Source organism: Prunus avium, chromosome 3 (assembly GCF_965620075.1).
Source record: "Prunus avium chromosome 3, drPruAviu1.hap1.1, whole genome shotgun sequence".
NCBI lineage: Eukaryota > Viridiplantae > Streptophyta > Magnoliopsida > Rosales > Rosaceae > Prunus > Prunus avium.
Window position 1 is genome coordinate 37,586,861 of NC_142286.1, and position 71,867 is coordinate 37,658,727.

At 37.7% G+C, this 71,867-nt stretch overlaps 5 protein-coding genes, 1 long non-coding RNA gene and 1 pseudogene across 7 annotated transcripts; 4 read left to right on the forward strand and 3 right to left on the reverse strand.

The window, feature by feature from the left end:
- Nucleotides 1-2,624: 2,624 nt before the first annotated feature.
- Nucleotides 2,625-7,403, forward strand: LOC110774181 (uncharacterized). Of its 2 annotated transcripts, none has more exons than XM_021978726.2 (4): nt 2,625-3,150; nt 3,333-6,543; nt 6,635-6,772; nt 6,882-7,403. In XM_021978726.2, exons 2-4 carry the CDS (start codon nt 6,040-6,042, stop codon nt 7,233-7,235), a joined length of 996 nt encoding a protein of 331 aa, XP_021834418.1. In that variant the 5' UTR covers nt 2,625-3,150; nt 3,333-6,039; the 3' UTR covers nt 7,236-7,403. The 2 variants fall into 2 exon arrangements, with proteins under 2 accessions (XP_021834418.1, XP_088107237.1); XM_088251111.1 differs by having other exon boundaries at nt 2,625-2,746.
- A 13-nt stretch (nt 7,404-7,416) lies between these two features.
- Nucleotides 7,417-10,171, reverse strand: LOC110774180 (tRNA/rRNA methyltransferase (SpoU) family protein). Its single transcript, XM_021978725.2, has 6 exons — nt 9,974-10,171; nt 9,404-9,884; nt 9,093-9,231; nt 8,819-8,880; nt 8,270-8,408; nt 7,417-7,886 (listed from the first exon to the last, which is right to left on the reverse strand). Exons 1-6 carry the CDS (start codon nt 10,104-10,106, stop codon nt 7,749-7,751), a joined length of 1,092 nt encoding a protein of 363 aa, XP_021834417.1. The 5' UTR covers nt 10,107-10,171; the 3' UTR covers nt 7,417-7,748.
- A 487-nt stretch (nt 10,172-10,658) lies between these two features.
- Nucleotides 10,659-12,707, forward strand: LOC110774187 (UDP-glycosyltransferase 708C1). The gene has a single exon (XM_021978730.2). The coding sequence runs from the start codon at nt 10,742-10,744 to the stop codon at nt 12,125-12,127; it is 1,386 nt and encodes a 461-aa protein (XP_021834422.2). The 5' UTR covers nt 10,659-10,741; the 3' UTR covers nt 12,128-12,707.
- Nucleotides 12,708-13,938: 1,231 nt separating this feature from the next.
- Nucleotides 13,939-15,596, forward strand: LOC110774182 (UDP-glycosyltransferase 708G1 pseudogene; annotated as a pseudogene).
- LOC110774184 (Saccharopine dehydrogenase) lies at nt 15,507-17,816 on the reverse strand. The gene is made up of 2 exons (XM_021978728.2): nt 16,987-17,816; nt 15,507-16,353 (listed from the first exon to the last, which is right to left on the reverse strand). Exons 1-2 carry the CDS (start codon nt 17,659-17,661, stop codon nt 15,661-15,663), a joined length of 1,368 nt encoding a protein of 455 aa, XP_021834420.1. The 5' UTR covers nt 17,662-17,816; the 3' UTR covers nt 15,507-15,660.
- Nucleotides 17,817-18,032: 216 nt separating this feature from the next.
- LOC110774186 (pentatricopeptide repeat-containing protein At3g03580-like) lies at nt 18,033-20,763 on the reverse strand. The gene has a single exon (XM_021978729.2). The coding sequence runs from the start codon at nt 20,440-20,442 to the stop codon at nt 18,076-18,078; it is 2,367 nt and encodes a 788-aa protein (XP_021834421.1). The 5' UTR covers nt 20,443-20,763; the 3' UTR covers nt 18,033-18,075.
- Nucleotides 20,764-29,929: 9,166 nt separating this feature from the next.
- LOC148296090 (uncharacterized) lies at nt 29,930-33,264 on the forward strand. The gene is made up of 3 exons (XR_015834323.1): nt 29,930-30,047; nt 30,347-30,471; nt 32,780-33,264. It is a non-coding gene; the product is annotated as an uncharacterized LOC148296090 (long non-coding RNA).
- Nucleotides 33,265-71,867: the final 38,603 nt, after the last annotated feature.

The window sequence follows — 71,867 nt, forward strand, 5'->3', positions numbered from 1 at the left end:
TCGGAAGAGGAACAACTTGAAGAATTAGCCAATGCATTTGTTTTAACATTGCTATTAACACATAAAAGCTCACAACCACTTTCTGTGACTTCCTCAGCTGTGTTTACTGCATTCTTCCCTTTGTTCTTCTTCTTCTTCCATATGAGGCAATTATTTTTCCAATGCTCTTTTGACCCACACTCGAAACAACCTTATTTTGCCTTGGATTTGGACCTTCCTTTGTTGCCTTTGTTGCCTTCACGTTTCTTTGAATGGCCTCTCTCTCCGGTCTTTGCAACTAGACCTTCACCTTGAGAGTTTTCTCCCGAACACTGAGCCATCCTACGGTGTGTCATAATGTCTTGCACCACAGGCTCAAAATCCAGAGTAACATTCCCTAACATAAGAGTGGTTCGGAAGTGCTTATAGGACGGAGGTAAGGATGTTAACAACATAAGAGCCTTATCCTCCGTACTATAATTAACTTCCATTCTCTGCAAGTCAGCAACACATCTATTGAAACTACTTAGATGTTCCATTAGATTTCCTCTCTTCTCCATCTTAAGATTTAGGAGTTCTTCTTTAAGGAAGAGTTTGTTGGACAGCGACTTCCCTGCAAACATTTCTTCAAGCTTCTCCCATGTTTGCTTCGCTGTATCTCTTTAAGCACCTCATCGGAGAGGTAGTTTTCGATGACTCATCTAGCTAACTCGTCAAGTACACCCCATTCATCATCTGTCATGCTTGTTGGCTTCTTCTCCTTGCCAACTAACACAACATGGAGATTTTGTTGTGTAAGAGTTGACTTCATCCTTCGTTGCCAAAGTGTGAAGTTCTCCTTCTTTGTGAAAGGCTTTAACTCCACCTTCATACTTGTTGCCTGTGGTTGCTTCAGCTGCTGTGAATTGCTACCACTCTCAACTTCCTTGTCACTTGCCATCTTCGACACACTAGTACTCCAAAAAAAGAACTAGCACAACTGCCAACACAGCTCTGATACCACTTGTTGTGAATTAGAACCAATTCACTCCCCTTTAGACCTTGTTGTTGATGGACTTTGGACAAGACTCAATGATGGATGAGTCTTACACACACACACAGAAAATAACCAAGCACAAATGACACAAGTGTTTATAGAGGTTCAGCAAATTTTGCCTACATCCTCTTGGTGATCCCCTTGAGAAATTTCACTAATGAAGATAGGTTACAACTTTGGTTTACAAATGGAAACCCCCTTAGAACACTACCCTCACAATCTGTTTCTCTCACACCCTTGCTCAACACCTTGATACACTTGAGAACTCTCTCTCTTCTACTTGACTCACTAGTTTCCAGCTACTTCACTCTAACTCCTTGCTGTCTTGCTTCCTCTTCCCTCAAATACACAAAGCTTTGGACTTGAGAAAAGACTCCTTCTTTTCCTCCCACGTTCTCCCCTTGGTTTCTTGACTTGGACCACATATTGGGCAGACAAAAGGCTCTCCATTCATGGCTTCATGTTCAGCCACCCCTTTTAGAACCATAGGGTAGGAACACCTTGAAACAAGCCAACATCTTTCCTTAATTTGCTCTCCTTGCTTCCCAGCAATTTGCTACCTTTCATTTAAGTCTGAACTGACTTAAAATGTCCTTGCAAGTGGGTAGAAAACGATAGCACACTAAAGAAACTGTTGAGAAACAATGAAGATTTGAAACAACACGTGTTGGGCGACCGGTCGCCAGTACTGTGCGACCGGTCGCTTTTGCACAGAGTCTCCAGACTTCAATTTGTCTTCCTGCGACCAATGGACGACCGGTCGCTCGCTACTTGCGACCGGTCGTATAGAGCTGGCGACCGGTCGCTTGTCGACTTTGCTCCTAACTTCGATTCTGTGTAAAAACGACCGGTCGCAAATGTCTTGCGACCGGTCGCTGGTCCAAAATTTAGTATCCTTTATGCGAGCCAATTTTCCAACAAAAAAAACTTACTCATGTTGAGATGAGAGACGCGTGTGGTCACTGGTCTAGGACAACAAGTCTGAAAAAACTGTTCTCTTTCTTCAATGATGTGCGTCAGATTCCTACCCACTCATCATCATATTCATATCGCATGTCTCTTGTCTCATCTCAAAGAAATAAGTGAATGTGAGTCACAAATAATGAGAAAAATCCAAAGGCAGGACAACGCCAGTGCTTCAGGAACAGGACATAACGAAAAAGCTGCTAAAGCAAACAAAAGTTATTGTTAAAAACAAATAAAAGGCGGGAAACAAAACACTCATTCCTTCTTCAATTTTGTTTCTTGTTGGTTTCACTCTCGATCGGTAGCATTATGAATTTGGATTTTAATGTGAGAAGATATTCATTATTTAATTTAATGTGGAGAAGCATTTTGTACCGTTGGATGGTTATTAAAGTCTGTAAAAAAAATGTCGCCAACCAAAACATATTAAATTAGTTGTAAAGAAGGACTAGGGTTTCTTCATGATATTTTTAAGACTATTCATAGTTTGTGCAGTCAACTACCATTTCGTGCTGGTGTCGCTATGATTTCTTTCTCTATTATATTATTTACCCAATTTTAGAAAGAAAAAAAAATTATTTACCCAACCACTATTTAACTCAGCTTCTTTTTAATTTTCCTAGGTGTCTATATATACAAGAGTTCGTCTTCTTACAATTTTCATTAAAAGGATCCTTCTCTCCTTCCCTTCCCAGTATATAGGCCGCCACTCGATCCTAGTGTAGAAAATCGGCTCCCCCACTGCTTGCTTTCTCTTTAATTAAGGTTTCAAGCTTTGTTCCTTGTTTATTTTTCTCAGTGTTTTCTGTTTTCTTTTTCTTTTGGGTAAAGTTTAGTTTGCGTTTTCAAACTGCATGCTAAGCCACTTTGTTGTAGTGATAGGCAGGCGGATCTCATGGTTTCTTTCTAGTCTGCTGTGTGGGGAAGTTGATCCAAAATACTTTGTTAAAATCTGGTATTCTTAGAATTTTTTGTTTTTGTTTTTGTTTTCTGGTCAGATGTCTGAGATCCCTCTACATCTTCCTTAGCTTTTAACTTTTGTCCCGTAACTACTTGGGCTTTATTGGTGCCTCCTTGTTCCTTCTTCTTCTTTTTTTGGCCATAAACCGCTTCCCCGTTTCCAATATCATCACTTCACTTGCGTCATATCTTAAAACTTGCAAACTGATGTGAGTATTAATTTAATATTGTGCATGATTTGACTGCTGTTCTTTAAGTACTCTCCCAAAACTAAATTGTGTGGTGGTTTTCTTTTACCATTTTGGTGCTAAATTGTTTTGCTACTTCTTTTTCCACTTTGTTTGCCACTGCTGCCTTGCATAACCAACCAATTGTGCTATGTTTTGAACAGGTTGGTGGATTGCGGCGCAAATGGATGGGCAAAACTCAACTCATTAGTAGTACTCTCCTACCCAAACAACGAAACATGGCAAGGTTGGCGAGGAGAGATGGCAGGCCCATACGATACTTTGTAAACTGCTTGGTTGGTTGTGATGAACACAGCCACGCAGGAACAAGCAATTGTGAGCTGCATAGTCAAAAAAAGGCTGCTGCACGTCACCATTTCTTCATTTTCTTTTTTAAGTGTTTTACAAAAACACAGAAGAGAGGAAAGAATTTCACTCAAATGAATGGGCAAAGCTCATCATCATGGCAGCAAAAAGTCTCATATCTAAACAACATATATGCCCCACACTGCTCAAATACCATAGAAAAATTTGCAATTGCATGGCATTGTTTTGTGTCAATAGATGTGCACTAAAATTTGTTTCGAACTTTTATATAATATAACCTGTTACCGAGAAAATGGGGTGACATTTACCGAGACTTTGGTCATTGTATGGTCAACCATTTTGAACTTGACAGAGGGGCAAGAAAAGCAAACATCTTCCACTGCCATAAAGCCCTAATTTGTCTATATATTTGGCCCTATAAATTGCTAGTTAGTAGCATTGGGCCAGAAACAGATCCAAAATAATTGAACCAAACTTTGCATGGGTTTGATGAGGCTCTGAGCAAACCTAATTCCAAAATTTCGAGTCAAAAATTGAAACAACCAAAAGCATGAACCTGCTCAAATTACCCCTTCAAAGAACTTCACTCAAGTTGACGGTCCAGATTGAACCCCTCAAAGCACCCCCGCACTATAAGCCCCTCATTATAGAAGATCCTTAAACCTAATACAATTCTTTTTTTTTCTATTTTTAAAGTACAAGAGATATCAAAGCATGGTAAAATCGAAACAAAACCTCTGTATTAATGAAATACCACAGCCAGAAAGCATTTTGTACCGTTGGATGGTTATTTATATTGCCAACCAACATAAACAACATAACTAGGGTTTCGTCATGATATTTTGAAGACTGTCCATAGTTTGTGCAGTCAACCACCATTCCATGTATGGATTCACTAGGATTTCTTTCTTTATTATATTATATATATACCCAACTACTACTATTTAACCTAGCTTCTTCCTTTTTTCCCTTGGTGTCTAGATTTTCACTGTGCTTTCTGTTTTCTTTTTCTTTTGGGACCTTTTAATATTCTGCTACTTTTGGGAAACTTTTGTTAATTTCCCTTTTTAATTCCCTTTTGCTTCTTAGGGTTTCTAGGAGTCTTTACACTATTTTTAGTCTGTAGCTAGGGCATTACATTATCTTTATGAATTCATTAATCAAGAAGTTTTCTTATATTTGGTGAATTCCATACTAGGTTCTCTTAGGTTAATCGTTTGATTGTCTTATTACGTTGCCACGATCACATAGTTGGTGTGACAATTTTATTCATGTCCATTGTCAAGCTCATATCATTTATATGAGCAGAAAGAATTAATCTATAACAAAAATAATACTCCAAACAGTGAAAAGAAAAACAGTAGGAAAGGCAGTCAACATTCATCTTCACTGCTGTTCAACTTTACACGCGAAGGCCAATGGATGAAAGTGAAACTTTAGCCACTGTAAGTGTTTCATCAACTCTTATCAATTTTTTCTTAACGTTTAAGAGACGGCACTTGCCCTGCCTACATATAATGGAAACTCTAGAGTTGGTTTTGTTTTTTATTTTTCGGGTTCAATATATATTTCTTCTTCTTCTTCAAGTGCATGATGAACTTATTTAGTGGGTTGTTGTTTTGTTTTCTGGGTGAGGAGGGCGAGAGCAAGGATTTGATTAATGAGTAGCCAGATTGCATCTTGTCATCCATATTTTCATTGTTAACCTTGAAAGATGTAGTGGATGCCACTAGCATGGTATCACCTCGGTGGAGGCGTCTTGTGTTGCATCCAATACTAACAAGGCTCAATCTTGAATTCGACATTCCAAACGTTTTCGGAATCAGCATTGATGACGATGCTTACTGTGATGACGACGACCTGATTGCTGATAAACATCGGAAACAAGACTTTATAAGATGTGTGAACAAAGTTTTGCAGCTCCACCATGGCAATAAGGTAGACTCTTTCAAAGTGAAATTCTACTTCAACAGAAAATCTACCGCCATTCTTGACGAATGGATTCGCTTTGCAATCACAAAGGGAGCTGAAGTGCTTTACCTTCATTTCAGTCGTTACTCGGAAGCAGAAAAAGGAAATTATTATGATTTCCCTTGGCCCCGTTTGGTTCACGGAATGGATTTGAGGGGAAATCAATTCCCATGTCATTTCCCAAGGAATGGGAATGAAAGATTCCTTTCCCACGTTTGGTAATGTTGGGAAAGTAATCGGGAGATTTCACTTTGTTTCCTTTCCCATGTTTGTTTTGAGTAGGAATGGAAAACAAAATTTGTATAATTTTCCAATTATACCCATATTAAATCAAATAAAAAAAAATGCATTTAATGATACGTTGTAATTATAAATTGTTCATAGGGACAAAATAGTCATGAAAATTGTGCATTGAATGTTGGCACATTTTCCCAAACTTTCCCATGAGGAGGGAAAGCAAAACCCAAGTTAAGAGGGGGGCATCACTTTCCCCCCTACTTTCCCATGTGCCAGGAATCCGTTTCCCATTCCCGGACTTACCAAACATGGGAAAGCAATTGAATTCCCATTCCTATGCCTCCTTTCCCACGAACCAAACGGCCCCTGCTAAGGCCATCAACTCTAAAAAATTTGTCACTGACCGGATGTGTTCTAAGACTTCCACCCAGTTTTGACAGATTCAGTCATCTAACAACTCTTTATCTGTACGAAGTTATCGTAGACAACATTTCTCTGGCACGTCTCTTATCTGACTGTTTGCTCCTTGAAAGCTTGACCTTGGATTATTGCTGGGGTGCCTCGGAGTTGATGGTTAAAGGTCCATCACTTCGTCTCAATGATTTGAAAGTGTTCCATTGTTTTGATATGCAAAGAGTTGATATTTCTCTAGTAAAGCTTGCTTCCTTGGAGATCTTGAGTGGAAGTTTACACATGAATCTTTCCATCAAACCTCCATATCCAGCAAAAATTTCTTTTGGTTCGATTCTTTACTTTAACTTATGTGCTCGACTAACCCAATTTGCATCGTTTTCTTGGCTTGAGACTCTTCATCTGCAACTGGAGATGCTGCGTCATGATGTGAGTGAAGATTTATTTCTAGCTTTCAAAAGCATGTCAGTTGATATTATTTTGCGAAACTAACCTTTAGACGGTTGATGTTTATGTGCAGGAATTGCCCCGAAGCTTACCAACGTTCAGAGACCTCAAGAAACTGGAGGTGGATCTGTTGTTTTCGCCGAAAGCTGACCTCGCGGGGGTTCTGAATCTTCTCAAGGCTACACCTTTTCTGGAACAACTTGTAGTATCGGTTAGTAATTCAAAAGTTTTTACTTGCTATGCAAAATCAGTTGTGTGTGTCCTCTGATTCTGTTGCTTCTTGTTATTTGTATATCTCATCCAACCAAATTAAATGGCAGGTATTGCATGTATGGGGTGCTTGTTTCGGTGATAGTTTCTGTGAGGATGAACAGGAGATACGAAAATTTTCGGGGCTGAAACATAATCATCTGAGAAAAGTTAAGTTGCAGGCATTTCGAAGTACGCCGTACGAGATAGAGTTTGCCATTTCTATCTTGAAGAACACAACAAAGCTCGAGATCATGGAAATCGATCCGTTTGGAGAAATATATCTGGGTGCTGGAGTGTGGCGCAAGGTCTTGGGCATACGCGGTCTATATGCATCAAACTCATCTTGGGAAGAAAAAGACAGGGCACTTGTACAAGAGAAACTAAAGGAAGTAAAGACTGATGCCAGAATTATAGTTCTGTAATGGTTTTATTGAAACTTTAATTAGGACAATCTAATTATTGAAAGGTTTGATAAATTTTATTAGGGTCAGGGACATTTTATTATTAGATGGTGCAAATTGCATCATGATCTAACCTTAAATTAATAGGACAAAAATATTAGTTTAATCATGGTCTACTTAATCAAATTTTCGTGTCCTATCATTAAAAAGTAAAAATCATCAAATTAATAGAAAATATATGTTTTTACCAGACAATTACACAGCCAAAAGACAATACTTGATCCAAAAAGACATGGTTCTCCACACTGCTGCTACGCTTGGTCACTAAGGTAAGCTCCCATGTTGCCTCCCTCCACAATCAATGTGATGTCGCACCAAGTGTCACTTTCTAATGTAAAGGGCAGATTTGTCCTGTTGGTTAGCATAAAGAGGATTCTTGATATGCTCTGCTCCTTTATGTGATTGCTTTCTTACGATGAATTTGGAGATCGCATTTGTCTAACATCCAATCAGAAATCGGAAATCGGAAAAGAGTCAAATTCTTGGTGTGAGGAGAGCTGACTTCCGCTTTGCATACTCGTGCGCAATGCTCATTGAACTCTTGCTATGCCGCAGAGAGAATTCAGCAAGCAGAATTTGGCTCTCTTCAAATGTCAGATCACCATGGCAACCCTGTACATTCGTGCACGCTAGTTATTAGCATATGCTGATTGAAATTTAAGTGAACATGCAACAGCTGTAATGCTCCAGCAACTTCCGGTAGAACCAACAGAGGTTTGTTGTAGAAAAAGAAGGAAAAATTTAAGATCCAAAACTGAATTTGGCTTCATATACGCAATACAAAAACTCAGGCATGCTCAATTGCACATTCAGTTGAGAACTGAATTTCAAAACCTATCAAAAGCCAGCATAGAATATTTGATCTACGATTGCCTGGTAATTTAATCTCATTAGATATCACTTGAAAAGTGCCTTTTTCTATTAAAAAACATACAGCAATGAAGACCAGCATAAAATAACAGTAACGATAATTTTCTAAGCAATAGTGTGATTACCAGGCGAGAAGTTCTATCACAAACAGCATGGTGCATGAGAATGCCTGCAGCAACTGAAACATTGAAAGAGTCCACCATGCCTTTCATCGGAATACTGCAATGCAAATCTGACAAATCCAGGGCCTCATCACTTATTCCCCTGTATTCAGAAAATTCAAATTAAAAAGAAAACTACTATAATTAATATCCAAGAACATATAGCAATGCATTAACTAGAGGCAAAGCAAGAGCAGAATATATGATTAGCATTCTCAACATAATAGGCCAGCACAAAAAGAATGTACTAACGGATCTCACATTCCACAAGAGTATATACAAGTGTGTATCACAATGAACAGGACTCCAAACTAAATTTCTTTTTGAAAGAGCATTGTATCGAAGGCATAATTTTCTTAGTGTTATTAACTTTTTCTTGGTTGAATTTCTAAATTCATCCATTGGTGAAAAAGGAACTAATGTATATTTGATATTGATCAGATGGAAACAAGTATATCAGCATCCCTAAACCCTAAAGTTTAGGGATGTGTAAATAGTAGAAGGTATAAATACCTATTTTCATTTCCGACTACTATTGCTGTTGGGCATGACCAATCCATGTCGTAAACAGACACCTTCAAAAATAAAATGCAAGGGTCAATCAGATACAAGCTTGAACTTTCAGGATGCAGAAGAGAACCCAAAAATCAATCTACCACTTGTAATCAGAAAATATAAAAAAATTCAAATCTTTTTAGATTATGGTGCATTCCTGGAAGTAATATTACTCTTTGAACATCCTTTTCATGCAAACATATTCTAAAGAAGAAGAAAGTATGATAATTACCGCATCCATGCCCACATGTGTTGTGGCAATTCGATAACCGCGCGATTTCAGAACTTCAAAGCACTCAGGAGTAGAGTCCCAAAGTTCAATGTCCAACCATTTCTCTGCTCCCATACTGACATGGCGATTGTCTCTATACCTGAAACAAGATCAAGCTTTTTCTATTACAAAAAAAGTACAGTTAAGAAATGAAACTCATTACAGAAGAGCTTCAATTAAACATACTAATCGAAATAAAACAAATCTCCTTTTTAATTTTATAAATTTGTTGAAGTAAAACCAGACCCTTTTCACCTCAAATGCCGTTGCACCTTTTGGAGCTGTCGCACGAGAGCACATGAACCGACTGAAACCCGAGCGCATCGGCGGACCGGAACGCGGCCGAGACGTTGCCGAAATCGCCCAACCCTTCGACCACCAAACACACCGAGTAGCTCCGGTTCTTCACCACCCTCCTGAACCTCTCCTTCCTCACATCCAATATGTACGGATCCAAAGCTTCCAGAACCTCACCGCTGTTGAGATAAGCATCTTCCTCGCAGCTGAACTTATCAAGGTATGGGAACCACCGACCGCCGCGCTGGTGTGCGGACTCAGGGTTGCGCTCCATTTTCATCAGGCGTGCGACGTCATTTTTCTGCTTGAGCAGTTGCTCCACGGTGTCTTGCGTCGGGTTCTCCGGCGGTTCTAGGGTTGAATCTGTGGGTTGGGCTTCGTCTGTGAAATCTGCCGCTTCTGTTGAAATTGAAGCGTACGGCCGTGAAGGAACATTGTGCGAAGCAAGTCTGAGCCCTGTAATCAAATTGAAATCACAAAATTGAATTAGACATTTGTGTATGAGTGTCGTGAGAGAAACACAGAGGGAGAGAGAGAGAGGGTACCTTGATTGGGTGATAGTAGAGGAGAGAAGCGGAGGGAGGGTGAGTGGAGCAGAGGGATGGGTGGTCCACTTGCTCGGAGACTGGAACTGATTGAAGAGAGAGATGTACGGACTAGGGTTTTGCAGGCACTCATTTTGCAGTGATTTTGGCGCTAAGCCGCGGTCCAGCTGCTCACTATAGCTGTGCAGAGGACCAAAGGGGATTTTCATTTGGGATAGCGTTCATATCTTACGACGTCGTTCCGTACTTAGTATCATAAAAAAAAAACAAGAAACGATGATTTGGGCCCATTGGGCTATTTTAAAGAAAGGTACTAAAACCTAATAACATTCAAACATTGAAGAGAAGATAACTATTGGGACAAATGATTTTTCTTATTAATCAACAACTGAGAGCTGATCAAGCACAAACTAATTGTAATCATTACAGATTAACGTTGACCAATCATAGTAAGCTACAATCCAGATGAAGCAAAGGTTTCTAAACCATTAGATTAGATTCTGGTGAGATGCTGTTCTTCAGAGGCTACCAACCCATCATGATGTCTTTCTCCAATTATTTGCTCCTTTCTCCAATTATTTGCTTCAGAAAATTTGGTGAAACTTGTGATCAACTGTTCAACTAACCCATTTGTCAGACTGGTTGCTATAAAAATAAAAATAAAATAGAACCATCAGCATCATTTAAAGAACCCAAAGGCCTCTATTTGGTGAATTTAAGAGGAGCAGCATTAGCTAGTGCATTGACATCTTTACACTTTTCATCTCCATGTCAAAAATCACAGCTTCTCCTCCTCACATAGCTCTGTTGCCAAGTGCTGGGATGGGTCATTTGACCCCCTTCCTCCGCCTTGCTTCCATGCTCTCCTCCAGAAGCTGTACGGTCACCTTGATCACTGCCTCCCCTTCTGTTTCTGCTGCAGAGTCCTCTCACATTTCCTTCTTTTTATCTCAGCATCCACAGGTCAAGCACATTGAGTTCCAAGTCCTTCCCTCCAAGCCCACCACTGATGACCCTTTCTTCCTCCAATTTGAAGCCACCAACCGCTCTGTCCATCTTCTTTACCCTTCACTTGCTTCTGCATCTCCACCTCTCTCAGCCATCTTTTCTGACTTTGCAGTGGCTCCCAGTATTGCTCCTGTTGCTGCTGATCTTGGCATCCCCAATTACATCATCTCCACCACCTCTTGTAAGTTTTTCTGTCTCCTAGCCTACCTTCCAGTCCTTCTATCCGACCCTTTGAGTTTTAGCAGCAGCCTCAGTGAAGTCAGCATCCCAGGCATCACCCCATTGCCCCTACCAAGCATTCCTCCTCCATTTAAGAACCCAAATCATCTTTTCACATCACTAACTGCGGCAAATGCTCAAGCTCTCTCTAAGGCCAAAGGGATTCTAATGAACATTTTCGATGATTTTGAACCGGAAACTCTAGCTGCTATCAACAGCGGCAGAGTTTTAGACAATCTCCCACCAATCCTCCCCATTGGACCATTAGAAACTTTTGAGCCCAAGAAAGAGCAGGACCAGTCCTATCTGCCATGGTTAGACAGCCAACCAGCAGAGTCTGTAGTTTATGTGAGCTTTGGAAGCAGAACAGCCATGTCCAGTGCTCAGACAAGAGAGCTGTCAAAAGGATTGGAGAGAAGTGGATATAGATTTTTGTGGGTACTTAAAACAAGCAAAGTTGATAAAGATGATAAAGAAGAGCTGAAAGATCTTCTGGAGGAGTCATTTTTTGACAGAACTAAGAACAAGGGAAGAATAGTGAAGGGGTGGGTGAGCCAGCAGGACATTCTTGAACACCGTGCCATTGGCGGATTTCTCAATCACTGCGGGTGGAATTCGGTCATGGAAGCAGCCCGGAAGGGCATACCGATGCTGGCATGGCCACAACACGGGGATCAAAGTGTGAATGCAGAGGTTGTGGAGAAGGCAGGGCTGGGAATATGGGAGAGGAAATGGGGTTGGGGTCTTGAAGGGTTGGTGAGTGGTGAGGAGATAGGGAAAAAGATTGTGGAGCTAATGGAAGATGAGAAGCTGAGGGGTTTGGCGAGGAAGGTAGGGGAAAATGCTGGGAAGGCTATTGGTATTGGTGGGAAATCTGAGAAGGTGCTCACTGAAGTCCTGGAATATCTTGAGCAGAAGAAGAACTGATGAGAAGTCCTTGGATTTGTGTATTTAATTTTAAGTATCATGTCATTTTCCAATCTCAAATTGGCAATATCTCAGATTTGGGTGTGTAGTTTTTAGCCTCAGAGCCCTCAAGCCTCTGAAGCAGCATCTCAATTTGTAGCTAAAAGAATTCGCAAAAACTTAAAAGATTTTCAGTATCCTTTGCTTGGTTAATTTCTTCCCGCTCTACTGACCTTGAGTACGGGATAAGCAATTTTCACCTTGGTGCATAAAGTGCCTTCGCCAAGAATTCTTTGCCACTAACCGATTGCTTGGGGAGCTTAATACTACTATTAGTATTATCACCTTGGTGCCTACAGTGCCTTCGCCAAGCTCTATGGGTGATTACCGGCCAATCTCTTGTTGCAACACCATTTATAAAATAATTTCTAAGTTACTAGCAAGCAAGCCGTATTAAATCGGTTCTCCCTGCCATTATTGGCCTATCCCAATCGGCTTTTGTGGCTGGGCGTCACATTGGTGGTAATATTCTTCTTGTGCAGGAATTATTCAAGAACTACCACCGTGCTCATGGGCCCCCTGGGCGTGCTAATAAGGTTGATATCCTCAAGGCGTATGACTCTTTGGATTGGAATTTTCTTTTACATGCTCTTGAGGCTTTTAACCTTCCAGAGCAATTTATTGGGTGGCTTATGAGTTGTGTTACTAGTCCTAACTTCTTTGTGGCTGTCAATGGCGAGCTTGCTAGATTTTTTGCTAGTAAGAGAGGGCTTAGGCAAGGAGACCTCATTTCCCCCTACCTCTTTGTTATTGCAATGGAAATTTTTTTTCCTTAATTTCAAAGAAAACTCTATGTGTTCATCCATGTACTTCTCGTAAGTACTCTATTTGGTGGCTGCCTAACCCCTCGGGACGTTTCTCTTCTGCCTCTGCTTGGGATATTTTTTGGACCCCTAGCCCAAGCCCAAATGTTCCTTGGGCTACGCTGGTTTGGCATATATGGCTGGCTATTCGGAGAAAGTTGTCGACTTTGGATCGGGTCAGCGAGTTTGCTCCTCAAACCAACCCGATGTGTGTTCTTTGTGGGATGTATGTGGAATCTGATGACCACTTGTTTTTTGAGTGCCAATTTTGTGAAGGGATTTGGAGGCTGGTTCTTCGTCACTGTGGGGTTCCGTGGTTAAACCCTCCTTGGCCATCATTTATTGACTGGGCTGCTCTCCTTGGCAGTCACAGTGTATAGTATATGGATAGAGCGTAATAACAGGATTTTCAAGGATACTAGATCTTCCCCTTCTTTGGTCCTCAAAAATATCATTGCTACTACCCAATGCAAGATGTGTTCTCTCTCCTATAAACCAGTGCAAGCTAACTTGACTGTTGCTCACAACTGGAACATACCTATTGCTGTTGATAGGTAGGTGTTGCCCCTTGGTTGGGTTGTTCATTCCTTTGAGTTTTTTGCTCAGTTGGTTGTTTCTTTGTTCCCATGAGTCTCCTCGTGGTTGTTTGTATTAGGCTTTTGCCTCTTTTTGGTCATACATTATTCACTCACCAAAAAATAAAATTGATAAGCAATTTTGATTTGGACATGTCAACGCACTGTTAGTTGGAAAAGTTCAAACTTTCTTGGCCTTGAAGATAAGTTGTATGTCCTTTTTGCTGCTGGATTTGGCCTATTTGACTACTTTTGCTGGTCACAGACGTGAGCCATTTGACCACATAAGCAACACACATTCAGTGCACCTGCTGGTCATGTAAGCATATTTTCGTTGTCGTAATGTCCACACTCATACACATGCCTCCTTAGCTCATCAATATAAGTATGCCCTCCACTGCTTCCATTGTAGCTACTCCAAAACTCATCAAAGTTCTCTCACCAAACCATTCTTTTCCATTAAAATGTCGGATTCCGGTGATCTACAAGTCGCTCATGTAGCTCTCCTTCCAAGCGCCGGCATGGGCCATCTCACGCCCTTCCTTCGACTTGCTGCTTCACTCACGGCACACAATGTCCATGTCACCTTCATCACTCCAAGTCCAACCGTCTCACTTGCAGAATCACAGAGCTTGTCTCACTTATTCACTACCTTTCCACAAATTACTCAAAAGCATCTTCATCTCCTTCCACTTGATCAGCCCTCTGCCAATTCAGAAGACCCTTTTTACTACCATTTCGAATTAATTCGCCGTTCTTCTCACCTACTCCCCCCTCTTCTATCTTCGCTCTGTCCACCTCTGTCTGCTATAATCACAGACATGAGCTTCGCCTCCACAGTTATCCCTTTGACTGATTCTCTTGGACTTCCTAACTACATTTTCTTCACATCATCTGCCAAAATGTTGACATTTTATGCATCCTTCCACACTATGCTTGGTCCAAATCATGAGATAGAAGACCACACAAAAGTTTCAGGTTTAGAACAAATACCAAAAGCATGGATTCCTCCACCACTTCTACAGGGCGGTAATAATCTTCTGAAGACCTTTTTCATAGAGAATGGTAAGAAGATGACAGAATCAAGTGGAATTTTGGTAAACACATATGAAAGTATAGAGCGTCAGACTCTGGCAGCACTAAATGAGGGCAAAGTATTGAAAAAGCTACCATCAGTGATTGCCATTGGGCCACTTGCACCATGTACCTTTGAGGAAAGTCAACAACTGGCATGGCTTGATGATCAACCAACAGGGTCAGTGCTCTATGTCAGCTTTGGAAGTAGGACTGCCATGTCAAGGGACCAAATTAGAGAGTTGGGTGATGGCTTGGTGAGGAGTGGTTGTAGGTTTCTGTGGGCTGTTAAGGATAAGAAAGTTGATGTGGAAGACAACGAGAAGCTGATTGAGGTGCTTGGACAGGGATTACTGGAAAGGGTTAAGAAAAATGGATTGGCAGTGAAGAACTGGCTCAACCAAGAGGAGATATTGAGCCATCCAGCAATTGGTGGGTTTTTAAGCCACTGTGGCTGGAACTCCTTGACTGAGGCTCTCTGGAACGGTGTGCGAATATTAGCATGGCCACAACATGGGGACCAGAAAATCAATGCAGATTTGGTGGAGAGAATTGGACTGGGAACGTGGGATAAGAGTTGGGGTTGGGGTGAGGGGGAGATGTTGGTGAAAGCACAGGACATTGCAGAGAGGGTTAGAGAGATAATGGGAAACAAGCTGCTGAAATTGCAAACTGACCACATTAGAGAAGAGGCCAGAATGGCCGTAGGAGATGGTGGTAGTTCTACAAAGAGACTTTATGCTCTCATCGAGATGTGGAAGAGGGTTCAGGTAGTATGATAGTTAAAACCTTCATCTTCCGAACCCATCTGCGTTGGGAAATTCCTAGATGAAAACAGCACTGAGATCAGATTAGAAACAAAGATGTATTCAGTTGAGACAAATCATATATAGGTCAAACCACAATCTCATAATATTTGAAACCACTGTTAGGTTACATCAAACTATAATAATAGAACAAAAATAACTTCTGCGTTTATTATGTCTTCTTGTTCCATGGGTACTGCCAACTAAAGATTTATTTTCTCAGAGTGATGTAGCAGTTAACCAGAAATAGCTTTCTTTGAAATGACATCAAAAGAAATTCCATTCTCTTGGAGCCTTTCCTGGAGATCAGTTGGGCCAAATACAATCCCAGGTGGGAAAATTCCTCCCCTTGGAAGGTTGTTACGTTGGTGCAGAAGAATAAGAGCACACTGCAATAGAATTATTGGCGTGGTCAAATAGCCAATCTCAGGACCCATCACTCTTGTTATTATTTCCATATCAGGTTTTCTGTCTCCCTGTGAAACAAGGCTGCTGTCACTGAAACCTTTTCCAACAAACCACATCTTAAATGAAGCACTTCTCACCTCATCCTCAGATGGACCCTTCTTCCTAAACCATCCAACACTGAAGAATGAGGGAAACTTTAAGAGAAGCCATCTCCCAAAGGAAAATCTTCCCAAGAGCCCAATAAAGATTCCAACGGTCATGATACGCAAAATGCCCAACAGAGACTTAGAGCCTATCTTCACCCCAAAATGAACTGGCTTCACTGTTGACCAGAAGGCTTCTCTTTTTTCAATGTGTTCTGCACTCTCATTGCTCCCAGGAAGACCACAACGGTTTTCAGTCAGAACTCCAAGTGTTCTACGTACAACAATAGCATCTGCTGAAGGTAGCTTCACAGCCCAAAGGCCAATATCTTTCTGTTGTTCTATAGTTGGTCCTTTAGGAGGAGGGGGTCCAGGAATCTGCAACCATTAAAGTAAATAAAGATTAACCTATTAGGCTGCCATGCCTAAGTAATGTACACATGCATCAACCTAAAAAGGAGCATAAATAAATTACTCAAACTTAAGATCTTGCATTTGTTGATGTCTATTAGCTGCAAACATTTGGAGTAACACAACAAACCCAGAAAAGCAAATAAATAAATAACTTTGCATGAACAATGAACCCCTATACATGAACTACAAAATCAATACGCAGACCATCAATGGTTCCAAAATAGTTGAGTAAGAACTGAAAATGCATCTAGGATCCATTGTAATTTTTGCTTAATGAGCAAACTAAAAAATTGAAAGCAACATACAATACAAAGCACAACTTCAAATTTATATTGGCTTCTAACTATAACAGGATCCGAATTGAGACAACAGTTGTAGAAAGGTTTAACATTTTATCTCTGTTCTCTCCCTACATCATTCCAGCAATAGACAAAGCAGCAAATTGTATAAATAAATTTAAAGAAAATCAATTTAACGTAATCAAGATTATTAAAATCATACCAATTAGGCCATATCAAATTTGCACCTCCCAGAAAATTCATAGAATCACAATGCGAACAAAAAACTAAAAATCTGAGTTTTATTTGACTTCCTTACCGCAGGCCTTGGTTTTCTTGGTCTGGACCGCCTGAGCTCCTGCAACTTGTCGGCATTAGCCACACCCAACACCGCCGATTCAAACGTCCCGAAATTCCCAACAATCCTCTTCTCCGACTCCAAGCTCACATAAGCCTCGACCCGGTTCGGCAGAGCCGGATCGACCCACTGCCTCAAATTGAACATCAACCCAAACTCAGCCGGAACCGAGTCGAACCCACATGCCGAAATCACCAAAGAACCGGCCTCCACGGCCCGGTCATGGTACTTAGCCTCCATCCTCTCCATGAACTCAGGCTCTCCACATATATCCAAGTAATCGCAGCCAGTTTTGGCGCAAGCGGCCACCACTGGCTCGCCGTAGAGGCGAAAGGGCCCCACGCAGTTGAGGATAAGTTTGGTTTGAGTGCAGAGGCGGTGGAGCGATGGTGGGTCGGTGGTGTCGGCGGTGATGATGGGAATGGGCGGTGGCGGGTTTGGGTGAGCTGCCCATTTGAGGGTTTGGGTTAGTTTTGTGGGGCTGCGACCAGCTAAAGCCAGAGACTTGAGAGGGGAGGAGGGTGTGTTGAGGAATTTCAGAGCTTCTTTGACAACATACTTACCTGTGAAGCCTGAGGCTCCAAGGATTATCAGATCGTAGGGAGGGTCGGGGGTGTTGGGTTGAAGTTCTGGCATGATTGAATGAGCAGGAGGTTTGGAGCTGAGAGTTGAAATTTGAAAGTGGGTTTTTATAAGCTGATGAAACTCGTGTCAGCTTGCTGTAGTTATGTGTGCCATTTTTGGTGACTGGCAGGAGCAAAATATGTCATCTTGTAGATGATGAGAGAAGCTTCTAAGACAAACCCAAACCTTTTTCATTCCATTAGGCAAAATAACAAAAAGAAAAGAGAACCTTTGTACCTAATTTTCTCAGCTAAATTAGCTACCAAGAGATTTATTTAATTATGAAAAGATAAACATTTTCTATTACGTACAAGAAACATATTCTTTTGTTTGCAAGTCACCACCAATAAGTGAGGGTCGGTTATTCAAATTTAGGAATCAAAATTGAATTGGACGAGAGGAGAAATTCACATAACGAACCCCTGTTTATATATGCACCTCTATTAGACTATATCCTGGATTTCTTTTTAAACCTCTCTGTTTTGCTGCGTCTCTTACTCTGACTACTTCACCCCATTTTCCACCTTCTGCATATAAATTTGACACCATGGCAAAAACACTTGAGTTCTCCGGGTCTAAATCCAAGAGGCGCCTTCCTAAAATCTCACCCATCTCCGTATTTCCATGTACTTTACAAGCAGCAAGCAAAGTTCTTACTGTAGAAGCAGTAATCCCTGATGGCAGGGATTTAACCAGATTATATGCTTCTTCAAGCAATCCTGCTCGGCTTAATAAATCTACCATGCAGCCATAATGCTCTTCGCATGGAACTATGGAATATTCTTCTATCATGGATTTGAAAACTTCCAGGCCCTCGTTTACCATGCCGGAATGGCTACAAGCAGTGAGAATTGATGTAAAGGTTACCTCATCAGGCACAATCTTCACATTCTTCATCTGTTCAAATAGCATTAGGGCCTCCCTACATTTCCCATGGATCCCATATGCAAGTATCATCGTGTTCCATGATGTCAGACACCGTTCGACTGCATGCTCAAAAAGATTGGCAGCCATATTTAATTTCCCACACTTGGAATAATTAGTAATCAAAGAATTGGTGATAGATATATCATTGTTCACGTTAGCTCGATATAAGTGGCCGTGAACTTCCTTTGCTAAACTCAGACATCCAAGCTGACAAATTGCCTGAAGCAAAGTTATAAAAGTAACTGAATCATGCTCTGCTTGCTCTCTTTGCATCAAGCGGAACAATACAATGGCTTCATCAGCATGACCATGATAAACATAGCTCATCATCATTGAAGTCCACGAGACCAAGTCCCTATATCTGAACTTACTAAAGATTTGCCTCGCATTGCCTATACAACCACATTTTGCATACATGTAGATGATTTGATTGGTAATTTCAGCATTCGAGTCAAACCCAAGTCTTAATACATGTCCGTGGATGCACTTGCCTTTTCTTATATCTTTCAGCTCAGAAGTTGCAGAAAGTAAACTCAACATGGAACCTAGGTTTGGTTTAATACCTTCTCCAACCATTTCAAGAAAGGTGTCCATAGCTTCACTGGCAAAGTAATTGTGGAGGTAGCCTGCCATCATCACATCATAAGATATAGCATCCTTTTCCTCCATTCTCTCAAATAAATACCTGGCTTGGATCAACTTGTTTGATTTGGAGTACAAGTCGACCAGGGCGGTGGATGCCACTAGATCAAGTTGAACACAAACTCGAATAATGTAACCATGGATACTCTTTCCCTGCTGCAAATAATTCACGTGAGCACAGGACAGAATCCCATTGGACAAAGTTATCAAATCCGGGACAAAGTTATCTTGCATCACTTGACAGAACAGGCGGAAAGCTTCTGAGGGTTGCTCCATTTTAAGATAACCAGCAATCATCGTGTTCCAAGAACCAATTGTCTTTTTATCCATTTTGCCAAAAATGCAGGCTGCCATTCTAGGGGCTTTACATTTGTTATACATGTCCAAGAGACTCGTTTCAAATACTTCATCCGAACTACCAATTCCTCTTCTAACAGCATAGCCATGAACTGAACAACCTTCTTTTAGTGTTTCCAACTGTGACGCTGCCTGAAGTAAGCTCACCAGAGTGACCCGATTAGGATGCAATCCTCGCCTCTGCATATGGCGGGCAAACCGAAAGGCCTCATAGGCACGTTGATCACCACTCTGAGCATACCCAGTAATTATTGAAGTGTAGACAACAATATCCCTGTCAGTTATTTCTTCGAACACTTTAGACGCATCGTTAATACGCCCACATTTACAATACAACCCAATAAGCGACGAACCCACAAATCCGTTTGCATTCAACCCAGACTTTAAAGCATCCCCATGAATTCCTTGGCCAAATTCCAAATTTCCCAACTCAATACAACTTTTCAAGCTAAATGTAATGGCCGCGCTATCCAACCCAATATTCCATTGCTTCAAATTTATGTACCGCCTAATAACTTCTTCAAAGTGCCCGCTTCTGAAATATCCAACAAGAATTGAATTCCAAAGAGAGAGATTTCCATTGATAATTCTGTTAAAAACCCATCTAGATTCAGATAAAAGGCCAAACTTTGCATAGCAATTCAGAAGCTTAGACCCGAGAAAAATATGGTTTCCGAGCCCGTGAGCGAAAATGCGAGCATGGAGTTTTCTCAGTGAAAAAGCGTCTGCACAATTATCCAAGAAAGAAGCGAACTTTTCTGAAAGAAATGAAGATCGAGAACCTGGGTCTTCAACAATTAGTTTACAGAGAGATCTAATCTGGGTTGTGATACCTAATGATCCGAACCCAGATTTAATACCATTCATGATTGTAAATGATTGGTGAGAAAGCAAGCATTTTGATACTCAGAGTCGAAGTGATCCCCCTCTTTCTCTCTCTTCTACAAACTAATTTTTGAAATTACCGCCATAAAAAAGCACGCGGTGGAGATACAGCTCTTAATGTTTGTGAACCGCGGCACAAATGATTGGCAAACCAAAGTATATCCAACTTTTCTAATTTTTTTTTGTTTTTTTTCATTCCAAGAGGTATTGTATACCATTCTAATATTTTAAGAGGAAGATTCTCATAGAACTGAAATTGGGTGGGTGGTGAGTATTTGTTCTGCAATGTGATTCTTAAAGTGTTTTTGACTAACTATGGTAAAATGGAGGTAAGAGTTTCAGAAAAGGGCCAATGCTATCCATGACATTTATGGATGATAATAGCCATTTTAGTTTGCCATTTTCCTTCACTTTATGTACAAATATTAATAATCATATTATATAGGGGTTTTTGTTTAGTACAAATGATTGAGGGAGAGGAGTTTACACAAATATTCACTGGGTGACTAGGGGTTTCGAATCTCTGACCACATGTATGGAGATGGAAGAGCTCAACCAATTGAGTTATACCCCACTAGCATAGGTATTTTGAATATAAGCAATAGTCTAAACTATAAGGATAGGGGGGTTTACAGACACAATACAAATGTGTTATGGGGATTTGAACTTGATATCAGTAGTCTACAAGTCAATGTCATTTTCCACTGAACTAGACTCTATTGGCTATTATATAGGTATTTTTTTTATATACAAGCAATAGTCTAAACTACCGGAGTTGGGAGTTTCACACACACACACACCAAGATGACATGAGGATGAACATTTTTGGGCTTGCAACAGAAAAATAAAAACATTTTTGGGCCTACTAATCCCTTCTTTTCAAATGTCCAAGAGCTTGGACTAGGGCCCATATATATTCTTCGAACAAAAAAAAAAAAAATTAGGAACCTCTTGATGACAGTAATATTGGAAGGTTTAGGGTTAATTTTGTGCATCGCCTTCCAGCTCAGAAATATTTAAAGTAACATTTATCCACGTAGGTTGTAAAAGGCCCTTTGCCTGTAAAGAAACAGATTAGGAGAGGAATTAATATTTAAGTGTTAATTAATATAAGAAAGTTCATATCTAATTATAAACCCAAATACATGGACTTCGGAATTGAATTAGGGTACGATGGCGGAAGCAAGAAGGAAAAGAAATGTTCAATAATGTTACATAAAGTGAAAGAAAAGAGGTATTAACTTACTTACTCGATCTTCTCTCCGATCCTTGAGAAGAACAAACATAGAACCCAGAGAGGAAGTGGTGATATGAACTCATCTCTTCTCCATGTGTGCTTTTGAAGGAGAGTTCAAGGGTAAATTAGTACAAAATAATCTGTGATTTTGGAAGGAAAAATGAGGGGTAGATCAGTAAAAAGCCTTAAAAGTCAAGGGTATATAGTCTCGCCTTAGATGATACCTGAATGTTTTGACCAAAGAAAACAGATATAATATATACCTGAATGAATGCATTCCGATTGCTACTTGATCCCTTTAAAATGTTGGGCTGGCATATTCAATCGAAGCCCACATTCTTTGCGAAGCAATATTTCAGAAATATAATAAAAGCATGGCCGGTCTCTCTTTAATTTCCAGCACACAAATATATTTAATTACTTAGGTAACTTTGTATTTGCAGCTTCTGCTTTGCTTTTATCGCCCTCACTTCTAATATTCCCATATAATTGATCTCCCATCCTCTGTACGCGTTTGTCTCAAACTAGTATTTGGGCTGTTCCTTCATTTCGAGAGCTTGAGTAGTGGTGATCTTGTTTGTCACCCCTAAATCTGAATGTTAGTTGCCGATTAAATGGTCTTCTGGTCATCATGACCTTCATGGCTATCTTTTTCAATTCTAATATTCTGGTTTTGACGACTGCAGGTTATTAGTATGGCGGCGCAAGATATTGCTCCTACACAAATCCTGGTGGGGTTTCCCTTTGTTTTAGTGCTCAGGTTAATTTTGTGGTGATCTGTATTGTTAGTCTTCATTTTCTTATTGACAACAGATGAGCCATGCCCCCAAATACTATACCTTGATACTCTCTCTCTCTCTCTCTCTCTCTCTCTCTCTCTCTGTAAACACATTTCGATTGTCCCTAATTACTTAATTCCTAGACTATGCCTCGTGTTTCTGAAAGGCATCATTCTGTCAAGTCTATCATCTCTTTTGCTAGCCAAACTCATGTGGGGCCTCCGCAGCAAGATCATGACATTTTTCTCTCTTCTTTTTCTTGTGTGAAGTACATACTTATGTGAATATGTGATAGCATTTTACATTGATAATGCAACTACCACGTTTGTAAACCCTTCGAAGTCTAATGGGACTCTCCAAAAGATCTCTTCTCCTTGAATTGTAAGTGCAAAAATACTGCTAGACATGTACACGAATTGCGATTCATATTTGGATCAAATTGGCTTATATAATCTAAGATTGAATCTTCCAAATAATTGAATAATCAACATTAACAGATATCGCAACAAGGATCGAATTCAAATATAGGTGTTTTATTATTGGATCTGTTTTAAGACCTAGACAGATTAAAATCTCATTTAATCAACTTTTTCCTACTCTACATTTTTTTTTTGGAGTTTGAACTTAATTAATATAAGCAAGTTTGGGCGGTTATATGAGATAAATTATTATATATATAATGGTACTAGAATACGGTCATGTGATATAATTCAGTCTTGTGTTGTGTTAGGGAGTTAGTCCAAACACAAATAGATAATGGACAATTAATCAAACTGTAACTAAATTGGAAATGTATATGTGTGTATATAGTAAAAACATTTCCTTTTATTTATTTTGGCCGCAAAACTTATAGTTATGAAGATAGTAACTATTTCACAGATACTTACTTCAAATGTGATAGAAAACTGAAATCGCGCAACACGTACACCCAGCTGATGATGATCAGTGAGGTGGGCCGTTCTGCCCCTCTTCCAATCCAATTTCTTGCTGATGAACATGATTCTGCTCCTTCGTCCAAATCGGAAGGCAACTCCGATTCATCAGCTCTTTCACTCCGTCAAAGGCACGAACAGCTACACTGGTATACGATGTCACAGTTACAACGTCCTTCACAAAATAAATGGCCCACAAGAGGAGGCTGAGCCACCCGAGAGCCGGGACGAGGATCAGCAATAGTAAAACGGAGGCAAGAGCTCCAGACAGGAGGCTAACGTTGTCCATGAATTCAGACAAGTCTGGATCATTAATCGAAGCTTGGTGGTCTAGTATCTTGACAGTCACCAATGAGGCCACGTAAACAAATAAATCAACAGTGAACGTGATTACAGTAACGTAGTTCCTGACAAATGGAGACGCAATAGTTCCTGACTTCAGTTGGAGGAGCAAGCCCAGCATTCCCAGCAGAAAGAAATTATATTTGTGCAATGCCCCGTGAGAATTCTGACCCTCTTCTTCTTCTTCTTCTTCTTCTTCTCTTGTGCTGTTATATATATATATATATATAACAGAAAGATATGTTAATGTTGCATATTGGACTCTATATATATGTATACACACACATTATATAAGTAATAACGTTACAATAATTTTGTGTTTTGACAAAAAACATCCCTGTCTACACCCACTCAGAATGAAAAGAGTACAAAACAATAAATACTTATTTAAAGATTTAAAAATTAGTTTGCTTAATTTTAGTTATTCATTCGTGTGTGTCAAAATATGAAGGTGAAGGAGGTTGCTAGTCGGATATGAGAGGAGGAAAACTAGGTCAGATCAGAGTTGGTTCTCCTCCACGTCGCCAAGTTCATTGGTGGTCCACCCAATAAACCCCACCTCTGCACAGCTGTCCAACCGCCACTATCTTATGGCTTTCCCTACCCTTGGCCGACGGGGATGATGACGATGATGTGCTCTGTACCCAAAGTGGAGAATTGCTGAAAAGGGCCACCATATCATCTAAGATGCTTTGTTCACGAGGCCCGAGAGAGATGGGGTGAGACCTAAGTCCAGAGAAATCACCAAAAGCAGCCATCTCAGAAGCAGTAGCTGCACTCCGTCTGTGCTAGCTAATCTTGGCAAGCAGGCACCAAAAGGCTGGCTGGAGGCTGTTAACATTCAGCTGATGGATCAAAGGTGATAGCACATACGATGTCCATCTGGTAGCTGGGCCTATCTCATGGTCCATGACGATGATGTGCTATGATTGCCTGTGAAGAGAGTGTCCGGCCGGTTTGTTGCTGGTTACATGGTTTCTCCCTCAAAGGCTTCTAAGCTAATATTTCAGAAGGACAAGAGAAATCACCAAAGCAGCCATATCATAGGCCCGAGCTGCACCCCGTTTGTGCTAGCTAATGGATCAAAGCTGATAGCACATACGATGTCCATCTGGTAGCTGGGCCTGTCTCATGGTCCATGATGATGATGTCCTATGATTGCCTGTGAAGAGAGTGTCCGGCCGGTTTGTTGCTGGTTACCTGGTTTCTCCCTCAAAGGCTTCTAAGAAGGACAAGAGAAATCACCAAAGCAGCCATATCATAGGCCCGAGCTGCACCCCGTTTGTGCTAGCTAATGGATCAAAGCTGATAGCTCATACGATGTCCATCTAGTAGCTGGGCCTGTCTCATGGTCCATGACGATGATGTGCTATGATTGCCTGTGAAGTGAGTGCCCGGCCGGTTTGTTGCTGGTTACCTGGTTCCTCCCTCAAAAGACTTCTAGCTAATATTTCAAAAGGACGAGAGAAATCACCAAAGCAGCCATATCATAGGCACTAGCTGCACCCCGTTTGTGCTAGCTAATGGATTGCAAGCAGGCACCAAGAGGTTGGCTGGGGGCTGTTAACATTCAGCCAATGGATCAAAGGTGATAGCACATACGATGTGCATCTTGTAGCCTGTAATGTCTCAGCCGCTCAGCCGGCGCATCCTTGGTGTGGAGAATGTCTGCAAAGGGCGCCATATCATCTAAGATGCTAGCTCTGTTCACAACGCTGGGGAGGTAGGGTGAGAGTGGTCGAGGAGGACTCAAGGTAAGATTTATGTTCATGTTTTAATGCATCCCCTCAACCTCAAGATATCAAGATATATTAATTATTTACTTTAATGAAAAAGAAGAAATTAAGATGGAGCTGCATGCTTACTCTTCCAAAAGTAGAGGAGGGTTGACAGTACTGGAGACATCCATTGTAACGGAGGTGTGTGTGTGTGTGTCCACCAGCTCTGATAGCTTGATAATAATCAAGTGCTGCTATATAATCATCTGATAGCTTTTGGCTCGTTTTAAATATCGAAATGACGACTTCTTCAAGGACGACATACAGGTAGGTCTACGAGTTGTGGTGGCTGTGAACAAAAGGAAAAAGGATAAAAAAAAAGGTGTGGATGGCACTAGGCTCATTTCTCCTCAACACAAGATGTGGCCTCTTATAAAACGACACATGTTTCTTTTTTTTTTCTTCTTTTTTTTCTTTCACTGACTCTCTCTCTCCCTTCTCACCCAATTTCCTCTTCCCCCATGCTCTCTCTTCTCGCATCTCTCCATCTCTTTCCCTACAACTCAGATATGGAGGAGAGAGAGTGACTCTGGAGAAAAAATTTCTCCCTAAGTCGTACCCTGTTTTGAAATGTTTCTATCATATAAAATACAAATAAATAAACTCTAATTACGTTTGACACTTACAAGAGCAAATTTATATGTTGATGCATCAAATGGTGATTTATTTTCATATGCTTCAAGTGTGTTATAATCTTACTTATAATGTTAAAAACAAAAACGCACTTCAACGAATGCAGTAGAACAGGAAAAGTAATGGAATTTTTAACAGGGTTAGCTACAATGTATCTTTTATGGCCAAATAAACAGGAAACTACGTACAAAACAAAAGCACTATAACACGAAATGTATATATATATATATATATATATAGAGAGAGAGAGAGAGAGAGAGAGAGAGAGAGAGAGAGAGAGAGAGAGAGAGAGAGAGAGAGAACGGAGACAGGTGCGTGGATAGGGAAGAGTTAGAGAAGAAGACTGAGGCTTGAGGACATGGGTGTGCTGAGTGGCATTATATATGCATATGTGGTTTGCCTTGTATTCTCACATGCCGCCTCCACATTTTGATAAGCCCCTAACCTTCACCATTGAATCATTTCATATCTCCTTTTTAAAAATCGAGTTGGCGACGAGGACGGCTTACGGGTACGTCTACTAGATTGTATGGGTGGCATGTCACCCAAAATAAAACAAAACAAAAATAAACGAGAGGTGGCGGTGCAAGGGTTTGTGATGTGAATGTAGAAAAGCTGCCGGAGACAGGAAAAAAGGTGGAATTTGCATCTGATTTTACATCTAGCGTGTGGGATCCATTTGTGAAAAAGCAAGAGAGAGGAGAAAGGAAATTAGGAAAAAATTGATGATTTCATTTATATATAAAAAATCTTATGCAAATAACAAAATTAACCTCAAAGAATGTATATATAATTTAATCTTAAAGGCTAATTTTGACATTTGGATAATTTTATATATATATAAAATCATCAATTTTTGGATGAAAAATCAATGGTTTTGTGAAAACAATTTAAAACCTCAAAGAATATTTGTGTAATTTTTAAAACATCAAGGAGTTTTGTGAAAAGATTGACAACCTCAAAGGGTGTTAATATAAATAACTCATAATAAAATAATGTATCTATTTTTTAAAGTATTGATTTACCTACTAATTGTTTGTAAATAGGTAGAGAATTGTTTGTGGATAAGGTACTAATTAAGCACCCGTTTTAGGAATTTCTTTTCATTCTAATTAAAATATATATTTTTTCTTCTTAATCTAAAAACTGAGATAAGTCAAGCTTTCTGAGAAAACCCTAAAAGAAGAAATTCCAGTTGTCGTCCCCCTTGGGGGTTTGTGCCCTCCCTCCTTTCCCTTAGATCCTTCTTTGTTATTTTATTTTGTGGTGTGGAAGTAGGCGCCGTGAAACATTGTTGCCGTCTTTTGACCACGTACACAAGGATTTGGCTTCAATTTATTAGCCTTCGACATGAGGACTGCAAATTAACGTCACTAGAGTAATGTAGTCTGTGACAAATGAAGACCGAAAATTCCCAGCTGCACACTTCACTCAGAGGAGCATGCCTAGCATAGTGAGGAGAAAGAATATGCATTTGTGGAATTCCCCTAAACAACTGTCACCACTGTTGTCCTCCCTTTTGTTGCTGTTATATTTTACGTACATAGATATAAGACGAGAAAATTAGATGGAATCTTATAAATAAGAGGAATTTCCTCAATATAAACATAGACAACAACAAATTATGAACAAATGAATTAATTTGAAGCTATATGACTAAGGCCCATTTTGGGATTGCTGTCACTTTTAATAAAAGTTTCTTCTGCTGTGCTTTGAAAATAATTAGCTGTAAAATAAAGCAACTCCATGTTTGGTAAACAATATTTTTAAATTGCTATTAGTACAAAAAGCAGTGTCAAAACCATTTGGTAAATTTTAATATAAAACTATTGTAATTGTGAATAATGACTAAAATAGACATGATATTAAAAGTATTATGTGCTAATCATGTGGAGGTAGTGGTGGTGGTGGAGTGGAGGTGTTGGTGATAGAGATGGAGGTGAAGGTGGTGGTGGTGATGAAGGTGAAGTTGGTGGTTGTGATAGTGGTGGTGGTGGGGATGGCGGTTGTGGAGGTGGAGGTGGTGGTGGTGGTGGCAGAAGATGAGGGGGATGTGGTGGTGGTGGTGGTGGCGGTGGCTGTGGAGGTGGTGAATGTGGTGATGGAGTTGGATTTGGAAGTGGAGGTGGTGTTATTTTTTAAAATTAATTATGGTATTTTGGGAATTAAAAAAAATTCATTAAAGGCTCATCTCTTCTTCTTTTGAAAGCAGCTTTGAAAAGCAACCAAAAACATGCTTTTAAAAGATGTTGTCAAAAGGCCACTACTTTTAAAGTAATCATGATATTTTATTTTTACCAAACTGCTTAACTTTAAAGTGAAGCAGGTTTGGCAAAAAAAAAAAGAAAAAAAGCAATCCCAAACAGGGCCTAAAACGCCAAAAGCAAAGCAGAAGAAAATGTACTCGCACACTTGGTGGTGGTGGTGGTGGAGGTGGTGGCGGTGACAGTGATGGTGGTGATGCTGGTAGTGGTTGTGGTGGTGGTGACGGTGTCAGTGATGGTGATGGTGATGGTGCTAGCGGTGGTGGTGGTGATGGTGGGGCTGGTAGTGGGGGTGGCGGTGGGTGGTGCTGAGGGTGGCAGCGATGGCAGTGTAGTGGTGACGACAACGATGACTGTGGTGGTGGTGGTAGTGGCGGTGACGTCGGCGACGTCTATGGTGATAGTCATGATAAGATGGTGGTAGTAGAAGTGGTGAAATCGTATCTTGAGAATAAAAATAATATATTTATCAAAATCTCGGGGGGTGGGGGAAGCAAAGACTTGTCATGGCTTAAAATTAGCCTATTATCAAACGAAATCTACCACTTTTTGTATTTCCTTTAAAATCAATGAGTTTTTGAATACACCTAAACTTTTATGAAGTCTTTTAAATTCGTGATTGAATACATCCAAACATTTGAATGGAGTTTAAAAAGTTTGAATTGAATAGACTTCTATAAAATCGTGATTGAATACACCTAAACTTTTAAACTTCTTTAAACTCTTATAAAATCTAAATTGAATACACCCCCCTTAATCTTTGGCCCTCCTGGCTTCAAAGGAGCCAAATCATGTTTTACTCTCAACTCTCATTTCATATATTTGGGGTTTATGTATATTTTTGTTATGAGAGGGGTTGGTTTTTTTGCTCAAGGCTGAAATATTCTTTAAAATAAAAATAAAAATTATACTTGTTCAGAATCTAGATCTAAGGAGGCTTCTAATTCATACTTGTCATCAGTTCATTAGTTGCATAACATTGCAAATGACGACGACATTTTTGGTGGTTTTTTTTTTTTTTTGGTGTGGTCAAAATCTGAAAATTTCTTTTAATATAAAGACAAATTTGAGCACATGAAGACAAATTTTGGGACGTCAAGAACTTGGCTAGTTTTGTAGAACTTTCAAGCTGTCGTATATGCTCTTGGTCTTTATAAATCAGATGAACAGTGCTTCTGACATATTCAATCGTAGCCGATATTCTTGGGAAGCTTATTTCAGAAATATAATCAAATCAAATGAACAGCGCATGCATGGCCGGTTCCTCTTTAATCTCCAGCACAAGTTACATTTGCACACTGTTTTTAATTAATTAGTAACTTTGTATTTTCAGCTTCTACATTGCTTGCATCGCCCTCACTTCTAGTATTCACATATAATTGATCTCCCATCCTCTCTACGCGTTTGTCGCAAGTAGCATTTGGGCATGAAGTTAATTTGTCATATCATCTTCCCTAAGTATTCCTTCATTCCGAGAGCTTGAGTAGTGTTGATCTTATTTGTAAGCTTAATTATCACCCATAAATCTGATTTTTAGTTACTAATAATTAAGCGCTTTTCTGGTCATCATGAATGCAGGTTAATTTGGTGGCGCAAGATATTGCTCTCCCACACAAATCCTGGTGCGGCTTCCCTTTTATTTTCGTGCTCAGGTTATAATAATTTTGTGTTCATCTTTATTGTTAGTGTTGATTTTCTTGAAAACAGATGAACTGCTAAGTAATGTAGCAGAAATTACAACGCACAACTTGGCTTATTTAGAGACTACATTCTCACTCTCTCTCTCTCTCTGTGAAACACATTTTCATTATTCTTCCTTACTTCCCTAGACTATGCCTCGTGTTTCTAAAATGCATCGCAGCAAAATCATATGATAGGCATTTTCTCTTTCCTCTCTTATCTTTCTTGTGTGAATATGTAGGGGGGAGAAGTTCCTTATAATATTCTTGGAACTGAAGAGCTTGGGAGTGATTATGCTAGCCCTTGGAAGTTTTGCCTGAGGATTCTAATGAGATCAACTCCAAACATCTCTTCTCCTCTAATTTTGTAAGTGCAAATAACTGCTAGACATGTTGCGATTTGGATCAAATTGGCTTATATAATCTAAAACTGAATGTGCCAAGTAATTGATTAATTAACATTATCAGATTTTTTGAGCTAGGTAGGTTGACTTTTCTCAATGCCCATTTTACCCCCAATAATATATATATATATATATATATATCTCTCTCTCTCTCTCTATAATTTTTTTTTTTTTACTTTTTACCATAAAAACTCTCTCATTCATTGTGAAATTAATTGTACAATAACCATTTATAATACAAATTTACGCCATTTCTTTCCCCAAAGTCTCTCACCCTTCCACCGAAAAAAAACTTTACACCACCTATATTCAAATTTCTTCTCCTTCAACACCGAGGCCTCGACAATGGAGGTTCTTCTTCTTTTTGCCCATTTGTGTACCTAGGTAGCAGAGGTTTATGTAACTACATACTTATATATCAAATAGGTTCACGTGTTGAGTTAGTCTGCCTATCAAAGGGGAATGATTCTTGAGTTTTCTACATATGTAGGTATACTAATTATGTCATTCCTATTAACAAGGTAACACAATTTTATATGTCTATGCATGCATGATTTCATAATGTATACATATATTCTTCCTTTTGATCTTTTGGTTAGGCATATTATATGGGGATTTTTGTAGAAATGTCACATGAATTTATACCTTAGTTTCAATTTGTCATTTTAAAGACAAATTTAAGAGAAATGTCACCTTAATTTTTCAAAATCCATGATTTTTCATATGACTTTAACACCATCCAATTTTTCATCCATTGTTAAGGGTATTTTAAAAATGAAAAAATCATTATAAAAAAACTGTATATCTTTTAAAAATTAGAAGAAAATGAAGAAAGAAAATAAATTGCATTTTTTTTTTCCATCCCCCTTTTGTCGTCTCTCTGTACTCTCCCTCTCCCTTCCTCACCCCCTCCAACCACCAGCCACTACCCCCTCCCTTCTCCTCTGTTTTTTTTTTCTCCCCCACGACTTGACCACCCCATCCCCACCCTCTCCCTCTATTTGATTCCGACAGATAAAACCATCTTATTGCCTACCAAGATAATAATATTCTGTGAGTTTGTGTTTTTTATTTTGCGAATTTTTCTCTTTAAGCTTGTTTCAGTTTCTGATTTTTTTTTAATTCAAAATAAATGGTTTATTAAATTAAGGATTTAGAGTCTGGATTATTGATTTGTTGGCAGAGAGAGCACTCTATGCGCTCTTTGTTTATCGCTTAGGTACTTTGGCAGGCAGTCATCAAATAGAGTGTGAGGGTAGGGGTGGGTTGCGGGTAGGGGCTGGGGTGGTCAGGTCATGGGTGAGAAAAAAAATAGGGGGCGGGGAGGAGGGGGTGGGGGAGGAAGGGAGAGAGATGTCTCTTTTTTTTTATTTGAAAATGGAAAGACTAAAATACCATTAATAATGGATGAAAAATTGGATGGTGTTAAATTAAGATGACAAATCATGAATTTTGAAAAATTAAGATGACATTTCTCTTAAATTTTTCTTTAAGGTGACAAATTGAAATTGAGGTATAAGTTCAAGTGACATTTCTACAACCCTATTATATGTATCTTATGTGCATTTTATGATTTTTTATTCTAGCCATAAATATTCAAAAGTCAAATTCAAAATTTAAGGAGTAACAATGCCTTAAATCGAGGACTTTAAATTTGTTTTCATTATTTACCTTCAAGGGGAAAATAGATATAGAAAATAAATAATAAATGAAAATTAGACCTTGATTCAATAAGGGTTTTTCCCCAATAGTTTTAGCATGGAATGGTACTGTATTAAAAGACCCCCAAGGAACAAGAAAAGAGAAGGGACATTAAAAGCATTATGTTTGTAAAAGAAACAATAAAAGTACTCTAAAAAAAACCCAATTTATATTATTTGGGTAGAGAAAAATAGAAGTATAGGAATTGAGTGAAACTAAAAAAATCCGATAAATAATAATCAGATGATTATAAGATTGAATAACAGTTACTATTTTAAAATAACCTCGAAGCGCATATAAGTAATAAAACAACTCAATGCAATGCAACTGTAATTAAATTGAAAATATATACAGTACAAACTTTTTTTTTCTCGTGTCCCGAAAACGTACAGTAACTATTTCACAGGTATGTATAATGTACTTACTTCAAACGTGGTAGAAAACTGAAATTACGAAACATGATTCTGGCCCTCCTCCATTATAATTTCTTGCTGATGAACATGATTCTGCTCCTCCGTGGAAATCGAAAGGCCACTCTGATTCATGATCACCTCTTTCACTCTGTCAAAGGCACGAACAGCTACACTGGTATACGATGTCACAGTTACAACGTCCTTCACAAAATAAATGACCCACAAGAAGAGGCTGAGCCACCCGAGAGCCGGGACGAGGATCAGCAATAGTAAAACGGAGGCAAGAGCTCCAGACAGGAGGCTAACATTGTCCATGAATTCAGACAAATCTGGATCATTAATCGGAGCTTGGTGGTCTAGTATCTCGACAGTCGCCAATGAGGCCACGTAAACAAATAAATCAACAGTGAACGTGATTACAGTAACGTAGTTCCTGACAAATGGAGACGCAATAGTTCCTGACTTCAGTTGGAGGAGCAAGCCCAGCATGCCCAGCAGAAAGAAATTATATCTGTGCAATTCCCCAAGAGAATTCTGACCTTCTTCTTCTTCTTCCCTTGTGCTATAAATATTTATATACAGAGAGAAATGTCAATAATGTTGCATATTGGACTATATATATAACGTAAAAGAAGAAGAAAAAAAGGGAATTGGCCAGACAGAGAATTAGATATACAGATCCATTACTCTACTAATTCTTCCTATTTGAAGAGCAACTAATAACAAACACTACTAGTTAATAGTCCTCTTTCTTTTTTTCGCTTAAAACTTACCAAAATTAATTTTAACCAAAAAAAAAACTACAAAAGGAAAATAAGATAACATTGAGCCACAACTGGGGTTTCATTTTCATGATCGGAAGGGTGAGGTAGCCACCGTTAACCTAGAACATAACCCAGTGAGACACAGACACATTATATATATATATATATATATATATATATATATATGAAGGGTGCATGAGGTGAGAGACAGTTGAGGAAGGCGGAACCAGCTCAAGGATCTCAGGTCAGAGAGGCTTACAAGAAGCAGACATAGAAATCACCATAGAGAAGGTTACAAGAAGATTCATGAGTACGCTAAACGTCCAAGGCTCCTAAACGCTATGGGTTTTCTTGGGCTCAGCTTAAACCACAAAGACCTGAAAAGCTAATCGTACCACCTCTGAAAAATTCCTGCGTCCGCCGGTGTACCACCTTCAATATCTTATGTAACGCTATCCATGGCCGATGACGGCGATATCTTGGGTTTCTCCCCTCGGGAGCACAAAGAAGTCGCCGCCTGAAAAACATACAAGATGACTGCTACTTATTACCTTAGTCCTCAAGAGATCAAGCTAAACGTTTTTATTATGGGTAAACAATAATTTCTGAGTTAGATTCTTTGCGATTTCTCGGTTGGATCCTTTAGCTACGATCTCGTATTTGAGGGTCAGCAGCTGTAATTAGTATATGCCGGCCGGCCCTTTTGTATAGATTGTCCGGGATGTAAGCGTATACATTAATTGCTTGAGCTTTCAGAGGTCGGGGTTGTCGCTGGAAGTCGTAGAAGGGAAGCCTATACGAAATCCTAGCTTTTATAGAATTTATTATGAAACTGATGAAATAGCTTTTGGTGTCACCCAGAAAAAAAAAAAATTAAAAATAAAAAACATAAAAGCGCAAACAGACCATCTTCCTTGATAATATTCATCAGTCCATTTGTAAGATTGCAATGGGCACGTCTCAAGCTAAACAGATTGATATAGTTTCGTGCAGGCAGCAGCAGAAGCATCCACATAAATGTATTGAAGATTTAATCACATATGTTCATGTATAATATAAGTGCATCGATCCCTCGAGCAATAATATTATTTGCTTGCTTCAATTAAAAAAGAAGTGAGCTACTTACTCTTCCAAACGTTGAGGAGGAGGAGGGTTAACAGAAATGTTGGCATCCATAACGACTTTGAGAATTGCTTTCCTCTCTCAGCTCCTAGCAATCTCGTTCCTGCGCTGTTTCTGTTCTGACAGCTTGCTCTCGCTTTTAAAATCCATTTGACGACCTCGCCAAGAACGTATTTTTTCTTTTTCTTTTATTTTCATTGAAAAAACAAAAACAAAAAAATGTCACGAAATTACGTGTGTCTACAAGACGTGGTAAATCAAAATTTAAAAAATAGTTAACTTTGGGTCGGTGTTGGTCAAATAGTCAAGGAACTCTACTGTGAAGGCCAACATGGCACTTTTACAAACAATTTTACCAAACACTTATAAATTGATTGTTGTACTAAAATCACTTTTACCAAACACAAAACTGTTTTATTGACAGCTGACTTCTTTTACAGCAAATCTGCAAATTTGAAAGAGATTATTTTCACAACACAGCAATACCAAACTAGCCCATAATATGGCAAAATTCATATTAACATAAAACCTATATGTACAAAACACGAGCACTGTAACAAAACGAAAGCAAAAACATGTTTTTGGCTCTAATTTGCAAGTAGAGGTGTTTACGAACAAAGGCCGACCAAGCTAAAACAAAAGCCCCAATTATGAATTTATCGTTTGCTTATTAATACATCTGGATATAAATCCATGATGCACAACAAGCAAGGAATTGATAGGCAAATGTTTTGTACCATGTCCGTATACGATTTATCATTTGTCCTTAATAGCCCTTGTCTTTATAATGTCCTCAGATGAGAGTAAACACCTCTGCTTGCATGTATACATTATAGCCCTTGTCTTTATAATGTATGTTTGTGTTGAAGAAGATTAACATTGGATAGCCATTGAAGCTTGAGCAGACAAACGCTGCATCAACACACAAACCCAATTGAAAAAGCCAAAATCATTTTTAGATCCACTTTTCTTCATATCAATGTTCATTTTTATTTGTTAGATTGGTTGAATGGATCTCACATGGAAGCTATGGCTGGGTTGGAGTTTCGACTTGATCTGTGTTGGAGAGGGTCAGATCTAATATTGGAGGTGGGGTGGGTGGGTGTGTCCTCCTCCAACGCCTTCTCCTAGCGACATCGTTCGACCGCGAGCTTAAGAGCCTGTTCATAATCAACTCGGCGTAGGTGATTCGGTTGTCGCCCCCGTCTCGGAGATGACTTCGTCAAGAGTGAGTTAAAAACGATAGAGATGATGTCGTATACATTACTTTGCATATTAATGGATGGATGTTCCTGTTTCCTTTGGGTCAAAAGCATAAACGCACTAGCTTATTAGCGATATGAGATGATATGATAACACATGTTGTTGGAGGGGAATCTGCCGCCTGCCAAGTCACAAACCAACTTATAAAAAATAACATAAAAATATGAAATAATGAGTCAAATATTAGTATTACTCATCTTCTTTTTCTGCCAAGCCAAATACTAATCATCACCAAAATCAAAATAACAAGCCGCGGAGCTGAAGTCTTGGTCGTGCATATAAAGACCTTATAGAAAACATAGACAAGATCTGAAGCAAACTCTAACTTGCAGCTTGTTGGTTCAAGCGTGGTATATATATAAGTTAACTTACTTATGGTAACCCAGTTTACTCCTCGGCTTTCACTGTGAAGCTGGCAAAGATCATGTTCACATATTCTTTTAACTTTTCAAAGCCGTAAACCACTCCTGCAAATGCACTTTTATACAATGTTTTCATGTATACCCACGAGTATAGAGCTACAAAGCTCATAAAGCAAACGATCCAAAAGACGAGGGCAGCGAACCCTAAATGCGGAACAAGGATCATCAATTCCAAAACCAAGGCAAGAGCTCCAAGAAAGAAGCTAATCTTGGTCATGAATTTTGCCAAATCTGAATTAAGGTGAGCTTGGAGTATGTAGTATGTGTTAAATAGAGATGTCATTCCAGCTCCTTGCTTCAGTTGGAGGAACACGCCTAGCATGGCAATGACAAAAAATATATATTTGTGCATTGCCTTTGTAGAACGTTCTTTGCTTTTACTGTTACAATTAATATACATGTTATTAGCATTGCTTTGTTTATTATATATGTTATCTTATAATAAACTAATAAAACTATGAGTCGCAAGAATTTATCATTATCTAGAACTTAAGCGCTAACACATATCAAGAACTGAGTTCTTAAGGGGTCGTTTGGTATCCTATTCAAATAGGGAACTCAAAAATTTTGATTTTTCTTAAAAACAAGGAGTTCTTTGAGTTCTTAAATCTATTTTTAAGATTCAAAAACTTGTTTGGTATCCAACTTGAAAACTGTTTTCAAATCTTAAAAATGTGAGAACTTGTGGGTTGTTAGAAAAAAACTGAAAAAACAGATATTTTTTGTTTTTAATAATTAGAGTGTTTTTTAGTTGTTCTTGAGTTTGAGTTTTTAAAAATAGGGCTACCAAATAGATTTTCTTTGTTTTGGACTCAAATTCTGTTTTTAAGTTTAAAAAGTTGAATTCAAGTTGAATACCAAACAGGCCCTGAAGTAGTCTCATTAACTGCTTTTAATGAGCTTTTTCTCTGGTTTACACCAATACGTCCACGGCATGCACAAAAGTGCTTTTCTGACTGCCCAGTGGCCCCATGCCCTCATTCCTTTAGGGAATTGCAAGGAGATCAAGACACTATATGAGGGGTTGATTAAGATGAGGAAAAATGCTGATAATTAGTTATTGACCTAAAGAAAAAAGTTGTTGACTATTTTTATTCTTCTCTCTACGCTCTCTCTCTCTCTCCACTCCACCATCTCTCTTTTTTTTGGTCAACATCACCCTCTCTCTCTCTCTTCTCAACTTCACAAGTCTAAAAAAGTAACTTTTAATTCTCTCCTACTCTCTCTTCACCCTCTCCCTCTATTTTGTCATGAAATCAACTTTTAATTCTCTCCACCCTCTCCACCCTCCCTCTCTTTTCTCAAAAAAGTAACTTTTAATTCCATTCTACTCTCTCTTCACCCTATCTTCTCTCCATATTATTGATGATTATAAATCTTAAAATCATTTGGCCAATAAGCAATTTTGGATCTCAACTTTCGAATCAATCTTGGAGCTTAAATTTAACTTAAAATTCTTGGATATGTTCTCCTTACCTTTGGAAACTTCAATTTCCAATGTGTATTAATTATTTTTTAAAAATTTAAAATGCAATCTTAGTTATTAAAAGCTCCTTAATCTAATGGTTGAAAAAAATGTGTCTCAATGTGTGTAAAAAAAAATGTGGCTGTTGAGGGTCAATTTGAGCTACAAGTTTACAACTGAAACGAAACAAAAATAGTTTATTTTGTACAGATACCGGATGCTGCTAGCTAGGGATTGTTTAAGAGTTTCATTGTTTAATTAGCAAAGTTTATTTCAGACCTTAAAAGAAGAAAAATAAGAAGCATGCATGGTGTTTAGCATTAGTTCACATTAGTTGGGCTAATAAATGGAATGAGAGAAAAAGATTAAACACATTTCTCAAGTTATTTGGTTACCCCATAGGTGCTCGAGAAGCAAACATTCTGCCCCAAAATAAAAAAATTGCCGCAAACAAATTGAATGAATGAAAGGCAAAGTATTAATAGTATGTATGTAGACTTACGCCTCTGAACGTAGAGGGTAGCTAACAGGAATGCTTGCTTGGTGGTCCATCCGGGGCGCGACCTCCTCAATCTGCAGGAAAAAAAGAAGAAACAGAATTCAGATCGGAGGTTCATGCATTAACGCTATTCTGAATGTTGGAAACACTTGGCCGTGGCTGACGTGAAATCCGCCACATTTTGTTTATCAAAAAGTGGAAACGCCACATTTGTTCAGAACAGCCACCATGGGTGGTCATGAGTTGTATAAGGCCCTGCACGAAAGTTTAAATCGTGCTCCTATAGACACGCTAATTACTAAAACTGCAAAACCTTATTTTTTTATTAACTAATAAATTTCATTTGTTATAACAAATGTTATTTTTTAAGAATATATTTATCCAGAAATCCTCTTAGAGCTTGAGCTATCTCTTATTCCCTTTGTTTTTTTTTTTCTTTGGATTTTTAGAGAGTTATTCCTTAGGAAATTATTTAACTTTTATACTAAATTGAATCAATAACAATAAAAATCTGATTAAAAGAACACAGCCAGAAGCAATATCGATAAAGCAACCAAAAATATCAACAGTGAACACACAAACATGAAATATTGAACTGTTAATAAATCAACTACTAAAAAAGGAACAATGAAACCTGGATTTTTAAACTTTTTTTTTCTTTATTTGAAACATCCAAAATTTTGCACATAAAATAACACACACAAAAAACTGAATAAATAGATCAAATCTTCATCTGCATAATCACAAATAGGAAGAATTACCAATTCAATCAAGTAAAATTTAGTAAAAATAATGTCACTAATTATAAATTTACATCAACATAATCAAATAAAAAAAAATTAAGGATTTTGATTAGAGGTAAGAAGAGAGAAAATTGGAGAAGAATAGATGATGATAGATGAAGAAAGAAAAAGAGAGATAATAAGAATAACATGTCTTCTTCATCTGAAAGAAATTATTTCAAAACTAAGAGGCCATTGAAGAATAAGCCAAGGACATGATGACTGCTACAAATGAGAAAGATTTGGATGCAAGCAAAGATGATCTTGCTTTTGGTGAAAACATTAAATTCAAATTCAAACAGAAAAGGAGTAGGAGGGCATCGATAGCACTTCTTGCTGAAATGTTTTTTTTTTCTCCCTGCGCTTAAAAGTTTAACGTATAATACGTGGAGTTTTTTTTTTCCCTATACGTGTTTACTCTTCTTTATTTCTTTTTTCTTTTTTTGCATATACATATGAGCTGAGGAGAAATTTATGTGCCCGGCCCTGACAGCCACCGTGCAGCTTTTCTCGAGCCATAAAAAATGGAAGTGAAAAATTGCCTTACTCTTTTAAGTCTCAAGGTTTTGTATAGAATGCCCTTCGCCCCGTACGTACGGATATGGGTGTGGCTGTGATGGTTGGGTAGAAGTTTTTTGGCTTAAGCTTATCTTGGAGAGCTTGTAGGGTGTGTTGGAGAGCTTCTAAGGTGTCTTGTACATATGGTGGTGGAGGGGGCTGTCGAGAAAGAGAAAAAGCAAAAAAGTTGTGGTGGTCACTGGAGGACAGGTGACCGGCAAGCTGCTAGGAGGGTTGGTGACCTTTTTTTTTTTAATCAGACGGAGGGTTGGGAACTTGGGATGGCGGAGAGAGAGAGAGAGAGAGAGAGAGGATTATTTGTTGTTCTTTGGTACAGTAAAAAAGTAGATTACATGACAGCTAAGCTCTCTAAACATTTTCTTGGTCAAGAAGATGACAAAACAATCTCAAGTGTTCTTTAGATACAGGTCGAATTTTGAGTCAAGCCAAGCCAAGTATGCAAAACCTTTGCCACTGTTTTTCAAAAAATTACACATATTGCCATTGTAATACCTACTCATGGTCAATTCCCAAAATTGTAGTAATTACTGCAATCAATAAATATCACATTTCTACAATTATTAATTCTAAATTTATACAGCCATGGTTATTTGAATATAAAATCATCAAAAGCTTTCAACTAGTGCATATACCTTATGGCAAAACTTGATTTCTTACCTGATGCACCAAATCTACCCCCTCCTCCATCCATAGGTAATAATTAAGCTACAGTGAAGAAAATGAATATAAGTAAAAAATTGAATATACAGATGGGAGGTCTTGTATTAACACTGCTTTAGCCTTTAAGGGGTCGTTTGGTACAACGGACTGTTATGAATTGGACTAAGTCTTGGGACTATCTTGGATTAGATCGGAGTGGCCTAAGCTGGATTAAGTACTGACCTACGTTTAGTGTTATGTCGGACTAAGTGGCTGGATTGTAAAAATAGTGAAGACCTATATGTTTGGTGTTGTGTCGGACTAAAAAATAATTCTTGTAATATTTAAATTTAATTGAGGATTTTGACTTAAAAAATATTTATATTTAATTGGGGCTGATGTGTGAAAAAATAATAATATAAAAATTATAAAATAAAAAAATAAAAAAATTTCCGTTCTCTCATTCTTTCCTCTTCCTTCCTCTACCTTTCTTTCCCATCTCCTTCCTCTCTCTCTGTCTGTCTTTCTTTCCAAATTTCCAAAGGGAAAAACAAAAAAATCCAATTAGCCCCACACCACAACTTTTCACAAACCAATTACCACACCACAAAACCCTCTCATAAATACAATACAAATGCAAACAGTGGACGCACCCCAATTTCAAGGGTGAACCACTCGGATCCTTGTCTTATATGCGTGTGATTGTGATTTCTGTCTTATGGTTGGGCTCTCATGCAATGCCTTTCTATTCGAATTTATATACACCAATTTTTCAAGAAAGGAATGCCCTCAACCAATGGGACAACACCACGTCGTTGATAACTTCCTTTTTTATCATGAACTGAGGGGTGAGCTAACTTTTCTAAGTCATCTTATGCGTCTTGGAACAAATGGTGAGACACAACTTAACTTCGCACATGGCATGCAACTTAATTCATGCACTATCAAATTTTTACTTATGTGTTTTTTTTAATATAATAAATTATTTCAAATCTTAACAACGACACTAGAAGGAAATTAGAAAATCAAAGCTAGTGTGTTTTCTGTGTTCTCTCTCAAGCTATTTCTTGGTCGCTTCCTCACACTCGCACCACACCCACACACACACTCGCTTTATCTCTCGGAGGAATTCACCGTCGATGAAAGCATCTCCCTCAAGAGATAGGGTGTTGATGCCATTTGGGAAGGTGGGGAAACCGAAGTAGACACTATTTTACAAATTAGAAAAATAAAGTAAAAATATGCATTTTTACAAATTATTAGAAAATTATTCTTTTAAAAAAGAAAGGAAAATTTGTGAAAAGTAGACACTATTTTACATGTTAATAGTGTACCACTTTCTTAACCCATGTAATTTTACATCGAAAAATTGACATAAAAAAAAGTGGGTGTTGATAGGAAGGTTCCGAGCAAGATCATATGGGGAGGATACAGTTAAGATGAGGCACGTCAAAGACTGAGCATTGACTTGTAGGCTTGGGTCTTACGCAGGCAGCCACTTTTGATGAGCTATTTTGTCATTCTAATATCAGTGCAGCCAGGGACGGACCTAGGATTTTAAAATAGGGTGGGCTAAAGTTGGGTAATAAGAGCGTCCACAATGGGCTTCCTAAACCATATTCTTAGACAAATTTTTTTTTTTCTCTACATGCAAGGGTAGTATGATGCTTCTTCTTATTTATTTTTTTTCTATGTGCTGTGTGTGAGTTATTTTATTTTTTTCTCTTTTTTTTCTTTTGTTGTGCTGTGTGTGTTCCCCCACACCCCAACTAGATGAGGTTAGGTTATTTAAATTGGGTGAGCCCTCTTCTTTTTAATGACTAGGAGAACTAGATGAGGTTAGGTTATTTAAATTGGGTGAGCTAGGATTTTATTTTTTTGGCTGGAAAAAAGAAGCCGCTTGGGCTATAGCCCGGGTTTGCCAAACTAAAGGTCCGTCCCTGAGTGCAGCGTTGCTTATGATGCAAACCAACCACAAACAATCTCAAAGTCTTATTTTATTTTACTTTGGTAACGAAATTAAAAAATGTTAAAGTGTTCCGATTACAAATGGAGTTAAGATTTCTCATTTTGGGGTTTAATATCAATTAATATACACTTATATTATAATTTGTGAAGAGTTATACTTTTGTACTAAACTATACCAAAAAACTATAACTACGACTCACGTGAAGACAAAATATTTGCATTTATCAGGTTTATATATATATTAGGAAAAAAAAAACAAAAACAAAAAGCTTCAAATAAATAAGGTAATAATACAGGAATTTCTTACAGGATTAGTACCAATTAATGTATCTATTATGAGCAAATAAATGTTAACAGAAAACTAGGTAGAAAACACAAGCACTAAAACAGAACGAAAGCGAAAACATGGTTTTGGTTTTTTCTCTAATTGCATGCATGCAGACGTGTTTACTAACAAATGCCGACCAATTATGAATTTATAGTTTGCTTAATAATATCTCTCCATATAAATCCAAAATGTATTGTTTAGTAAGGCCAGGGCAACACTTTGTAAATCCTTGGAGCAGTCACACATATCTACGTTGACTGGCCGCGTTGATGTGTCCCTACTCCCTATCTGAAATTGCCTTTTTAGATTGGGTGAACATGTTAATACGAATAGTGTAATAGGGCAAGACTTTGTAATAGGACACGCGTTGATGTGTCCCTATTTGACGCATTCCCCACTTGGCTGGATATCAACTAGATTTGTAAGCCCCGCTGGGTCGCTGTATGCTGACATCAGGAAATCTAAGCCCCACTGGGTCAAGTTAAAATGTTTTCTTTTTATACATGTGCGCCCAACTGCCTTTATCTTCACATTAATAATATCCAAGAGCTTAGACAATTAATAATATTCGAAAATTCCTAAGCATAAGATATAGGCCTGTATTATTGTTTTTCTCTTCAAAACTTCCCAATGCTTTAAACAAAAGAGCATATACAGTGAGTCAAATGTAAATTAACAAAATCAAAATAACAACCCACTCAAGTCTTAAGTCTTGGTCGTGCATATTGACCTTATTACACAACACACAAAACACATGATCATTTGAATCAAACTCTCTGACTAGCGTCTTGTTGGATAAGCCTGGTAAGTAACTTACTTAGGGTAACCCAGTTTGATCCTCATCAGATTTCATTGCGAAGCAGCAGGCAAATACTCTCTCAATTTTTCACCGTTCTCCTCCCTCCCCATCAAGGACCGAACTACGTGTAAGCTCTACTTGAATTTTGCATTTACTTCCTTTGCTACTTGAAAACTTGGAATCTCCTTTTGTTAACGCCTTTCTTTTAAATTATTTTTGTCCTTGTGTACATTTGCTCTCTATCATCTTGGAATAAGACCATGGCAACAACACAACAAGACCCATTCTGAGCATAATTTGGGGCAAAGCACAAAAACGAGGAATGCATAAATCCGAAATATCATATATATATATATATATATATATATATATATATATATATATGAGTCAATTTTAAATTATAAAAATCAAAATAACAAGCCACTCAAGTCTTGGTGCTGCTGCGCATATGGAACTTATTACGTACAGAGCACACACCAAGACAATATTTGAAGCTAAGTCGGAGTTGCAGCTTCTTGTTTCAAGCGTCGCATGCATATGTAACTTACTTAGGGCAACCCCGCTTGCTCCTTGGGTTTCACTGTGAAGCGAGCAATGATCATGTTCAGATATTCTTTCAGTTTTTCAAAGGCCTGAACAATTCTTGCAACTCCACTTTTATACAACGTTTCCACGTATAGGCACGCGTACTCACCTACAAAGCTCACAAACCAAACGATCCAGAAGAAGAGGGCGGCTAACCCTAAATCCGGGACAAGGATCACCAATTCCAAAACCACGGAAACAGCTCCAAAAAGAAGGCTAATCTTGCTCATGCATTTTTCCAAATCCAAATTAAGGTGAGCTTGGCGTATATATGTAGCGCCAATTAATGACCCGCTGTAAATGACTAGAGCAACAATGAGGATCACAACAGTCGGGTAGTCTGTGTTAAATAGAGATGTTGCTCCAGCTCCCTGCTTCAGTTGGAGGAGCACACCTAGCATGGTGATGAGAGAAAATATATATTTGTGCAATGTCTTTGTAGAACGTTCTTTGCTTATGCTATTATTATTAAAGAAAACATGGAAATTGCATTGAAATAAGTATGATTATGCATATATATATATATATATATATATATATATATAGAGGCGGAGCCACAGTGGGGTCATTGGGGTCGCACGACCTCTTGGAAGCCATGGAAATAGGCTAAGAGGTCCATTGGAGCTGCCGGTGCGACCTCTTGGAGCTGCACACCATATGGTCGACGAAATATCTGAAAGAACGATGGGTTGCAGGCTGAAGAAGAAGGCTGACGCGCGCCCGTTTTTTTTCTTAAAATGACCTGGCCAAAACGACGTCGTTTTGGGCCAGGTTTGAAAAAATTGGAAAAGACCATCGTATCCTCTCCAGCCACTGCTTCTCCACAACACAACTTGACGGAATTTGTCCTTAAGCCGAAGTTCAAATGTATTTTACATATTCTTGGCTACATAGAAGACTTTGCTCCTAAGCCCGTGAGACACTATAATTGAAGTCAAAGCAAAATGGCAAATTGCTATCTATTGGCCTCTGGACCATCACAAAGCATTCTTGCCCCCAGTAATAACAAAGTTTATATTTTTAATATCCATCTGAAGTTGCAACTTCTGCCACTCTTGCGCCTCAGCCTGTGCATGCCATTCTAATTTTTTTTTCTTAAATTTAAAACTTAGGCAGCAATTTAATTAAGGAATTTAGGGTAACTACATAATCTCCTCTCTCCTCTCTCCTTCCTCCTCCCTCTTTTCCTTATTTTATAATTAATTCGGTGGAAAAGATGTCCAATTTGCGGAAAAGGTATCAAATATGTTTTCGTGTTTCATGAGCTCTGGAACAGGTTTAGTGAAAATGTCTACCCACTGAAAGTCTGTACTAATAAATTCTAGTTATATGTTTCCCTTTTCTATGTGATCTCGAATAAAATGATGTCTCAAGTTTATGTGTTTAGTGCGTAAGTGAAGTATGAGATTCTTAGAGATGTTTATCACACTAATTTCCAGTAACAATGTGAGTTTTTATTTTCATTTTTTTGCATATGTAGAATATATATGTTGATGCTATCCTAATTTTTTTTTTTTTGGACTTTTACACTAAGACCCCTTGTGTTTCGATTCCTAGCTCCGCCACTGTATATGTATGTGTGTGTAATGTTGTAATTATTAAGAAAAACTATGAGTAATATTTATGCGAATTCAATAAATAACAGATCATTGCTAGAAAGTAATTAAGCCGAAGATTCCTCTCCTACTTGCTATTTTATTCCATGTTAGTGAATCATATGGACTATCCGAAAGAAAGAAAGAGATGCAAAGAAAAGAAACAAAAAAGGAAGAGGAAACCAGAAGGAATGATTGCCCAAACTGGAAATGGAGGGGGGCTAGAACTCAGTCCAACATGAATAGATTTGACATAATTCTTGGAACTCGTAGCAGAACAAATGTGTGTCAGTGGCCTTTTATTAATTACTGTTTAAAATAATGAATATAAAAGGTCCTAAAACAATTAAAAATATTGATATCTCTTTTTATAATTTATTTAAATAAAAATATCAATCTAACAGATTTTTAAAAAAAATTAAAAAAAAATCCCAATCATCCCTTCCCTAATTCCCAAGCGAGAGGGACCAACCAATGACCAGCAACCAACACCTGTCTCTTTCTGTCTATCTTCCCCAGCTACACTCCATCCCGATCCACCCCCTCCCAAGGACCCCCCGGCGACTCTCCCCCAACTAACACCCTAGATCTCACATCTCTCGCCTACTGGAGGATCTACCTTCCACCTCCCAGGCCTCCTCGTCGATTTCCCCGACCGTCCCCCTGCGAGAATCGAGATCCTAACTCCCCAGACCCAATATCCCACATGCTGCCCTGTGGCAGAAATATGAGACCTTCTAGAGGGATGTGAAATATGAGACCTTCCGTAGCATTTCTTCTTAGCTATGGACGTATGTAGAAATATGGCTATGGGGCTATGCCTGTGGCTGTGATGCGCGTTGGCAGATATATATTTTCCGAGTGAGGGAACTGCAGAGAAGAATCGCAGAGCATCAGCTTTTGCAGAGAAGAAATGTATGTCATATGGATATAGAATGCCCCTCCCTTCCTAGCTACGTACGGACATTTCATATATGGCTACGCCTGTGGCTGTGATGCGCGTTGGCAGATATATAGTCGGAGTGAGGGAACTGCGGAGAAGAATCGCAAAGCATCAGCTTTTGCACAGGTTGCGAGAACTGCAGACAAAACTGTTCCCAAAACTATATTTTTAGGGGGTGTGGGGGGACAAAACAATATATATTTTGATTTTGGGGCCGTGTGGGTGATTTTGTACTGGATCCACTGGACCCAAGAAGCCGTACGTGCAGCAGTAGGGGTACCAGGGTCTCATTATCCTCTGTTAACACGTTATATCCGCATGAAAATATAAGCATATTTTTTTTTCCTTCTTTTGTCTGTTTTCGATCTGCCTGCTTTTTCAGTCGCCTCCAGGCACTCTCTCTCTCTCTCTCTCTCTCATCGACTTCATGAGTTTCAGTCTTGGACCTGATCAATTTCCGGCCAGGTTGCTTGAGTTGCTTGCTTGGGTCGTAGTTAGATATATTATCGGGCTTAAACTGTTGGGCCTTTTCCTCACGGCCGTACAAGAGAATCCGATGATGATTGCATATTCAATCGAAGGCCATATTCTTTCGAAGCGAAGCTTATTTCAGAAATATAATAAAACCAAATTCTGGATTATTATAATTTGTTTTCATTTTCTTTCCTTGAAACCAATTGTGCTGATTAAGATTTCTTTTCGTCTTCTGAACTTATGCTTTGAAAGACAAGATCATATTTTGATTGGATAATTTGGATACAGTACGTAGACGGAGGACGATAACAAGACTTGCCTTCTAACATAAATTGTTTAGTAAGGCCAGAGGAACATAAATTATCAATAATGATGAAAGCCGTCACACATACTACGTGTCCCATTGGCTGGCCACGCGTTGATGTGTCCCTACCTAACGAAAGCCGTCAGACACTTCCCCAAGGATCCCAAAGTTTTCATCCACAATGTGGAACAACATCTCTTTTTGACGCATGCCCCTGGCTGGAGAGAAGCAGTGAGTTATGTTGATGCCCAAAATTCCACACAAATTAATATAAGTGTGTAAAGGCAAGTGCGTAAATGGATGATGTGTAAAGGTGAGTGCCTATGTCGTTTACTGACATCCAGGAAATTTAAGCCCCATTGTTTTTTTGGTCAAGATCTAAGCCCCATCGTTGTTAAATTGTTAATCATATGTAGTTTGACTCCACAAGAAATTTTGTCGATCTAGTTATAATGTTTTTTTCTTTTATTTTTAAACATATTTAAAGGGTAAGTCATACTAATCCGTTTCTAGTTCTAAAGCTCCCATCCACAACCACAGCATACACACTCAACTTTAACAAAGGCCCATTCTGATAACACAATATGAGTCAAATATAAATCAACAAAATCAAAATAACAAGCCACTCAAGCCTAAAGTATTGGTCGTGCATATTGACCTTATTACACAAAACAAACATGATTTGAAGCACTCTATCTTACTTGCATCTTCTTGGATAAGCGTGGTAATAAGTAACTTACTTAGGGTAACCCAGTTTTATATTTCTTTGTGAAGCAGGCAATGATGATCTGTTCAAATACTCTCTCAAATTTTCAAAGCCTTGAACAACTCCTCCAACTGCACTTGTAAACAATTTTTTGACGTATGGGTACAAGTAAACAGCTATACCGCTCAAAAAACAAACGATCCAGAAGAGGAGGTCAGATAACCCTAAAGCCGGAACAAAGAACACCAATTCCAAAACCAAGACAAATGATTTAGGAATCAATGCCTTCAACCAATGGGATAACACCACGTGGTTGATAACTTCGTCTTTCCATGAACTGAGGGGTGAGCTAACTTTTCTAAGATGTCTTATGCGTCTTAGAACAAATGGTGAGACACAACTTAACTTCGCACACATGACATGCAACTTAATTCATGCACTATCAAATTTTCACTTATTTTTTTTTATATAATAAATTATTTTTGTATGTGCGTAAAATCATGATTTGCATGAAGGAGAAATAAGGTAAAAATATACATTTTTAGAAAATATTTTGAAAATTATTCTTTTTAATAGTGTACCACTTTCTTAACCCACGTAATTTTACATGTTAATATTAATTAATAATTAGATCCACCATAGTTGAGAGTTGATGACAGTACACTATTTTCTTCTAATTTCTAGAACTCAGTCCAACATGGAAAAATTGACATAATTTCTGGGAAGCAATTTGTGCCGACGGAAAGTGGGTGTTGATAGGACGTTTCAGAGCTCGGCATCCTCGATCAAGTAGCGAATAATAGTCCTGAAGAGCTCTTTCAACTTTTCAGATGCATCAGCAAGTTCTTCAGCTCCACTTTGATACAATATTCTCACCACAACTGCACTTTGATGGTATGACTTTGATACAGCTATCGCAAGACAAATGCTCCACACGAAGATGGCAAACCATCCCAAAGCTGGAACAGCGATTAGCAATTCTAAGTTCAACGCAAAAGTTCCAGACAAGAGGCTAATCTTATCCATGACCTCGGCCAAGTCTGGATTATCATGAGCTTGGAGTATCTTGGCAGCCAATGAGCCGAAGTAAACCAACAAAGCAACGATGAACGCCAGCATAGTAACGCGGTCTGTGACGAAAAGAGATGCGACTTCAGCTCCGTGCTTGATTGGGAGAAGCACGGCTAGCATGGTGATGGCAGAGGAAATACATTTGTGCAATTCCTTTGTAGAAGTGCCATGATGATGACGCTCCTGCTCCTCGCTTGTGCTGTTACTAATTGTATGATGAAAAAATTCAATAGAATTGCCTTGGATTATCTATACAATTTCGTTTGGTCAAAATTATACCATCTTAAACCAGAAAATCTTTAGGCAAAAGTTGTATTATTACCAATATTTCGAAAGCATAAGACTAATAACAGTTTTGAACAAAAAAAAGATTAATAAAACGTAATATTGTCAGTTGTATATGAGTAGTTAGCAAGCTAGGAAGTACTTACGCATGAGATGAAAGTGTTGGAAGGTTAGCACCTTGATTCATCCCAGTGTTTGTACTAAGCCCCATCCCCCTAAAGAAATAATTCACAGAAAGAAGCGTTAAGCAACGCAAAGAAATGTTTGAATTTTTAGCTACGTAATTATAATTAACGTACAAAATGAAAGAAGAGGAGTATGTGCATATATACTAACTCCGAAAGTTTCGATCAAGGGTCTATCCTTCATGTTTTTGGAAGTAAAACGAAAGATATTTATAGTACTTTATATCAGATACTGTCATAATCAAAGCTAATATTCTACATATTATGGATGGATGTTCCTGTTCTCTGGGTAAAAAAATTGTTGTAGCTTGTCATGAGATGAATGTCCATGTTCTCTTCGGGTCAAAAAACGTAGCTTCATTAAGCATGAGATGATGTCCTAATCAAAGCTATTATACATACTTTGCATGAATGATCCTGTTTTCTTTGGATCAGAAAAAACTAAGTAGCTTATAATGTCATGATGTCCTAATCAAAGTTATTATGCATATAATGGACGGGTCTTTCTGTTTCTTTTGGGTCAAAAAAAAAAAAACAAACTATATATATATATGAGATGCTTTCCTAATCACATATATATTGCGCTTATTATGGATGGATCATGGATGTCCCTGTTTTCTTAGGGTCAAAAAAATGAGATGCTATCCTAATTAAAGCAATACATACTTGTTCCCGTTTTCTTTGGGTTGGGTAAAGAAAAAAACGAATATATATATACTCCTAGCTGCCATTTTCTTCCATGTTAGAGAATAAAATATCTAGAACTTAAGCGCTAACAACAGATCAAGAGCTGAGTTCTTAAAGTAATAGTCCTATAAACTGCTTCTAATGAGCTCTTCTCTGGTTTACACCAATATGTCCGGGGCATGCATAAAAGTGCTTTTCTGGCTGCCCATTGGCCCCATGCCTAACAACAGATCAAGGGAATTGCCAGAAGATCAAGACACTATGAGAAAAACACTGATAAGAAGTTATTGACCTAACTATTTTTATTCTCTCTACTCTCTCCTTTTTTTTTAATGGCTATTTGAACAAGACAATTTAAACCAAGAGCAAATGGAGCTACGACTGAAACGAAGGCAAGAAGGGTTTGACTTACGGTTCTGATCGTGGAGGATAGCTAACAGGGAGGTTGGCTTGATGATTCATCCCGCGCGGTTGGCCAAAGTCTGCTGCAGTAAGAAAGAAACAGAATTTAGATCAAGGGCGCGTCGCATATTATTGGACACACTGTTTCTATGTAACTGGGTTGAGCCAGATAAAAAAAGGGAAAAAAAGAAGCAACTGGGTTCTTAAGCTACAACACCAGAAAAAAAAACTGAAAGAAAAAGAGTGCACTTAACTCGATCGTCTTATGAGTCTTTGAACAATTGTGCAGAGACACAACTAAATTCCATACCCAAAGCCAGAAAAAAAAAACAGAACACAAAGAAAGAAAAAATGAAGAAAAGAAGAAGCAAGTGGGCATGTTCTTGAGCTACAACATAAGAAAAAATACTGCTTCCCCAGACAACTTGGGAAAAGTTTGGGACCAAAGCCAGCTTATAAGCCATATCGCAAATTTTGGCGAACTCATAAGAAAAACAGACAAACAATGAAAGCAATAAAATGTGCACTTACTCTTGTAAACGTTTCACGGTTGTATGGTATGGTATAGATATGGAGTGCCCTTCCCTTCGTACGAACCGGAAGTGTAAAACTCAGAGCAAGTCTCTTGAGGAGGGAGGAAATCTTGTTAATATAGGGAGGAGTGACACATCTGTAATTCTCTCCTATTACTCTCTCTCTCTCTCTACACCCTCTCCCTCCTTTAATTCTCTCCTATTACTCTCTGTCTCTCTACACCCTCCTTTAATTCTCTCCCATTCTCTCTATTCACCCTCTCCCTCTCTTTTCTCAAAAAATTGACTTTCAACTCTCTCTCTCTCTCTCTCTCTCTCTCTCTCTATTTGTATACTGTACATATACTATCGTATATCTCAAAAAAGCAGTGTTGAATAACCAAGCCATGATTATCAACCCCCCACTCCCTCTCTTTCTCCATCTTTTCTTTCTCTCATAAATCTAACTATCAAAATTCAATATTGCAAACGAACGCGTATTGTTTTTGTCGTCATTTGTAACAAGGCATCTTTTTATTTAATCGTGCCAAACTTACAAAATTATGAAGAAAAATAAAGCAACTTAGTCCTTTCACACGAATATAATTTTATAGACTTAAATAGTCAGTATTTTTTTTTTTTTCATTTCTTTCCAGTCTAAGTCCATCTTGTTGGGTGAGATAAAAAGATTGCCTTTTTAGATTGGGTTGATAATACTAAGCAAAGTGGCTTAGATTGGCTTAAATTGCCATAAACTGCTCTGCTTCTAATGAGCTCTTTTTCTGGCTTATTACATCAATATGTTCGGGGTATGGATGTATTTGTATGTATATGTTCTCCTTAAACGAAGGTAAAAAGAGTTTAATTTGTACAGATACCGGATGCAGCTAGCTAGGGGTAATTTTTCAATTAGCAAAGTTTAGTTTCAGATTAGTTGGGCTAAGTGTTTAATGAAGCCTAATATAATTATGATTGGGTCTTTATTAAATCTTGTTATAATTTAAAAATCCAAATGGTTCGTTTAATTTGGGTCAAGTTATTTGGCTAACCATAATTGCTGGACAAGTAAAGCGTTTCTATAGTTGCTGCACACTAGAAGTGAAAACCGTCAAATCGGTAAATCCAGTCGACTGGGACATAAAATATCGTGTTTACAAAAAAAAAAAAAAGAAGTCAATTTTGGATTGGTTCTGATCCTGGTTCTTGCCTTGAAAAAATGTTCAACCCAACCAGTTTATTTATTTATAAGCCTAATCCAAGTCATACTAGTGAGCTCAAGTAATACCTATAGGCTATATCATTTAAGCCCAATTAATACTCAATGTTTTAGGCTCAAATTTTATCAAACTAAATGATGACTCCAACCTATACTTTTTTTTTTCAATGAACTTTATATGATTCAGCAGAGATATGGTTTGAACTTTATACTTTTACAGTGTGGGTGATTGTGACATTTCTGTACACTGATTTTTCTTTTCTTCTTTTCTTATATGTATATTCATATTTTTTTAATATTATAAGATTGTTTGAGATGTGGGTATGTTTTTGTGCTTGACATGTGGATGTGGGTGTGGGTGTGGGTAATTGTGACATTCTATTACACTGACTTTATATTTTTATTTTTCTGTATATGTATATGTATAAGATTGTTTGAGATGTGGGTATGTTTTTGTGCTTGAAAACTTTACACTTAAAAGAGCAAAATCATATGCATTTATCAGGTTTATATATATTAGAAACAAAAACAAACACAAAAAGCTTCAAATGAATCTTTTTTTGTAATTAATTTGAGACCAAAATCATATGCATTTATCAGGTATATATATATATGCATTTATCAGGTAATACAGGAATTTCTAACAGGATTAGCACCAATGTATCTATTATGACCAAATAAATGTTAACACAAAACTAGGTACAAAACAGTACGGTTTTGGTTTTTTCTCTAATTGCAGACACACATATCTACATGTCCCACTGACTGGCCGCGTTGATGTGTCCCTACTCCCTGTCTAACGAAAGCCGTAAGACACTTCCCTGCCCCAAACTTTTCATCGCTGTTTGACGCTTTCCCCACTTGGCTGGCCATCAACTAAATTTGTAAGCCCCGCTGGGTCAAGTTATAATAAAAAAAATAAGCCCCCTATGCAAAAGGGTAATGCTAGGCTTACAACATTTTTCATACCACATTTGTACCACATCTCTAATAGAGGTGGAGCCCACCAATACAATGGGGTCCACCTCTATTAGAGAGGTGGTACAAATGTGGTATAAAAAATGTGGTAAGCCTAGCATTTTCCTATGCAAAACTATCACGTTACTTCTCCTTCCCTCTTCCATTTCTCCTCCCACCACAGAAAAAGACACAAACCCTTTTCTTCAAACACCTCCGCCATCGCCACACCAAGGCTAATGAACCACACCACAAAGATTGTAACTATTGTTTCACTTAAGCTTACTTACTTAGAGCTTAAGTAAGATTAAGCTAACAACTGTAGTCTAACAGATTAAAAACAAGCACGTGATGTACACGTGAGATTAAGTTTTATACAGTTGTTACTTAGAGTTGAATGAATTCCTTATGAAATGCTTTATTTATTTATTTGGTAAAAAACAAAAACAAAAACAAAAACAAATTCTCTATCCATGAAATTATGTCCATCCACGAGTCACGAGTGATCAATTTTCTGCTAGTTAACTTATGGCCAAATAGATATTGAAAATAACTGACCTGTCTTATAAATACCACACACTCTTAACTAACTCCAAGAGCCTCCAATACATTTGTGACACATGGCTATATCCTCCACACACACATATCATACACTTATATCCTAACAAGATTTTGGCAATAAGTGGGTTTTATAAAGTTTTGGCCACACCACAAAGTGCCCATCCTAACAAGACTCTGGCACTTTGTGGGTTTTATAAAGTATGCAAAGTGCCAGAGGCTTTCATCGGCAATTACATCGCCACACCACAAAGATTGTAACTATTTACCTTAAATACAAAAGTTAAACTGTAACTCTAATTCGTGTTGTGGACAAATTTGTTAGAATGATGTTTAGATCCGTTAGGAGACCCACATATTATACTTATTTGGACAAATGTCTATTTAACCAAAAAAATTTAAACAAATATATGGATGGGCACTTGAGATAAGCAAACCCATCTCAAAATATACAAATTTGCACAAGTAGTTGTTTCAAATTTGAAGCTGAGAAATGGTTTGAAACCGTTTGTTTTCTAGATTGGCAAAAACATGTTTGATAGTTTATGTCAGCAATTGGCTTATTTAGTCGGACCAACTTTGAAAAACTCTATGCTAAAGCGTTCAGTGTCGGAAAATTTTAGTGATTGTTTGGAAACACATTACACTTCAAATTGATAGAAAGAGTAACTAAAGAAACAACAAATAGTGAAGAACTTTTCCACTACCCCGCTTTTGTAGTTTCTACCATCAAATCATTACTTTCTATCATATTATGTGTGTGAAGAAATCATAAACAGATGAATTTGGAAACGAATCATATTTGCAAACAGATAAGTTTTTCTGATGAATTTGTAATTTGTTGTTTAGGATCTACGAATTATGGCATGTGGGACATGCTTACATATCTTATCAATGCATATCTTCATGCCTTTCTAAAGTTTATCATAGATTCAGAGCATATATATTTATGCCGTAGATGAGAATGGGTTGAATTTTACAATTTTATAGATATTGGTATCCAAATTTTAACTAGAGCATATGCAGTTATATTCGACTTGTGCAAAAGCCATAACTTTGTGATTGAATCTCTAAATTGGAGGCACCTACATAGCCAAGGCTGGCACATGATTGTGCGACACCGGAAAGATCCGGTCGAGACTTAAAAATGGAATGAATAGGGGGTGATGCCTTTCTATGCAAGAATTTGTGGAATTCATGGGTCACATGTGATGGTTATATTTATCATAGGACTCTATGACCCATGAGCCTATGGTATGCATGAAACATAAAGAATAATGATTTTGGTCTCTTATAATAACCTATGAGCCTATGGTATGCATGAAACATAAAATATTCCTTCCTCAGACAGACAAAGAAGGAGATAAAATACTGTATATAACAAAAATAGCACACAATGAGTCGAATGTAAATCAACAAAACCAAAATAACACGCTGCTCAAGTCTAAGTCTTGGTCGTGCGTATTGACCAATTTGACCTTATTACACAACACACAAACACATGATCGTTGTTGTCAATTTTTTGTGTGGTGTGAACAGAGGGATGAAAGAAAACAACGATGTGATTGTTGTCAATTTTCAACTCAGTTTCTCATGGCCCCATCCCTCTCTTTGCCTTCCTTCCTGCAGAAAATTTTGGTAAAATAGGTCAAATAGTATAGTTGAAAGCTTGCTTCTTCAATTACATTAACGGATTGGATTTGCAAACAAGATATGCATATACTGGTGGGATAATGGACGCATGTCCAATTGAACCCCAGTCAACTTATGGGCTTATATTCCTTGTTTTCTAGAGAGAGAGAGAGATGGAGAGAAGGAAACAAAGAGGAAGAGAGAAAGGGAGGGGTTGGTGGGAGGAGAGGCAGAGCGGCGGTGGATGGATTATGCCGAGTTTTTTTAGTGTTTTGAAGGCTAAAGCTTTGTTTTATGCATATTTTAAAATTTTAATTAATGCTAACTATTTTTTTATAATTTTTTTTAATAGAGATGACCAATTATATTGAACTAAAAAAGAATTATAGTATTTATAACTCCTTAAACAAGAGAGTATGATTGGAGTTCAAATTTTATAGAGAGCTCCTAAACTAGCTTTTGTGTGTTTTTAGCTAGAATTTAACTGAAAAAATAAAGAGCATGATTGTATTGTAGATGCTCTAATCAAAGCTATCGTGCTTATTATGGATGGACCATGGATGTTCCTGGTTTCTTTGGGTCAAAAAAATGAGATGCTGTCCTAATCAAAGCAATTAATACATACTTGCTCATTTTCTTTGGGTAAAAAAAAAAAGCTTATTTGAGGTATCCTTATACGAAGTAAGTTATATATAAGATACTGTCCAAATCAAAGCTTGTGCATATTATCATATGATGTTCCTTTTTTTCTTTGGGTCAAAATTTGTGGTAGCTTGTATATGAGATACTGTCCTAATCATAGCTATTACACATATTTGCATTGTTGTTTTCTTCCTCCATGCTCCTTGCATAGCTATATCACGATTGAATTACATACAAACACAATCCTGCTTGTTAAAATCAAGAGCAGAATTTACAAATGTATGAAGAAAAAGAAAAGCAACTTATTCTTTTTTACACGGAGATAATTTTATAGATTTAAATAATCAATTTTTTTTAAATATATTTTCATTTTTCTTCCGTTGAAACCAATTGTTCTTACTATGATTTCCTTTCGTAACAAGGTCATAAGACATCTCATGGTCATCTTTGGATTGGATAATTAGACAACGTTACAGGCAACGTTTAATAAACTCAAGGCTCGTTTTAAACTGCTTTTTTAGGACCTACTTCTACTCATAAGGACTTCTAGCAAAAGTGCTTTTGTTATAAAAGCATTGAAATTTTCATAAGAAATCCAAGTGCTTTCATAAGAAAGTCATCGGAAATGGCCTCGATTGCCGAATGTGTCTCGCCTGAAATCGCCTTTCAACAGAGCTCTTGAATGGGTCTCAAAAGCGCAAGTGACCTCTCAATCCAGAGTCACCCCTATTTCTAGGGAAAAGGAGCGACCGGTACATCGCGAAAAACCAACCGGCGCCATAATGACCCTGCTCCGCATGCACGCTCCGACACGTGGCACCAACCAGAGGCAGAGGTTGTCAGCACGCGAAGCGCAGAAGACTAAGCGTCATTCTATCAAATCAATTCTGCTTCCCAACATGCACGCCTTGCACGAAAGCCGAAGCGACGACGATATCAAAGGAATAATCGGAAGATCCCTTTCGGCTCCCCACATTTATCACCATTGCAAGCAAAGACACCAGTCCTGTGCCGTTCGGAAGAACATATTTGCCGAACGGCATGCACACAACTAGGGTCCCTTGGAGGGCCTGGAATACAGTTCGAACGAAGAAGTACACACTAGCAAGGAAGGGCCTAGGCCTCCTGCTCCAAATAGAGTCACCGAACGGGAGTGCGGGAAGAAGAATAAACAACCGAGCCAAACACTATAGCATTTAATTTCTATAAACAAACCCAAAAACACCATATTATTTGCCAGCTGCCTATTTTTTAGTTTACTTAATATACTAATTTCCGGTTTTACCCTTTTGTTTTGAGTGTTTTGGGTTTTTTTTTTTTTTTTGGGTGAGGTTTTTAGGTTAGGCATGTTTTAAGAAAATCAATGTAGTTTTGTAAATTATAGGAAGTTTCAAGCCTCCTTTTTATGTTGTAAATGGATTTTCGGTGTGTTTTTAAAGTTTATTTCATGTAGTCTTTTTTATAATTTGGGCCCTTATATTAGGTAGAATAGTGAAACTCCCAATAAACAATCAATATTCTGAACATTAATAGATTTTAAAAAAAATTACAAAAATTGAAGCAGACAATATTTTGAGCTAGCAAGTTACTGAGTGAAAGCTAAGAAGTACATGAATTTGAGACTACATGTCTGAAAGTCAATGTCATTTTCTATTGAGCTAAACTTCGTTGGTAGATGTGATTCATTTAAATATCCCTTAATATTTTTATTTATCATTATTTCTATTTAAAAATAATTTAAAGCATATACACATGTTCCGAAATTTAAAGAAAAATCCTAAACAATTAAAACATGACGCCTTTAGAGCATCTACAATCATGCTCTCTATTTTTAGTTAAATTTTAGCTAAAAACATATAAAGGTTATTTTAGGAGTTTTCTATAAAATTTAAACTCCAATCATGCTCTCTAGTTTAGGTAGTCATAAATGCTATAACTCTTTTTTAATTGGTCCATCTCTATTAAAAAAATAATATAAAAAATAATAAGCATTAATTAAAGGTTTGAAATACTCATTAAATAAAGTAGTATTAAATTATAGAGAGCCACTAGGAGTCATTTCCCTCAACTTAGATTTAGGAGTTCCTAGAGATCTCCCTATTTTAGGAGGTGGATAGGGAACATAATTGGAATTGTATTTTTCCAATTCCTCTTTAAATTTTGTCTAAGAATGTGGTTTATGGAGCCCACTGTGGAAGCTCTTATAGACGTAATTTTGTGCATCGCCTTCCAACTTAGATACATTTAAGTAACATTTGTCCACATAGAGTTGACTTCCTTTAGCCACGTAGGTTTGAGTTTGTCATTTCGTGTGGCATATGCGTGCATAGGTGCATGTGCAACAGAGGTTGTACGAGTGGCAATCTCGCCTTATAAATATTAAACAAAACAAAAAAAAATACGAATCTATATAGTCCAATTCATAAACATATATATATATACGTGTGGAAACAAAAGTTGATAAAAACGAAAATAAAACTCGATGCATGGTCATGCATGCGTGAGCAGATAACGTGGTATCTAGATTCTAACCCTAAGGCCCTATTTGATTCACATAACGAATTTGATGGGAAATCATTTTCCATATCATTTCTCATGGAATGGGAAATGGTGATTCATTTCTCATGTTTGGTAATGCCGGGAAAGTAATCCGGAAATATCACTTTATTTCCTTTCCCATGTTTGTTTTGAGTAGGAATGAAAAACAAATTTTGTTTAGTTTTCCAATTGTACCTCTATTAAAAATATGAAAAATCTATTATGAATTAAAAAATTAAAAAGGAATACCAATAGTTGTTGGATAAAATTATAATTATAAATTATTAGTAAGGACAAATTAGTCAGAAAAAAGGTGCATTTAATGTTATCCTTACTTTCCCATGAGAAGGGAAAGTAAAATCCAAAGAGGGAGGATGGCTTCACTTTCCTCCCTACTTTCCCATGCGCCCTGCAACAATTTCCCGTGCCTGACTTACTAAATATGGAAAAATAATTGATTTTCCATCCCCAAGCTTCCTTTCCCATGAACCAAACGGGGCCTAAGAACACTTATATTCTATAATTCCATATTTCACTTTTCCAATACATATACACGAGGGGCCTCTATACATGGAATCATTTGCGGACCCAATGAAGGACAACTGTGGGCACTTGCCCACACTTACAAAAAAGTTGTAGATGTATAATCCCACCCAAACTCATATTTTTTTAATTTTTTTTAGGTCTTTCTTAGGTCTAGCCCCCACAGGGCTCATCCAATACATACACTTTAAACCTAAAGTTTATATTTAAAAAGAAAAATCCTATGTTATAAAATAAGAATAGAGATCCCACCAAGTACACTCATTCTGTAATTTTGTGGAGAACTTAGTCACCAAGTTCACTTTAAACCCAAATATTTTTTGTTTGACTATATATCGGTTGGATTTTTTTTTAAGCCCCCAAATGAACAGAAGTCTAGGTCCGCCACTGCATGGCCAATTGTACAAACCAGCTAGCTGCCATGGATACCTAAGACTATAGTACAATATATATCTTTGTATGTCTGTGGTAATTATATAGGTAGTGCAGTCTGCTGCTCGGCTTCCTCGGTCGAGTGGAAGAGCTCTTTGAATTTGTCAAAGGCATGAAGAAGTTCGACAACTGCACACTGACACAATCTTTTCAAAACAACTGCACTTTGATGGTACGACTTTATTACAGCAATCACAAAACAAAGGCTCCAGACGATGATCGCGAACCACCCAAAAGCTGGAACAATGACCAGCAATTCTAAACTCAAGGCGAGAGTTCCAGACGAGAGGCTAATCTTATCCATGAACTCAGCCAAATCTGGAATGTAACGATCCTCATGAGCTTGGGCTTGGAGGACTATCATGATAGCCAAAGACCCGAAGTAAACCAATAAAGCAGCAATAAATAGAAGAGACGCAACTCCAGCTGCGTGCTTAAGTGGGGCAAATACGGGTAGCATGGTGATGAGAGAGGAAATGCATTTATGCAACGCCTTTGTCAAACGCTGACGATGACGATCAAGCTCATCCTCCCCCTCTTTTTTGCTATTACCATGAGAAAATTAATTGGAACTGCATTATATATGATTGAATATATGTGCAGTGGCGGACCTATTAAGGCGCAAGGAGGTGCAGCTGCACCTCCCCTCGTCGGAAAAACCATTATAGGTGCTTCAAATTGCCCCTTTACTCAACTGATGTACAAAAATGTTTTTGTCATTTTACTTTCATTTATTTTTATATTACTCCATTTACTTAAGTTTACAATGTAAATAAGGAAGTACCCCCCATTTGGATTCAAATAAAAATACTAGAAAATAAACCCAATTCTAGACATGTATTTATAAAAAAAAACCCAAACACTATTTAAACATAGAAACACACCCAAAATCAACAATTGTATATTTTTTGGGTGTGTTCATAAATGGGTTTTGAGTGTGTGTAATGATGGGTTTTGGGTGTGTTTATAAAGTGTTTTGGGTGTTGGGTTTTTTTATAATTTCAGCCCCCATTTTGGGTGTTTTAGTGAAACTTTCTAAAATACAAATTTATAAAACCAAAATAAAATTCCCACCAAATCAAAATATGAAAAATCGGTTTTAGTGCAAAATACGATTTAGGCTAAAAATGATGGCTAATTAAGTCAATATATACTTCATACTAAAATCCCATAAAATCAAGTTTTCTTATTTGATGTGTAAGGAATAAAAGCCGCCAAAAATTATCTTGAGAAAATGATTATTCCGAGAAACCATTTTTCATACTTAGTCAATATTGCACATTTGCTACAAAATTTCTGGGTCCACCAGTGTATATGTGTTAAAGAGAAGTGCAAGGTTTTCAAGTGTGAAACAAGAAAATCTTTGAACAGAAAACTTCATGTATGATGAACTTACGCATGAAGTAAAGGGGCGTTGATAGGAAGGTTGGGAGCTAGATCCATAAATGTGCGAGTGTCGTACAAGGGCCCTTTCCCTGCACAAGGCAAAGAAATGTTTTACATAATATACAATAAACATCAATTAACATATCTACAAAGTGAAAGTAGAGAAGTATTCATTTACGTACGTACTTACTCGATCTTCCCAAGCGGGATTGTTGTACGGAGGAGACCCTTAAATCCTTCCTCAGACAAGGAAGAAGTAATATAGAGCTCAGAGGAAGTGTTAAGTTGATATGAAGTTATGAACTATCTCTTCTCCATGTGTTCTTTTGAAGGAGAATTCAAGGGTAATTTAGTAATTAAAATGCCTTATAAAAATACAGGAACTGTGTCGCTGAGGCAGGCTGTCTTAATCGAACCTATTAGATAATATACTTGAATGTTTTGAGTCTTCTTTGACCCAAGAAACAGATAACCAAACCGCCTGGAGGACATATTGCCTAGACCCTCCTGAACGTGAAATTATGGATGCTACTTCCTCAATTGGTTTAGAAAAAAAAAGGGGGGGCGCAACTGGTGAATTAGTGGTAGGGTTTCATTGCAATTTCACCAGACGAAGGAATTAATTCAACAAAAAGTTGGTAAACAAGAATTAACTAAAGAAATCAAAGTCCTTTCTTTGAACACGACCGTGGCAATATTACAATTATCAATGAAAGAAAGGTAATTGACAAAATGAAATGGTAATTAATGAAAAATGTAGAAAAATATGATTACATATATAGTTAGTAGATAATGAAATCAAAGAAGTATGAACATTAACAGGAAAAAAAAAACAAAAACAAAAACATAAGCATACAATATTTTGAGCTACAGCAAAGTTACAGAGTGAAAGCTAAGAAGTACATGAATATGAGATTACTGGTTTGAAAATGAAGGCCATTTTCTATTGAGGTAAACTTTGTTAGTAGATGTGATTCATTTAAGTATCCCTTAACGTTTTTTTTATATCATTATTTCTATTTTAAAATAATTTTAAGCATATACACATGTTCCGAAATTTAAAGAAAAATCCTATACAATTAAAACATGGCAGCTCTACAGACGTAATTTTGTGCATCACCTTCCAGCTCAGAGATATTTAAATAACATTTGTCCACGTCAAGTTAACTTCCTTTAGACACGTAGGTTTGACTTTGTCATTTCTTATGGCATATGCGCGCAAAGGGCGGACCTAGGAAATTTTAACTTTATTATTTTGATTTTGATTTTATGTATGTAACTTTTATTTTATTTGAAAATACAAATATGCCCTTAGTATTAACGGAGAATTAGATGAAATCATCTAAAATTTAACGGTAGGTGTGCAATTGGCCATTTTTAATTAATTCAGATGTTAAATTGCTGATTTTTTAGTTGATGGAGTTAAATTCGATTGGAGTCCTAGTTCAAGGAGTCCACGGCAATTTGCTCTAAAAACAATAATAAGGTCTTTCCTTACAGCCCCCAGAAGCAAACCAAATGCGATTCATTTAGGGCGACGTTGCCAACTTAAATGACATATTTTCGTTAATTCTGAGGTATTTCCTAACGGTTCTAATTATTTTTGTACTTTATTATGAGACATAAGCGTAATTTTTTTGCATTGCCTTTCAGCTCATAGATATTTAAGTACCATTTGTCCACATAGAGTTGACTTTCTTTAGCCACGTAGGTTTGACTTTGTCATTTCGCGTGGCATATGCATGTACAGGGTTGTACGAGTGGCACTCTCGCCTTAAAAGCATAAAACAAAACCACAAATGAAATAAAGTAAGAATCTATTATAGTCCAATTCATAAACATGTATCCTTTCTGTGATTCGACGTTTCACTTTTCCATCAAATTTACTAAAATATATATATATACATGAGTCGGCAGGTATACAATTATCGGTAGATGCATAATACATCTCAATTGAGTTAATTATGTTAATTTCAGTCATCAATAATATCAAGTTTAGATGACAACATAGATTGTAATTGAGTAGAAAAGGCGAATTGATATCCGAAAGGGGGTTAATTTTCTTTCATTCCATGTACACATACGTATATATAGGAGTAGTTTTTGGAAAAGATCCGTTTGATATCCTACTTGTATATCCAATTTTCTAAACTCAAAAATAATTTTTACTTGGATCCATTAGATTAGATTGGACTCTACTTGGATCCAATCTAATGGAACCTATTAGATTACATATGAATATTTTTAGTCTTTTAAGGAAAGGCAATTGATAAAATGAAATGGTAAATTACCGTCTGTAAATTACCGGCTATATACTCCAACTTAAGAAACATATTATATACCTATATAATTAAATTAAAGAGTCAAAATATAAATCATCAAAATTGAAATAACAAGCTACTGAAGTATTGGTCGTGCATATATGTATGGACCTTACAGAACACGTAGACAAAGATTTCAACCAAACTCTGACTTGCAGCTTGTTGGTTCAAGCGTGGTATGTATAACTTACTTACGGCAACCCACTTTGCTCCTCGGCTTTCACTGTGAAGCAGGCAATGATCATGTTCACATATTCTTTCAACTTTTCAAAGCCGTAAACAACTCCCGAAAATGCAATTTTATACAATGTTTTCACGTATAGCCATGAGTACAGAGCTACAAAGCTCATAAAGCAAACGATCCAGAAGAGGAGGGCAGCTAACCCTAAATTCGGAATAAGGATCACCAATTCCAAAACCAAGGCAAGAGTTCCAAAAAGGAGGCTAATCTTGGTCATGAATTTTTCCAAATCTGGATTAAGGCGAGCTTGGTGTATGTATGTACTTCCAATCAATGATCCGCTGTAAAGGGTTAAAGTAACAATAAGGATCACAATAGTCGGGTAGTTTGTGTCAAATAGAGATGCCACTCCAGTTCCCTGCTTCAGTTGAAGGAGCACGCCTAGCATGGTGATGAGAAAAAATATATATTTGTGCACTGCCTTTGTAGAACGTTCTTTTCTGATGCTGTTACAATTAATGAGAACATGTTATTGGCATTGCAATAAAGGATTGTTTGTTATCTTATAATGAACTAATAAAACTATGACCGTAGCATTTATCAGAATAACATATCATAGGTAGAAATTAATAAAGCCGAAGATATATATACACTCCTATAGCTGCCATTTTCTTCGAAGTTAGAGAATAATAGATCTAGAACTTAAGCGCTAACAACAGATCAAGAGCTGAGTTCTTAAAGTAATAGTCCTATAAACTGCTTCTAATGAGCTCTTCTCTGGTTTACACCAATATGTCCGGGGAATTGCGAGAAGATTAAGACACCATGAGAAAAACACTGATAAGAAGTTTTTACCCCCTCTCCTCCTCCTTTCGCATGCTAATTGCTTCTTTCCATATTATTGGTGATTATACATCTTTTTAAATCATTTGGGCACTAAGCAATTTTGGATCTCAAATCAATTTGGAGCTTAAGTTTAACTTAAAAGTCTTGGATATGTACTCCTTAGGAAAATAGTGAAGGTTGAAGATTAACTAAGAACATAATTAAAGTTATCAAATGAAGAATTAAATATGAAATAAAGAAAATGATTGTAGAGATTTAAGTAATTAAGCAACAATTTGAAAGGGAATTGAGTAATGTAAGTACCTATAATGATAATAAAATATTCAATAACATAAAATGGATTAAATAGGAAATAAATAAATGATATTAAGTAGTTAAGTAATTGATCAACAATATGGAAAAATAAGTAATTATGTTAATTTTTATTTTGAGAAACAACTCGCAAGAGTGTTATAAATATGAAATCCATAGGTAATAATGGCAAGAGTTTTAACATCACATAAGTGTTTTTCTAGCTGCCCAGCCCTCGTTAGAACTCTGTACAACATGAATATATTGACCAAATTGCTTGGAAGCAATTGGTGCCATAAGAAATAAGAAAGGAAGGAGACTGAAAATCAAAACAAAGAGAGAAACAATAGTTCCTCCGGAAAGTAGACCAAGTACTCAACATTTATGATTTTATTATTTTCTCATAGAGTTAACAGCATTTGGATTCGCTAAGTGGAAGAACAGACGACACAATTTTAGATAGCAAGTAGAAAGGGAGACACAATTTGGGGACAGCAGATCTCAAGCCCGTTGGGCTAACCATGCAATTCCTGAACGTTGGAAGTTTTTAATGGCCATTTGAACAAGACAATTTAAACCAAGAGTAAATGGAGCTACGACTGAAACGAAGGCAAGAAGGGCTTGACTTACGGTTCTGATCGTGGAGGATCGCTAACAGGGAGGTTGGCTTGATGATTCATCCCGCCCAGTTGGCCAAAGTCTGCTGCAGTAAGAAAGAAACAGAATTTAGATCAAGGGCGCGTCGCATCCCGCGCGGTTGAGACAGATAAAAAAAAGGGAAAAAAAGAAGAAGGAACTGGGTTCTTAAGCTACAACACAAGAAAAAAACTGAAAGAAAAACAGTGCACTCAACTCGATCGTCTTATGAGTCTTTGAACAATTGTGCAGAGACACAACTAAATTCCATACCCAAAGCCAGAAAAAAAAACAAAAAACAAAAAAAGAAGAAGCAACTGGGCATGTTCTTGAGCTATAACATAAGAAAAAATACTGCTTCCCCAGACAACTAAATTCCATATCCAGAGCCAGAAAAAACGAAGGCATGTAGATTTGTAAAGTACTGCTTCCCCAGACAACTTAGGAAAAGTTTGGGACCAAAGCCAGCTTATTAGCCTTATCATCATGCACTATTGGCAGATTTTGGCGAACTCATAAGAAAAACAGACAAATAATGAAGGAAATAAAATGTGCACTTACTCTTGTAAACGTCTCACTGTTGTATGGTATGGTATAGATATGGAGTGCCCTTCCCTTCGTACGAACCGGAAATGTAAAACTCAGAGCAAGTCTCTTGAGGAGGGAGGAAGTGCTTGTTAATATAGGGAGGAGTGACACATCTGTAATTCTCTCCTACTACTCTCTCTCTCTCTCTACACCCTCCTTTAATTCTCTCCTAATCTCTCTCTTCACCCTCTCCCTCTCTTTTCTCAAAAAATTGACTTTTGACTCTCTCTCTGTGTGTACATATATCTTGGACTCGTTCTATCTTCTGCTCTCTATTCCCTGTCTTTTCTGAAAACATAAAGGGAAAGATGGCCAAAGCCAGTGTAAATTCAGAGTCTCCTATCGCAGCCCTCCACGTATCCATTAAAGGTTCCAATAACAATTTGAAATACACAGAATTGATTTTTCCCTGTTTACCCTAAGCTACCGGTACCGGATGCAGCTAGCTGGGGGTAATTTTTCAATTAGCAAAGTTTAATTTCAGACCGTTAAAAAAGAATGGAGAAGCATGCATGGTGTGAGCATTAGTTCAACAAAAAAGTAAGTGACAGGCAAGCTAAAGAGAAAAAGAGACAAAAAGCTAAACATTTGTGGTGGTCGCCGGAAGAGGTAACAGGCAAGCTGCTAGGAGGGTTGGGAACTTGGGAGGCGGAGGGGGCTGATGAGAGAGAGAGAGAGAGAGGGGGAGAATATCAAAGGCAACGGGCGCTGATTATGGACTTATTCAGCAAAAAAGTAGATTTACATGCCAGGTAAGCCCTACCTACTAGACATTCTTTTTATTTTTTATTTAGGTCTAGAGCACTTTCATTCCAACCGAAAAAGAAGTACAAACATAGAACTAGGCTTCAGACCCAAAAAAAAAAAAACATAGAACTAGGCTATCCACAGCCACAACCAGAGAGACATTCTTTTGTATGTATGTATCATGAGGTTTGGGAACACCTCGTGACATTTTACCAAATTTTTTTTGGGATGTGGGTGTGGGTGATTGTGACATTTTATTACACTGACTTTTATTTATTTATTTTTATATGTATATGTATAAGATTGTTTGAGATGTGAATATGTTTTTGTGCTTGAAAACTTTACACTTAAAAGAGCAAAAATCATATGCATTTATCAGGTTTATATATATATATTGGAATTTCTAACAGGATTAGCACCAATGTATCTATTATGACCAAATAAATGTTAACACAAAACTAGGTACAAAACACAAGCACTCAAACAAAACGAAAGCGAAATCATGGTTTTGGACAAACTAATTGATAAAATAATTGTGTACCATATATTGAAGCGTGCCAAGTCCAATCTCACATCGTTTAATGTGAATGAAAAACAAAACCAGTCAAGAACACATTTAGCCCACGAAAAAGCCGCTGCCTAGTAAAAAGAAACTTTTTACTGTGCAAAACTGTACAGCAAAACGTTTCTTACGGCAAATTGTTTCTTTTTACTGTATAGCAAAACTGTACAGCAAAAAGTTTATTTTTACTGTACAGAAAATTGTTTATTTTTACTGTATAGCAAAAAGTTTCGAGTGTTTTTTGTCTCTGTCTCACTTTGTTAAATCAAGAGCCAAAACTCACAAATCTATGAAGAAAAGAAAGCAACTTATTTTTCACACGGATATAATTTTATAGACTTAAATAGTCAGTGATTTTTTTTTTCTTTCCAGTCGGTAAAGATTGCCTTTTTAGATTGGATTGATATTACGAATCAAAGTGGCTTAGATTGGGTGGTGTTAAAAAAGGGTGCAAAATCCAAGCAATTTTTTTTGGTTGGTTGATTGGGAGAAAAAGAAAGAGAAAAAAAAAAATTGAAACCTGAAAAATCTCTGGCTGCTGATAATTTATGGGTTCCCAATAAGCAAACATTGAAAGTTCCAGAGATTTTGGCAAGTGGGTTTTATAAAGTTTTGGCCTTGTATGCAAAGTGCCAGAGGCTTTCATCGGCAATTACATCGCCACACCAAGGATAATGAACCACACCACAAAGATTGTAACTATTTTTTCACTTAAGCTTACTTACTTAGAGCTTAAGTAAGCTTAAGCTAACAACTGTCTAACAGATTAAAAACAAGCAGGTGATGTACACGTGAGATTAAGTTTTATACAGTTGTTACTTAGAGTTGAATGAATGGTAAGAAAAATTCCTTATGAAATGCTTTATTTATTTATTTGGTAAAAAACAAAAACAAATTCTCTATCCACGACTCAAGAGTGATCAATTTTCTGCTAGTTATGGCCAAATAGATATTGAAAATAACTGTAGAGCAAAAGCAAACAAAAATGGAAGGCAAAAAGAAGAAAATAAATATATTGCTAACTTTTGTATGACTTGTAGGCTTGGGTCTTACCGGCAGCCACTTTTGATAAACGAAAGCGAAAACATTGCAGGCAGCGGTGTTTATGATGGAGATATATAACCACCTAGCAAAAGACTGTCGGAGGACGATAAGAAGACTTGTGCTTTATTAAGAATTTTTTTTTCCCCACTATTTTTTCATGCAAGTTAAAATGACAAATTCATTGATAATGCATTGGATACTAAAATATTTAGGAGACACCTAATCTTAGCCAAGAGGAGACGATAAAGGGCCCACATCACAGCACACTGCCCCTTTTTCCTCCCTTCCCTCTTCCTTTTTTTTCTTTTCTTTTCTTTCTTTCCTCCTCCCTTCCTCCTCTTTCTCCTCTTCCCCACACTCTCCTCTCTCCCTCAGTGCACAATAAACAACCACCAATTTTTTTTCCCCAGAAAAACAATTACCACTTTTCTTAAGAGGGCAGAGTGACTGCGTGTCTCTAAATCCAATTCGGAATTATTGTTATTATTGGTATTGTTGAGGGTAAACAACACCATCCCTTCAAACAGCGAATCCATCTCATCTTCCTCCATATGATTTGGCTGCACCTAAACCCAAAACTAAAATCTTCCAAATCCAATAAACCATCAAATTATGAATCAATCAAAATCTGCCAAAAGAAAATACGAAATTGCTTGCTCTTAGTCTTACTCCCAAGCTCAAAGCTTGCCTCTTTGATTTTTGATTGCCTCTTATTCTTACTACAGATGGAAATTATAAATAAATAAAAAAAATTTAAAAAAAGGTACACTTACTCTTGCAAACGTTGTATAGAATACGTACCAGTGAAGTAAAATTCAGAGCATGTCTATGTTTGATGAGGAAGAGCTTGTATATTTATATGTTTTTGTGCTTGAGATGTGGGTGTGGGTGATTGTGACATTTCAGTACACTAACTTTTCTTTTCTTCTTTTATATGTAGGGTTTAGGGGACAAGAAAGACTAGTTTGTGTGTTTGTCAGAACATAGGTTCAAAAACATTAGAATAATGTTCAAATCCATTAGGAGACCCACATATTATACATATTTGGACAAATATCTATTTAACCAAAAAATTTAAACAAATATATGGATGGGCACTTGACATAAGCAAACCTGTTAATGGATCCTACCATCACTATGAGCAGAGTCCACCAGAGGACACCACATGGCGTTGAGAGACTAGGTCGCTTATGCACCAACCCGAGCACATATGACACCCTCAGCATCAACAATGGGCTCCTCAAGCAGAAGGTAACAGAACAAGAGTTGGACTAGTGGTCGGAGGTCTAGTCACCGACCCGACCACTGCGCCTTCATGACCTGCGCCAAAGGAGCATTAATGAGACAGCCTGACAAGGAGGGAAGGTCGGTTGATGCACGTCCCATCATTAACCAAATGTTGCCTTACTCTTCCATCTCCAGGCAGACAGGCTGGCGATGGGGAGGGATCATTAAGTGCACTTCCATCCCTGTTCGCCTGTCACTTCACCACTTGGTCCCTGTCAAGGAGGTAGGTTGGTCAAAGGTAGAACATTAAATGTAACACAATCTAGAGGATAGAGATCTCTTTCACTAAATATCTTGATCACTATCTTCCCCCCTATAAATACCCCTCACCCATCTCTGGACAAAGAAAATAAATATTCTCATTATGAAAACTCTACATCCATTCTCCCTAGTTCAAACCCGTTTCTAACTTAATTCAGAGGGGGCTCAACTGGGATCAATCCCAGTTCGCTCTTATTCATATTGTTCTAAGTGTACAGATCCTCTCCAGGAAATAGCCCTAGCACGAGGTCAGAAATACTAATTACATACATGAGAAGGATACGCGGTTTACAAAACCCATCTCAAAATATACATATTTGCAGAAGTAGTTGTTTCAAATTTGAAGTTGAGAAATGGTTTGAAACCGTTTGTTTTCTAGATTGGCAAAAACATGTTTAATAGTTTATGTTAGCAATTGGCTTATTTAGTCGGACCAACTTTGAAAAACTCTATGCTAAAGCGTCAGTCGGAAGTTTGGAAATACATTACACTTCAAATTATTTGCATATTATTTGCTCTTATGCTTCTGAAAATATTTTTATTTTGTTTTATGATTTATGTTTTTGAGGTGAGAGTGCCACTCGTACAACCGCCTGTCACATCCCCCCATGCACGCATATGCCGCACAAAATGCGAAAGTCAAAAGCTAGTTAATATCTCTGAGCTGGAAGGTGAACAAGTGTTTGTTCTTAAATTTATAACAAATAAAGTTAAGCCCTAACCACAGACCGATTGAACCCAAAGCATCATGAGCTCGTACATTAGGGACATCCATGGAGATTTTCTCAAGTGCACATCCATCCCATCTGTGGCGAACTCTGCTATCGATGCTGAGGCACTGGTCTCCCCATGATGTTTCAATTTAACGACTTTACTAATAAACACTGTTTTCACTAGTCTCCCCATGATTATCAACCCACTCCCTCTCTTTCTCTCGTCCTCCATCTTTTCTTTCTCTCATAAATCTAACGCCAGTCTCCCATCAAAATTCCATATTAGAAACTCATACTTTTTTTCTGTTTAGTCCTTTGAAAAAGAAAACGTCACAGGCAGTATTTTATAAACTCAATTTTACACGTAGTTTGATTCAAAATGAAAACGAGGATGTCCTAATATGCTATACATGTGACGTGTCGGTATAGTAGATCTTTGGACGGTTGGATGTGAGAGTGTTTCAATAAATCAAAGGCTGTAGTCTGTAGAGGAGGTTTCGCGGGAGGTCATACTCATATACAGCCGTAATATTTGACCGTCATAGTCATATTGGGTGAATTAGCATGCGAATACACAGCAATTTGTTTGTCCATTTCCTACTGTTCACTATGAATTCAAAAATGACATCCCCTAGGCCTGTCCTCACCAAAGAAAAAGAAAATTGCCAATCTCCTTTATTTAATGCCTTTCTTTTTAAATTATTTTTGTTCTTGTGCACATTTGCTCTCTATAATCTTGGAACAAGCCCGTGGCAACAACACAAGAAGACCCATTCTGAGCACAATTTGGGGGCAAAGCACAAAAACGAGGAATGCATAAATCCGACTTAAAATATCATATATATGAGTCAAATTTAAATTATCAAAATCAAAATAACAAGCCACTCAAGTCTTGGTGGTGCTGCGCATATGGAACTTATTACATACAGAGCACACACCAAGACAATATTTGAAGCTAAGTCGGAGTTGCAGCTTGTTGTTTCAAGCGTGGCATACATATGTAACTTACTTAGGGCAACCCAGTTTGCTCCTCGGGTCTCACTGTGAAGCGGGCAACATATTCTTTCAGTTTTTCAAAGGCCTGAACAATTCTTGCAACTGCACTTTTATACAATGTTTCCAAGTATAGGCACGTGTACTCACCTACGAAGCTCACAAACCAAACGATCCAAAAGAAGAGGGCGGCTAACCCTAAATTTGGGACAAGGATCACCAATTCCAAAACCACGGAAACAGCTCCAAAAAGGAGGCTAATCTTGCTCGTGAATTTTTCCAGATCCAAATTAAGGTGAGCTTGGTGTATATATGAAGTGCCAACTAATGACCCGCCATAAACGACTAGAGCAACAATGAGGATCACAACAGTCGGATAGTCTGTGTTAAATAGAGATGATGCTCCAGCTCCTTGTTTCAGTTGGAGGAACACGCCTAGCATAGTGATGAGAGAAAATATGTATTTGTGCAATGCCTTTGTACAACGTTCTT

What these genes read in the sequence shown, in the direction of transcription:
- LOC110774181 (XM_021978726.2), top strand. Translation starts at nt 6,040, where the DNA reads ATGCCTCCTTTCCCACGAACCAAACGGCCCCTGCTAAGGCCATCAACT. An exon ending in TGGAGATGCTGCGTCATGAT is followed by an intron (nt 6,544 to 6,634) that starts GTGAGTGAAGAT and finishes GTTTATGTGCAG; the next exon opens with GAATTGCCCCGAAGCTTACC. An exon ending in TGGAACAACTTGTAGTATCG is followed by an intron (nt 6,773 to 6,881) that starts GTTAGTAATTCA and finishes ATTAAATGGCAG; the next exon opens with GTATTGCATGTATGGGGTGC.
- LOC110774180 (XM_021978725.2), bottom strand. Translation starts at nt 10,106, where the DNA reads ATGAGTGCCTGCAAAACCCTAGTCCGTACATCTCTCTCTTCAATCAGT. An exon ending in TCTACTATCACCCAATCAAG is followed by an intron (nt 9,885 to 9,973) that starts GTACCCTCTCTC and finishes ATTTGATTACAG; the next exon opens with GGCTCAGACTTGCTTCGCAC. An exon ending in CACATGTGGGCATGGATGCG is followed by an intron (nt 8,881 to 9,092) that starts GTAATTATCATA and finishes TTATTTTTGAAG; the next exon opens with GTGTCTGTTTACGACATGGA.
- LOC110774187 (XM_021978730.2), top strand. Translation starts at nt 10,742, where the DNA reads ATGTCAAAAATCACAGCTTCTCCTCCTCACATAGCTCTGTTGCCAAGT.
- LOC110774184 (XM_021978728.2), bottom strand. Translation starts at nt 17,661, where the DNA reads ATGCCAGAACTTCAACCCAACACCCCCGACCCTCCCTACGATCTGATA. An exon ending in CAAGAAAACCAAGGCCTGCG is followed by an intron (nt 16,354 to 16,986) that starts GTAAGGAAGTCA and finishes TAATGGTTGCAG; the next exon opens with ATTCCTGGACCCCCTCCTCC.
- LOC110774186 (XM_021978729.2), bottom strand. Translation starts at nt 20,442, where the DNA reads ATGAATGGTATTAAATCTGGGTTCGGATCATTAGGTATCACAACCCAG.